The 68603-nt window shown below is 39.9% G+C and overlaps 13 protein-coding genes across 15 annotated transcripts; 9 read left to right on the forward strand and 4 right to left on the reverse strand.

The window, feature by feature from the left end:
• The first annotated feature begins 1110 nt into the window (after window positions 1-1110).
• LOC124048191 (gamma-crystallin M3-like) lies at window positions 1111-7429 on the forward strand. Of its 2 annotated transcripts, none has more exons than XM_046368720.1 (3): window positions 1111-1221; window positions 5962-6200; window positions 6922-7429. In XM_046368720.1, exons 1-3 carry the CDS (start codon window positions 1197-1199, stop codon window positions 7177-7179), a joined length of 522 nt encoding a protein of 173 aa, XP_046224676.1. In that variant the 5' UTR covers window positions 1111-1196; the 3' UTR covers window positions 7180-7429. The 2 variants fall into 2 exon arrangements, with proteins under 2 accessions (XP_046224676.1, XP_046224683.1); XM_046368727.1 differs by lacking the exon at window positions 1111-1221 and adding an exon at window positions 5653-5797.
• Window positions 7430-11854: 4425 nt separating this feature from the next.
• Window positions 11855-12804, reverse strand: LOC124048093 (gamma-crystallin M3-like). Its single transcript, XM_046368527.1, has 3 exons — window positions 12646-12804; window positions 12281-12529; window positions 11855-12178 (listed from the first exon to the last, which is right to left on the reverse strand). The coding sequence occupies exons 1-3, from the start codon at window positions 12658-12660 to the stop codon at window positions 11897-11899; spliced, it is 546 nt and encodes a 181-aa protein (XP_046224483.1). The 5' UTR covers window positions 12661-12804; the 3' UTR covers window positions 11855-11896.
• Window positions 12805-15006: 2202 nt separating this feature from the next.
• On the forward strand, window positions 15007-15927 carry LOC124048141 (gamma-crystallin M3-like). The gene is made up of 3 exons (XM_046368613.1): window positions 15007-15065; window positions 15259-15507; window positions 15602-15927. Exons 1-3 carry the CDS (start codon window positions 15057-15059, stop codon window positions 15881-15883), a joined length of 540 nt encoding a protein of 179 aa, XP_046224569.1. The 5' UTR covers window positions 15007-15056; the 3' UTR covers window positions 15884-15927.
• A 4607-nt stretch (window positions 15928-20534) lies between these two features.
• On the forward strand, window positions 20535-21568 carry LOC124048118 (gamma-crystallin M3-like). Its single transcript, XM_046368563.1, has 3 exons — window positions 20535-20620; window positions 20801-21043; window positions 21173-21568. Exons 1-3 carry the CDS (start codon window positions 20609-20611, stop codon window positions 21476-21478), a joined length of 561 nt encoding a protein of 186 aa, XP_046224519.1. The 5' UTR covers window positions 20535-20608; the 3' UTR covers window positions 21479-21568.
• A 3935-nt stretch (window positions 21569-25503) lies between these two features.
• Window positions 25504-26450, forward strand: LOC124048163 (gamma-crystallin M3-like). Its single transcript, XM_046368672.1, has 3 exons — window positions 25504-25610; window positions 25755-25997; window positions 26121-26450. Exons 1-3 carry the CDS (start codon window positions 25599-25601, stop codon window positions 26400-26402), a joined length of 537 nt encoding a protein of 178 aa, XP_046224628.1. The 5' UTR covers window positions 25504-25598; the 3' UTR covers window positions 26403-26450.
• Window positions 26451-30498: 4048 nt separating this feature from the next.
• LOC124048112 (gamma-crystallin M3-like) lies at window positions 30499-31557 on the reverse strand. The gene is made up of 3 exons (XM_046368549.1): window positions 31442-31557; window positions 30978-31220; window positions 30499-30857 (listed from the first exon to the last, which is right to left on the reverse strand). Exons 1-3 carry the CDS (start codon window positions 31469-31471, stop codon window positions 30552-30554), a joined length of 579 nt encoding a protein of 192 aa, XP_046224505.1. The 5' UTR covers window positions 31472-31557; the 3' UTR covers window positions 30499-30551.
• A 3483-nt stretch (window positions 31558-35040) lies between these two features.
• Window positions 35041-36093, forward strand: LOC124048124 (gamma-crystallin M3-like). The gene is made up of 3 exons (XM_046368576.1): window positions 35041-35182; window positions 35404-35646; window positions 35776-36093. The coding sequence occupies exons 1-3, from the start codon at window positions 35153-35155 to the stop codon at window positions 36049-36051; spliced, it is 549 nt and encodes a 182-aa protein (XP_046224532.1). The 5' UTR covers window positions 35041-35152; the 3' UTR covers window positions 36052-36093.
• Window positions 36094-42961: 6868 nt separating this feature from the next.
• Window positions 42962-43934, forward strand: LOC124048130 (gamma-crystallin M3-like). The gene is made up of 3 exons (XM_046368587.1): window positions 42962-43104; window positions 43246-43488; window positions 43617-43934. The coding sequence occupies exons 1-3, from the start codon at window positions 43075-43077 to the stop codon at window positions 43890-43892; spliced, it is 549 nt and encodes a 182-aa protein (XP_046224543.1). The 5' UTR covers window positions 42962-43074; the 3' UTR covers window positions 43893-43934.
• Window positions 43935-48890: 4956 nt separating this feature from the next.
• On the forward strand, window positions 48891-50075 carry LOC124048156 (gamma-crystallin M3-like). 2 transcript variants are annotated; one of them, XM_046368648.1, is made up of 3 exons: window positions 48891-49032; window positions 49407-49649; window positions 49734-50075. In XM_046368648.1, the coding sequence occupies exons 1-3, from the start codon at window positions 49021-49023 to the stop codon at window positions 50013-50015; spliced, it is 537 nt and encodes a 178-aa protein (XP_046224604.1). In that variant the 5' UTR covers window positions 48891-49020; the 3' UTR covers window positions 50016-50075. The 2 variants fall into 2 exon arrangements, with proteins under 2 accessions (XP_046224604.1, XP_046224614.1); XM_046368658.1 differs by having other exon boundaries at window positions 49737-50075.
• A 4239-nt stretch (window positions 50076-54314) lies between these two features.
• LOC124048101 (gamma-crystallin M3-like) lies at window positions 54315-55289 on the forward strand. Its single transcript, XM_046368539.1, has 3 exons — window positions 54315-54468; window positions 54591-54830; window positions 54947-55289. Exons 1-3 carry the CDS (start codon window positions 54322-54324, stop codon window positions 55235-55237), a joined length of 678 nt encoding a protein of 225 aa, XP_046224495.1. The 5' UTR covers window positions 54315-54321; the 3' UTR covers window positions 55238-55289.
• A 2923-nt stretch (window positions 55290-58212) lies between these two features.
• On the forward strand, window positions 58213-59457 carry LOC124048179 (gamma-crystallin S-1-like). Its single transcript, XM_046368694.1, has 3 exons — window positions 58213-58266; window positions 58722-58964; window positions 59110-59457. Exons 1-3 carry the CDS (start codon window positions 58258-58260, stop codon window positions 59386-59388), a joined length of 531 nt encoding a protein of 176 aa, XP_046224650.1. The 5' UTR covers window positions 58213-58257; the 3' UTR covers window positions 59389-59457.
• A 3526-nt stretch (window positions 59458-62983) lies between these two features.
• Window positions 62984-64017, reverse strand: LOC124048134 (gamma-crystallin M1-like). Its single transcript, XM_046368601.1, has 3 exons — window positions 63906-64017; window positions 63422-63673; window positions 62984-63310 (listed from the first exon to the last, which is right to left on the reverse strand). The coding sequence occupies exons 1-3, from the start codon at window positions 63912-63914 to the stop codon at window positions 63032-63034; spliced, it is 540 nt and encodes a 179-aa protein (XP_046224557.1). The 5' UTR covers window positions 63915-64017; the 3' UTR covers window positions 62984-63031.
• Window positions 64018-66688: 2671 nt separating this feature from the next.
• LOC124048185 (gamma-crystallin M2-like) lies at window positions 66689-67839 on the reverse strand. Its single transcript, XM_046368708.1, has 3 exons — window positions 67702-67839; window positions 67304-67546; window positions 66689-67023 (listed from the first exon to the last, which is right to left on the reverse strand). Exons 1-3 carry the CDS (start codon window positions 67708-67710, stop codon window positions 66751-66753), a joined length of 525 nt encoding a protein of 174 aa, XP_046224664.1. The 5' UTR covers window positions 67711-67839; the 3' UTR covers window positions 66689-66750.
• Window positions 67840-68603: the final 764 nt, after the last annotated feature.

Genomic DNA, 68603 nt, shown 5'->3' on the forward strand with positions numbered 1-68603 from the left:
GCTTCCCATTCTATTCGTTTCCCTCTGCTGGTCTTATTAGGTTCTTTCCCTCTTTCTATCCCTCTCTCTCCCCCTCCCTCTCTCACTCTCTCGCTCTCTCTTCTCTCTATCGTTCCGTTCCTGCTCCCAGCTGTTCCTATTCCCCTAATCAATCATTTAGTCTTCCCACACCTGTTCCCGATCCTTTCCCCTGATTAGAGTCCCTATTTCTTCCTTTGTGTTCCGTTCCTGTCCTGTCGGTTCCTTGTCTAGAATTCACCGTGCTGTGTTTGTGTATCGCCCTGTCGTGTCGTGTTTTCCTCAGATGCTGCGTGGTGAGCAGGTGTCTGAGTCTGTCTGGTTCAAGTGCCTTCCCGAGGCAACCTGCTGTTCACCTGCTGTTCAAGATCGAGTCTCCAGTTTGTCCTCGTCATTTCGAGTGAAAGTTGTGTTTTTTGTTTGTATTTACTTTACTGGATTAAAGACTCTGTTTTCGCCAAGTCGCTTTTGGGTCCTCTTTCACCCGCATGACAGCATGGACCTGGACGTGAGAGAAACTGCTGCCAAAACATGAGCCTTTTATCTATCCTTATTGTCTGTGTGCTTTTGACTGATCATTGCCTGGTTGGTGCACCCTGGGGCATTCCATTCACTGCCCTGCATCCAAATCTGGTCAGACACTTTTTTTAACATCCTAATTGCCAAAACCTAAATATACAAGTGTAATATAAATTACAAGTTTATGATGTCTCTCTGATATAAAATGTAGAACATTTTAAGATATGGGAAAGATCTGTCAAAAAGCAAAACATGCTGGAAATATAGTAAATCAAGAAACGGCACAGATGATCAACTTCTTGCCTCAAGTCGTCAGTATCTATCTACTGACACACATCCGATCCATCAGTGCCATCTTCAAACTTATCGATAAAGTTAGTAGGCTTACAGTTTGTAGCCTACGTTTGGTAGGAACGCTTACACTTTTAATAGAGCGACAGGATCTGATGTTGTCATTGAAGCCAATCCACTGCTGGTGGTCAGGGTACTCTCCAGGGGTCAGCACGTACTGGTAGCCTCTGTAGTTGGGGCGCTCGTACAGCACCCAGCAGCCGCTCTCCACCCTGATGGAGTTACAGCGGCTGAAGTAGGAGTGCAGGTCTGGGCAGTCGCTGTTGCCCTCATAACTATGACATTGGAAATTCTTATCCTCAAAGAATATGAAGAGAGAGAGAGAAAAGCCTGGTAAGATACAAGCCATACGTTTCATACAGTATGTCTTCCAATCTGGGGCTGTCACAATTGCTCTTCTGGCGAAGCTGCAATACTGCAATACATACAATGCTGCTTGAAGTTACAGAAGTTACAAAAATCTAATGTTAACTTTTTTGTTAAGTTTTTAGTGTATTCTATAATCCAAAGGCTCTTCTTAGCTTTCCCATTTGTTTTATTGTTATTGTTCACCTCCCACTGACCAGCAGCACTGCCGAGGTTTATATCCAAATGTTTGTATTGTTATTGTTCACCTCCCACTGACCAGCAGCACTGCCGAGGTTTATATCCAAATGTTTGTATTGTTATTGTTCACCTCCCACTGACCAGCAGCACTGCCGAGGTTTATATCCAAATGTTTGTATTGTTATTGTTCACCTCCCACTGACCAGCAGCACTGCCGAGGTTTATATCCAAATGTTTGTATTGTTATTGTTCACCTCCCACTGACCAGCAGCACTGCCAAGGTTTATATCCAAATCCAGAATGTGCCGACAAGGGAAACGCCTTTGTTACCTAAATTTGTCTGATTTGCATATAATCAAAATGGTTTGTTCAAGTTTGATTTCCCTTTGTCCTAATGTAATGGCTCTGTATCAAAGAATTGCCAGAACTGTGATGTGAAAGTTATAAAAGCCAAGTCTCCCAACCTGTCCCCTAAATGCGTTATATGGATTGCTTTCAATCAGTCTGCTATCAAGGAACCTCTTTTGTTTTCTATTGGCGTCTAGTATTGTGTGATCTATAATCGTTTTTTGAAGTTGTACAACTGTCTGGTCTCATCGTCTGAAGTTGTACAACTGTCTAGTCTCATTGTTGAATAATCAATGAAGGATTTGGCAGGTAGCCGAATGGTTAGAGTGTTGGGCTAGTAACTGAAAGTTGCAAGATTGAACCCATGTGCTGACAAGGTAAAAATCTGATTTTAACCCACTGCTCCAAGGCAGTTAACCCACTGCTCCTAGGCCGTCATTGAAAATAAGAATTTGTTCTTAATTGACTTGCCTAGTTAAATAAAGGTTAATATATATATATATATATATATATAACAGACACAGCATCTCAAGGGGAAAAGGGAATCAGATGGCCCAAAGGCATCAGGCAAGCAGTTATTCAAATAATTCTAGGACGGAACAAGGCAAGAATCACTAGGAGAAAGATAGCCTAACTAATACAGAGGTACACACATATTTCACACGCTCAAACCAATCAGGGATCTTCGGAATGAGAAGACAATATTGAATTTACTTGAAAATTCTGTTGTAATCTCAGGTCGAGGTCCGAATGGCTCCTTTCATTCACAAAGGAAAACTGTCCCTGTTCAATAATCTATGGTTGATATTTGATTTTCGTCCACTGAGATCGAGACAAAATCAATCTCAAGGCGATATCAAAGGACGAGTGAAACGGAAGATAGGCAGCAATGCTTTAGCCCAAAGTTCTATGTGTGCTACAGAGGTCATCCAGGAGGGAGTCCCCTGTGGGGACCGGGACAGTTTCTGAAGGACATGAATAATGTACTTCACAGTATTTTATAATTTTCCAGGGCTAGTTCCTTTGTTATTAAATGGTGGCCATTTGACGGTTGTCAGTAATCTGATCTTGAAAAGGAGGAAGATGAGGAAGAATGGTTCCCTCTCAACTGGGTGTCTTCCTGGATAAGGTGAAGCCATGGAAGAAGAATGGTGATCTTCCTCCCCCATGAAGCGGTGTCTCCTTATTTGAAGGTTGTTTGTCCTTCTCCATCTTGGTGTCGACTGTAGATTGGGAGGAGGTGTCCTTCCTTGTCAGTGGCGCGGCATGAAGTCGCTACAACTCTAACGACTGAACTTTCATCCCAATATTAGTTATCGAGTCATCATTTAGTAGTAATTGATGTGTTCCTTTTGTGACTTTCACTGTGCTCTTAATTTACAGTAGATACAGAGGAATGAGCATGCCAATGGATTGTTAACAAAACTGCCTGAAATTATTGATGACACAGCATGAACTCCAAACCAAAGCAAGGATATTTTCTCAGGTTGCAAGTGTGACCACTATGACTTAGTTTCTTCAATCTTTCAATGAATGTCTCACTCGGATTGTGAAATAGTATTGACATATTTCAAGAATGACAAAGGAACTCCTCTGTGAGCTCTGTGCAGAGTAGAGAGTTCCTGGATGATTATATAGGGTATTTGTGACTCCGTTCTATAACAAAACGATGTGAAAAATGTGATTTAGATATACACTGCTCAAAAGGGAACACTTAAACAACACAATGTAACTCCAAGTCAATCACAATTCTGTGAATTCAGACTCTCCACTTAGGAAGCAACACTGAATGAAAATACATTTCACATGCTGTTGTGCAAATGGAATAGACAACAGGTGGAAATTATAGGCAATTAGCAAGACACCCCCAATAAAGGAGTGGTTCTGCAGGTGGTGACCACAGACCACTTCTCAGTTCCTATGCTTCCTGGCTGATGTTTTGGTCGCTTTTGAATGCTGGCGGTGCTTTCACTCTAGTGGTAGCATGAGACTGAGTCTACAACCCACACATGTGGCTCAGGTAGTGCAGCTCATCCAGGATGGCACATCAATGCGAGCTGTGGCAAGAAGGGTTGCTGTGTCTGTCAGCGTAGTGTCCAGAGCATGGAGGCGCTACCAGGAGACAGGCCAGTACACATCAGCAGCAGGACCGCTACCTCCGCCTTTGTGCAAGGAGGAGTAGGAGGAGCACTGCCAGAGACCTGCAAAATGACCTCCAGCAGGCCACAAATGTGCATGTGTCTGCTCAAACGGTCAGAAACAGACTCCATGAGGGTGGTATGAGGGCCCGACGTCCACAGGTGGGGGTTGTGCTTACAGCCCAACACCGTGCAGGACGTTTGGCATTTGCCAGAGAACACCAAGATTGGCAAATTCGCCACTGGCGCCCTGTGCTCTTCACAGATGAAGGCAGGTTCACACTGAGCACATGTGACAGACGTTACAGAGTCTGGAGATGCCATGGAGAACGTTCTGCTGCCTGCAACATCCTCCAGCATGACCGGTTTGGCGGTGGGTCAGTCATGGTGTGGGTTGGCATTTTTGGGGGGGGGGGGGGGGGGGGGGGGGGGGGGGGGGGCGCACAGCGCTCCATGTGCTCGCCAGAGGTAGCCTGACTGCCATTAGGTACCGAGATGAGATCCTCAGACCCCTTGTGAGACCATGTGCTGGTGCGGTTGGCCCTGGGTTGAGTGTGACTCCAAATCCAGACCGCCATGTGTTGCTAAATTTGATTTCCATTGATCATTTTTGTGTGATTTTGTTGTCAGCACATTCAACTATGTAAAGAAAAAAAGTATTGAATAAGAATATTTCATTCATTCAGATCTAGGATGTGTTATTTTAGTGTTCCCTATATTTTTTTGAGGAGTGTATTAACTCTGAATCTAGGCCTGTATTAGTCCGTTGAGTATTTCTAAACAAACAATGTATAGCTTCAACATGTTGAAAACGATCATGCCGATCTCATGGACTGTCTCTTAGTTATACTGTAGATCTGTCATTCAAATTGAAAGCAAGTCTAAGAAGCGGTAGATCTGTTCTATGTACACTATTTCTATGCTTCCCGGTTTAGATGGTACAATGATTCTCTAAACTATACTTGCTTGTTTAGTCACATAAAATGAAATTAAGCGAACTACTAGAATTTCAGCAACCAGGAAATGGCGGAGCAGTTTATGCATAGAGCACCTTTAATTTTTTGAACCACTGTTGGCATTTTGAAGCCCTTGATTAAAGCCACAAACATTGACATTGTATGGGGGATGGGGCTGGGGCTTGGGAAATGTAACCACAGAGCTATGGATGCCAGGGTTGACTGTCCATGAGATTGAAATGATAGGTTTGAATGTTTACAAATACTCACATGACAACACAAACATAAACACTGGAGTAAAACAAACTTCTATTTTTCATTAAGACATTTGCATTATGTCAGTTCCCACATATTTAGGTGACTTATTGTGGGAAATGGGACTGACATTTGTATTTCTCTTGAGAAAGAGAACAATTGATTCAGTATATTATTGGCAGTTCAATGTTTAAACTCACTTTCCTGAAATGTGCTGATTATTATCATGATAAAAAACAGCATTTTGTAGACTAATAAAAGGTAGACTCCTAAAAGGTTTACTCCTAAACGGTAAGAAATGGTCTCTGTTCTCTACATTCCTGCTTCCTCCGTGTGTCTTCAGCTGGTCCTCAGTGCCATGGACACTCCTTTATGGTAAGTCACGATAGTACAAAAAAAATGTTATGACGATTGCAGACCTGCTTATTCATCAGGTTCCAGAAAATGTGAATAACAAAACCCCATTGCTGTCCATATAAAAGCCCCCTCACAGCTCCAGGTCGTTGGACAGAAACCCACAAACAACATCAAACATGGGCATGGTATGTACAGATCAGCCAAATGTGGGTCAACCTGTCAGTCCCCTAACGCAACACAGTCATTCATCTGGGATTCAACTAAAGGAACAGCAGACAGCTTGAAATGGGATGAAGATAAACAAAGATGGTTAATTAGATCAATACATATAGCAGGGTGACTGAGTCTTTTCGGGCATGATGAAAGCAACAGCTTAGTGTCACAAATCCTGTGTATTAGTAACAAAACTTCTCCGAACTTCAGCAAACAACTTTTAAAAGTGAATTGAACGTTTGATGTGTGGTCTCTTTTAGATCATTTCTACGAGGACAGGAACTTCCAGGGCCGCTCTTATGAGACCAACCAGGACTGGCCTGACATGTCCTCCTACATGTCTCGCTGCCAGTCCTGCAGGGTGGAGAGCGGCTGCTTCATGGCGTACGAACGCCCTAACTTCATGGGAAACCAGTTCTTCCTGAGGAGGGAAGAGTACTCAGACTACATGCATATGGGAATGAGTGACTCGGTCCTCTCCTGCCGTATGATCCCTCAGGTAGGAGAAAGTCTCAGTGATCCATATAACTCAATTCAATATCTCTGGGGATATTTTATCATCTGTGTATTTCTGCTTAAACCAGCTTGATTTGATGTGATTTATTAGGTTCCCCATTAGCCGATGCCAACGACAACAGCTAGTCTTACTGGGGTCCGACATATAGCGAAAAATACATTAAAGTCAAAAAACTTTACAATTGACATACTGTAACTGTAATTTCCTATGTATATTGGTTTGGCTTGCTTGTGTTGTTTTATAAACTAATGTGATTTTCTTCTGTGAAATCGCGATCTCCAAACGCCTCTAATTCATGTTACAATAGATGCTGTAAGGAGCTATTGATGTCTACACAGATACAGTTGAATATGACGGAACATTTAAAATCAACGCTATGTGGTATGTGGTAATAATATGAAACCTTAATAATACACAAGTCTTAATTCATCTAGGTTCCAAACGGGATTTAACAGCCATGACAAACTTAATTTTCCCTACACTTTAGCAGAGAGCAACACTTTCTAAGAGCAACTCGGTTTAAGTGCCTTACCTAGGTGCACATTGGCAGATTTTTCACCTAGTCGGTGCTAGGATGCAAAACCAGTGACTTTCTGGTTTACTGGCCCAATGCTCTTAAGCGCTAGGCTACCTGGCACACTTTAATTGGAATTACAGATGTAAAGGAGTGGTGATTATGAGCATGATTTATTTTGCACAACAGCACAGAGGATCCTTCAGGATGAGAGTCTACGAGAAGGAGAACTTCAGAGGTCAGATGCACGAGATGATGGAGGATTGTGAGTCCTTCCAGGAGCGTTACCGCATGGCCAACTGCGAGTCTACCCAGGTCATGGAGGGACACAGGCTGATGTACAAGCAGCCCCACTTCAGAGGCAGGATGATTTACATGAGGCCCGTTAGAGTACAGAAACCTCAGGGTTTCTCATGGGAGATGCATCATGGAATCCTGTTAGGGTAGCCTAGTGGTTAGAGCGCTGGACTAGTAACCGGAAGGTTGCAAGTTCAAAACCCCGTGCTGACAAGGTACAAATCTGTCATTCTGCCCTTGAACAGGCAGTTAACCTGCTGTTCCTAGGCTGTCATTGAAAATAAGAATTTGTTCTTAACTGACTTGCCTAGTTAAATAAAGGTAAATAAATACATATTTTAATTTGTAGCCCTTTTCAATTGTGAAACACGTAGTGGAAATGCAATAAAATACCATCTAAGAACATTTTTGTATCTGCCCATCTTTATTGTAAATTATTGTGGTTTTTGTTGTATTTTCTGATTTATTTAGAATTGAATGACTTTGGTTGTTCCTCTCAAAATACAAGCGAAAATGATTTGTCCACTTGGCTGTAGTTGATTCCCCAAGACAAACCGTGGGTATTTAGTTCCCTTACTGAGATACTCAAGTCAATTTATTTATTTCATTTTTTGGGGGTTGCTTCAGATGTGCTATAAAATCTAAAATCACATTTTAAGTGAAATATAACATAATGACATGACTTATCAATAACATTTAAATACCATTTCAATCACATTCAGATTATGTATCACTGTTTGAATAAGCATTGGATCAAAACAAAATGACCAAATAGCATGAAAAGTTATGAAAGACTATTTCAAATACAATTGTATTACTTATGGATAAATTAGATTTTCTGGCAGCACAGCTCTAGAGTAGAAAAAATACCAATGCAAATGTTGTAGCTACTATAAAATAGGTGTACATATATTAGTTCTTTTGTTTAGATTTTTACTCAGATCATTGGACTATTTTTTATTTTATTTCACCTTTATTTAACCAGGTAGGCTAGTTGAGAACACCTTTATTTAACCAGGTAGGCTAGTTGAGAACACCTTTATTTAACCAGGTAGGCTAGTTGAGAACACCTTTATTTAACCAGGTAGGCTAGTTGAGAACACCTTTATTTAACCAGGTAGGCTAGTTGAGAACAAGTTCTCATTTACAACTGCGACCTGGCCAAGATAAAGCATAGCAGTGTGAGCAGACAACAGAGTTACACATGGAGTAAACAGTTAACAAGTCAATAACACAATAGGAAAAAAAGTGGAGTCTATATACATTGTGTGCAAAAGGCATGAGGTAGGCAAATAAATGATCAGATGGTCATGTACAGGTAGAGATATTGGTGTGCAAAAGAGCAGAAAAGTAAATAAATAAAAACAGTATGGGGATGAGGTAGGTAAAAATGGGTGGGCTATTTGCCGATAGACTACGTACAGCTGCAGCGATCGGTTAGCTGCTCAGATAGCAGATGTTTGAAGTTGGTGAGGGAGATAAAAGTCTCCAACTTCAGCAATTTTTGCAATTCTTTCCGGTCACAGGCAGCAGAGAACTGGAACGAAAGGCGGACAAATGAGGTGTTGGCTTTAGGGATGATCAGTGAGATACACCTGCTGGAGCGCGTGCTACCGATGGGTGTTGCCATCGTGACCAGTGAACTGAGTTAAGGCGGAGCTTTACCTAGCATGGACTTGTAGATGACCTGGAGCCAGTGGGTCTGGCGACGAATATGTAGCGAGGGCCAGCCGACTAGGGCGTACAAGTCGCAGTGGTGGGTGGTATAAGGTGCTTTCGTGACAAAACGGATGGCACAGTGATAAGCTGCATCCAGTTTGCTGAGTAGAGTGTTGGAGGCAATTTTGTAGATGACATCGCCGAAGTCGAGGATCGGTAGGATAGTCAGTTTTACTAGGGTAAGTTTGGCGGCGTGAGTGAAGGAGGCTTTGTTGCAGAATAGAAAGCCGACTCTTGATTTGATTTTCGATTGGAGATGTTTGATGTGAGTCTGGAAGGAGAGTTTACAGTCTAGCCAGACACCTAGGTACTTATAGATGTCCACATATTCAAGGTTGGAACCATCCAGGGTGGTGATGCTGGTCAGGCGTGCGGGTGCAGGCAGCGAACGGTTGAAAAGCATGCATTTGGTTTTACTAGTGTTTAAGAGCAGTTGGAGGCCACGGAAGGAGTGTTGTATGGCATTGAAGCTCGTTTGGAGGTTAGATTGCACAGTGTCCAAGGACGGGCCGGAAGTATATAGAATGGTGTCGTCTGCGTAGAGGTGGATCAGGGAATCGCCCGCAGCAAGAGCAACATCATTGATATATACAGAAAAAAGAGTCGGCCCGAGGATTAAACCCTGTGGCACCCCCATAGAGACTTCCAGAGGACCGGACAGCATGCCCTCCGATTTGACACACTGAACTCTGTAAAGTAATTGGTGAACCAGGCAAGGCAGTCATCCGAAAAACCGAGGCTACTGATAAGAAAATGGTGATTGACCGAGTCGAAAGCCTTGGCAAGGTCGATGAAGACGGCTGCACAGTACTGTCTTTTATCGATGGCGGTTATGATATCGTTTAGTACCTTGAGCGTGGCTGAGGTGCACCCGTGACTGGCTCGGAAACCAGATTGCACAGCGGAGAAGGTACGGTGGGATTCGAGATGGTCAGTGACCTGTTTGTTGACTTGGCTTTCGAAGACCTTAGATAGGCAGGGCAGGATGGATATAGGTCTGTAACAGTTTGGGTCCAGGGTGTCTCCCCCTTTGAAGAGGGGGATGACTGCGGTAGCTTTCCAGTCCTTGGGGATCTCAGACGATATGAAAGAGAGGTTGAACAGGCTGGTAATAGGGGTTGCGACAATGGCGGCGGATAGTTTTAGAAATAGAGGGTCCAGATTGTGAAGCCCAGCTGATTTGTACGGGTCCAGGTTTTGCAGCTCTTTCAGAACATCTGCTATCTGGATTTGGGTAAAGGAGAACCTGGAGAGGCTTGGGCGCGTAGCTGCGGGGGGGACAGAGCTGTTGGCCGAGGTTGGAGTAGCCAGGCGGAAGGCATGGCCAGCCGTTGAGAAATGCTTGTTGAAGTTTTCGATAATCGTGGATTTATCGGTGGTGACCATGTTACCTAGCCTCAGTGCAGTGGGCAGCTGGGAGGAGGTGCTCTTGTTCTCCATGGACTTCACAATGTCCCAGAACTTTTTGGAGTTGTAGCTACAGGATGCAAACTTCTGCCTGAAGAAGCTCGCCTTAGCTTTCATGACAGACTGCGGGTATTGGTTCCTGACTTCCCTGAACAGTTGCATATCGCGGGGACTGTTCGATGCTATTGCAGTCCGCCACAGGATGTTTTTGTGCTGGTCGAGGGCAGTCAGGTCTGGAGTGAACCAAGGGCTATATCTGTTCTTAGTTCTGCATTTTTTGAACGGAGCATGCTTATCTAAAATGGTGAGGAAGTTACTTTTAAACAATGACCAGGCATCCTCAACTGACGGGATGAGGTCAATGTCCTTCCAGGATACCCGGGCCAGGTCGATTAGAAAGGCCTGCTCACAGAAGTGTTTTAGGGAGTGTTTGACAGGGATGAGGGGTGGTCGTTTGACTGCAGCTCCGTAGCGGATACAGGCAATGAGGCAGTGGTCGCTGAGATCCTGGTTGAAGACAGCGGAGGTGTATTTGGAGGGCCAGTTGGTCAGGATGACGTCTATGAGGGTGCCCTTGTTTACAGATTTAGGGTTGTACCTGGTGGGTTCCTTGATGATTTGTGTGAGATTGAGGGCATCTAGCTTAGATTGTAGGACTGCCGGGGTGTTAAGCATATCCCAGTTTAGGTCACCTAACAGAACAAACTCTGAAGCTAGATGGGGGGCAATCAATTCACAAATGGTGTCCAGGGCACAGCTGGGTGCTGAGGGGGGTCGGTAGCAGGCGGCAACAGTGAGAGACTTATTTCTGGAGAGAGTAATTTTCAAGATTAGTAGTTCTAACTGTTTGGGTATGGACCTGGAAAGTATGACATTACTTTGCAGGCTATCTCTGCAGTAGACTGCAACTCCTCCCCCTTTGGCAGTTCTATCTTGACGGAAGATGTTATAGTTGGGTATGGAAATCTCAGAATTTTTGGTTGCCTTCCTGAGCCAGGATTCAGACACGGCAAGGACATCAGGGTTATCAGAGTGTGCTAAAGTAAAACAAACTTAGGGAGGAGGCTTCTGATGTTGACATGCATGAAACCAAGGCTTTTTCGATCACAGAAGTCAACAAATGAGGGTGCCTGGGGACATGCAGGGCCTGCATTTAGGCTTCAAGAAACAAATGGAAATATGTTTTGTTTTCAAGGCTTAGCTTACATTGAACAATAAGCGTCCATAAACTAAACCTTGCGGAACACCGAAAGTTGAATTTGGTGTTCTGCAAGGTTCAGTGCTTGGATCCTTAATATTCTCTCCATATATGCAATCCCTTTGAAATAACCCGTAAACAATGAATGCTATTTCATTGCTATGCAGATGAAAGACAAATCTACTTGTCAATACAATCAGAGGATACATTAAAGACAAAGTATTTTCAGCACAAGCTACAGCCAGTGATTTGATTGGGCTTTTGGTATACAGTTTTATCTCTTATTATCAATTTGTTCTATCTTTTTTTATGATGCCCTCTGCAATGCTATATATTTGATAGCAATGGTGCTTGGCCCTCTTAATTGATGCTTTTAGGTATTTTCTCATTTTCACAGATAGAATAAATGTTGTATACCATGTCATATCATATATTATACAATGTAAGTTATATTTCAGAATGAAGAGGTATGTGATGATCAAGTAAGACAAATACTGTACATAGTGTTTTTGCATTTATTTGAACAATTGACAATCAGATGATTTAGCATATGTCGGTGATACGCCTCATGCTCATGAACCTCATGCCCTTGGCCCCCATGCCCATATCCTTGAAGCTCCTGTACTCTCCAGGCCTCATGTACATCATCCTGCCTCTGAAGTGGGGCTGCTCAAACATCAGCCAGTGGCCATCCATAACCTGGGCAGACTGGCAGTCAGACATGCGGTAACGATCCTGGATGGAGTCACAGTCATCCATCAGCTCCATGCTCTGACCTCCAAAGTTCTCCTTCTCGTAGATCTTCATTTTATAGGATCCTCTGTGCTGTTGGTGGAGAATTTTTTTAATTTTTTATTAATTCCAAAGTATGACAGTTTTAGAAGCCTACTTTGTAATTTCAAGGAAGAAATGCTATTTCTTCCGTACCATGGGGATCATACGGCTGGACCTGATGCAGTCGCTCTGGCTCATGCCCATCAGGCGCTGGTTGTCGGGGTACTCTCCTCTTCTGACCAGCATCTGGTGTCCCATGAAGTTGGGGCGCTCGTAGACCATAAAGCAGCCGCTCTCAACCCTGCAGGAGTTGCACCTGCTCAGGTAGGAGGACATGTCGGGGCAGTCCTGGCTGGTCTCATAGGAACGACCCTGGAAGTTCTTGTCCTCGTAGAAGGTGATCTGTAGAAAAGTTTTTAGAATGCTATACAACACCTAAGCAGAATTAAGGTGCAGACACACATCAAAAGCAGTCATTTAGTTAGAATGACATGAACATTTATTTAAATGCCACCTACCCTGCCCATGGTCATGGTGGCTGTTGGTTGTTTAAACTTGACTGTAAATGCTTGTGCCACCCTTGCCCTTTTATACTTTGTTAGATGCCCACAGCATCTATATCTATATGTAACCACATTGTGTTCAATTCCTGAGTCATCACCATGTAATCTACTGTAAACTAAAGCAGGGTCAATATGATTGGTTTTAGTAGTGTTTGCATAATATTTTAAAGAGTTAGTATACCGTAGTAAATTAAACATGTAAATGTCTTGCCTATGTCTCTGATGATCATGGAACGTTAATTATGATTCCTAACTCTAAACAATTCGTACATCACCTAGAAGTAGAGATGGAGATTGGCACACTGCCAACTGTGCCAACTGAGCAAAGCAAAAAGCCGCTTCACTGGAACACAGAGTATTGGTCTGCCCCTATTTTCGCTACGTTGCAGGAAATAACTCTGTGATACCTGGGGTTGCAATCTCATGACACCTGTTGCTAAAGTTTTCCATTTTTGGCCACAGAAAGTGCACGCAATTGTGATTATAACTTCATTGTTGGTACTAAATTGAACACTTCACACTTAAAATGTACCAAAAGAAAAAACAAATTAAAAAGGATTGCATTACTACCTGCCAAGGCAGCAACTACTCTTCCTGGGGTCCAGCAACATTATGTCAGTTATATACAATTACAAATATTACATGGCATTACATTTCGTAAAACTTTTCACAACACATTAAGTGTGTGCCCCCAGGCCTAGGACTAAAGTACAATATTCCCTAGTCTAAGCTAAATCACTTGGAGTCAATAGTAATGTGTTGAATGCAAGCATTATGTAATATTTAAAAAATGATTCAGTTCAAGAGACAGAGTTATTGTATTTCCTCAAATACCATCAACATAAGCAGGGTTGGGAAGACATTGTAAACGGATTTAATGAAGATCACTTGGTATCCCATCCTCCCCTAGTGCCATTATTGGCACCAAAGGAATTACTAATATTTCCATTTGATTCTATTTTGTGTTGTGCTTTTTCAAACTTATTTTAAGCAAAATACAATGAAGTTCCCGAGGTTTGATGTGACTATTTTTACACAAAATTATTGAAAAACATAAGAATTAGATGAAACATTACAACAAAGTAGGTTGAAGAAAAAAAATATATATATATATATATATATATATATATATATATATATATATATATATATATATATAAAATAACATTAAAAAAAATAAAACAAAGCAGGTCAATACCAACAGTGATGTAGTGGTAGAAAATAGGTGGGTAAACTCTGTTTGCCGGTCACGGTGAAAAAAGTAACACTCCCTTTACTTTCAATACATTTTTCTGCCAACGGTGGGTAAACTGTTGGGTAAACTGTGTTTACTTGCATTGACCCTGCACTACACCACTGGATCCCAACCTTAACCAAAGTTAGTGCCTTAAAGGGGCAATCTGCAGTTGCTACATCTATTTTTGTACTTATAAATATGTGATACACACTCCATGATGCTTGAAGAATATAACTTAGAAATGCCCTATGAGCTTAGTTGTCTTACCCCATCAGAACCAAAAACATAAGGTTATTTTACTATAATGTTTGTAAACAATGTGAATGTAAACAAACACTGTATAGCTTCAAAACATGGTTAAAACGATAATGTTGATATCATGGATGTTCTGTTCTTGCATCCATAGCTTTGTCTATGATTTTGAGTGGTTACATTTCTCCAGGCCAATCCCTCAGATTTGAATCTTTGTTTTTATTTCAGCAATGTTCTACATGCGATGTGCTAGACGGCTTGCTCAAGATTGTAATAAAAAAATTAAAATGGGGATGATTTGCTTGATCCTTCCTTGGTCCAGCTTTCTGCTCCTCTGATTGCAGCATCTTAAACACATATTTAATCTTTAAATGATTTCTGGTACCATCCCCAGGGTCCATATACTTCCCCTTCACTCCCCCTTGAAGAATGTGTTTGTTTCATATGATTGTGTTTTGCTTTTCGTGTATTGATGTGTGTATAGATATGTATAGTGTAATTGATGTGTATATAGATATGTATAATGTAATTTGTGTATATAGATATATATAGTGTCATTTATTTGTTCTTAATTGACTAACCTGTATAAATAAAGGTAAAAACACAAAAAAGATAGAACAGTCGATTCATTCGCTGCCCCCATGCACTTGTTCCCCATAGCAGCGGGTTTCAGTTGGCACTGCCCCAGATGCACACAATCTGGAAAAATAACCATTTACAAACTGATTTAACAAACTTTACAGCACGCTATGCTGTGTTGCTGAGTTAGGCATTAAAAACAATGGACCATTGATCATTTAGCAATCAAGTTGAGTATAAAAGTGACAGGGGAGGATGACTAAGCAAAGTACCAGTGTTGTCAGTGATAGGAGACGTCATGGGCAAGGTAGGATAACTATATATATTGTGGACGTCCATGGGTAGGTCAAAGACGCTGACGCAAACAATTCAATAGGTTATTAAGTAAAAATCATGTAAATTCTAAAATACAGAAATGTGAGTGAACACACCTAGATCGAGTTCACATTTATGTATGTGATCATATTTTAATAACTTTATAAAAAAACATAACTTCCTAGATCATCTTCTACGAGGACAAGAACTTCCAGGGTAGTTCCTATGAGGCCAGCAATGATTGCCCTGAGCTGACCTCCCACCTTAGCAGGTGCAACTCCTGCAGGGTTGAGAACGGCTGCTTTATGGTCTACGAGCACCCCAACTTCATGGGACACCAGATGCTGGTCAGAAGAGGAGAGTACCCCGACAACCAGCGGCTGATGGGCATGAGCCAGAGCGACTGCATCAGGTCCAGTCGTATGATCCCCATGGTAAGAAGAACTAACGTGTCATGGCTCAATTCAGTGTTGTTTATTTCATTTACCACACATGGATAAGAAATTCTAATCAAATTCCCCAAAACAGCACAAAGGAAACTTCAGGATGAGGATCTACGAGAAGGAGAACTTCGGAGGTCAGATGCACGAGATGATGGACGACTGTGACTCCATCCAGGGGCGTTACGGTATGTCAGACTGCCAGTCCTGCAACGTGATGGACGGCCACTGGCTGATGTACGAGCAGCCCCACTTCAGAGGCAGAATGATCTACCTGAGGCCTGGAGAATACAGGAGCCTGAGGGATATGGGCTTGGGCCCCGTGGACATGAGAATCGGCTCCACCAGACGTATCATAGACTCCTGTTAAACCCCCATCAAACTCCACCTAATAAATATATGCTTTTATCTGTTGTAAGACTTATGCTCTTTTACTTCCTTCACAACACGTGTTCAGTATTGTACTTGTATAATAGTGTAGACTTCATGTAGGAGCCTTACATCAATAGATACTGCATTAAGAATTCCCTTTCAACCAGATCTCGCATACTTGAGATGTACAATGCATATTTATTTTTTTAAAGGATTGTACTCTAGGTTTGAGAGATGTTCTGGTTAGGGTTCAATCCTGAGAATAAATCCCTTTTTCTCCCAGGTAACCCGGTATTTCCCACCAAAACCAGAAATGTAATTCTAAAGCTTTATAAAGCATTATTTATCATATAAATGTCTAGATTTGATTAGAGCTTTAATCAGCATGAACATAAAAATCTGATGCTATCTGAACCTGATGTGCCATATATTAAATACATTATTATGAGCCCTACTAACAACATTTAATGAGCCCAAGCCCAAAGAAGCCCAAATGATTGTGCCGTTATTCAATACATATGTGATATAGGCACATTACGCACGACAGAAAAACATAAAAGCCAATAGATGTAGCAAGCTATATATGTTCTCTTGGGTAAATAAATTAAACAAGCTTCAGTAGGCTAAACTTTTTTTAGTATCAACTGTATTACTGTACTGTATTATACTGTATTTTATGGACTGGAATTATACATCATTCAAACAATGATAAAGAATAAGAGAAAATGCAATACTGGTGCAGCACATGTTACCTATGAAGGTACAAGTATTGGCTAGCGAATTTGATTTTAATTCTGAAATACTGTATAATAGGGCTTATTTGTAAAAATTAGCAGGCTGACGCTTATAATACAGTTGAAGTCGGAAGTTTACGTACACCTTAGCCAACGACATTTAAACTCGGTTTTTCACAATTCCTGACATTTAATCCTAGGAAAAATTCCCTGTCTTAGGTCAGTTAAGGTCACCACTTTATTTTAAGAATGTGAAATGTTAGAATAATAGTAGAGAGAATGATTAATTTCAGTTTGTATTTCTTTCATCACATTCCCAGTGGGTCAGAAGTTTACATACATTCAATTAGTATTTGGTAACATTGCCTTTAAATTGTTTAACCTGGGTCAAACGTTTCAGGTAGCCTTCCACAAGCTTCCCACAATAAGTGGGGTGAATTTTGGCCCATTCATCCTGACAGAGCTGCTGTAACTGAGTCAGGTTTGTAGTCCTCCTTGCTCTCACACACTTTTTCAGGTCTTGCCACAACATTTCTATAGGATTGAGGTCAGGGCTTTGTGATGGCCACTCCAATACCTTGACTTTGTTGTCCTTAAGCCATTTTTCCACAACTTTGGAAGCATGCTTGGGGTCATTGTCCATTTGGAAGACCCATTTTCAGCCAAGCTTTAACTGATGTCTTGAGATGTTGCTTCAATATATCCACCAAATTCTCCTCACTTAATATGCCATCTATTTTGTGAAGTGCACCAGTCCTTCCTGTAGCAAACCACCCCCACAACATGATGCTGCCACTCCCGGGCTTCACGGATGGGATGGTGTTTTTCGGCTTGCAAGCCTCCCCCTTTTACCTCCAAATATAACAATGGTCATTATAGCCAAACAGTTCTATTTTTGTTTCATCAAACCAGAGGACATTTCTCCAAAAAGTACAATCTTTGTCCCCACGTGCAGTTGCAAACCGTAGTCTTTTTTGTACTTTTGTACCTGTTTCCAGCATCTTCACAAGGTCCTTTGCTGTTGTTCTGGGATTGATTCACACTTTTCGCACCAAAGTACGTTCATCTCAAGGAGACAGAACGCGTCTCCTTCCTGAGCGGTATGACGGCTGCGTGGTCCCATGGTGTTTATACTTGCGTACTATTGTTTGTACAGATGAGCCTACCTTCAGGCGTTTGGAAATTACTCCCAAGGATGAACCAGACTTGTGGAAGTCTACAATTTATTTTCTGAGGACTTGGCTGATTTCTTTTGATTTTCCTGTGATGTCAAGCAAAGAGGCAATAAGTTTGAAGGTAGTCCTTGAAATACATCCACAGGTACACCTCCGTTTGACTCAAATATATGTCAATTAGCCTATCAGAAGCTTCTAAAGCCATGGCATCATTTTCTGGAATTTTCCAAGCTGTTTAAAGGCACAGTCAACTTAGTGTATGTAAACTTCTGACCTACTGGAATTGTGATACAGTGAATTATAAGTGAAATAATCTGTCTGTGAACAATTGTTGGAAAATTACTTGTGTCATGCACAGAGCAGATGTCCTTACCGACTTGCCAAAACTATAGTTTGTTAACAAGACATTTGTGAGTGGTTGAAAAACGAGTTTTGATGACTTCAACCTAAGTGTATGTAAACTTCCAACTTCAACTGTACCTTTCATAATATTTCCCTGAATGTTATTAGCCTACCTCCTCTTTCTCTCTCTGTTGTTGCTTCATTCCTTTCTCACTTTCAACAGTTAATTGAAATACGTTTCATTGTCCTTATCTTCATCATTCAAATGACATCCTTGAATAATACAGGACTAGAATTAGATGCATAAGGCTTTCACTTCTGTTCATGAAGATTGAATGGTTACGGGTCTGAATAAATAACTGCTATATCCGTGAGTTCTATTGGCTGCTGTATTCCGCATTCAGCAAAAAAAATAGGTTGCGTCCCTGTTCAAATTCTGTATTGATATCAGAAATGCAAGACAAAAATTATGTCTAGCAAGCTATTCTAGTCTAGCTTTTCCGTGAAAGAGAGCTCAACCGTGCACTGATTTAAAGCAATGAAAGATATTCCAGTTATAGGCTGTTCTAAAACTCTGCAGCTGCAATAAAACATAAAACATCTTTATAATTCAAAAACAAGGTGACCCCCGAATGCCAGATGGAGATGGGTAAATTAGACAAGTATAAGGTCTTTATATTACTATAGCATAGGCTATGCTGCAGCAAATGTAGGCCTACATGTCACAACAACAACAAAAAGTTACCAAGATGAGATGATAGGTCTACACATGCATAGTGAACAGCGCTCCATACTGAGATGGCCTGTCTGTTCCCACCCTGAGCGTTGATGATTCATGCAGAGGCGTTAGAGAAGACAGATTTAGACATGTAATTTAACTGTTTCATTTCACGCCATGCTGTTCATATAAATAATGTATTATAATTGACTGGTTTCACAGTTATTTATCCCGGGAAAAGGACTGGTTTTGGGCGGTAAATCCTTGTAAATCACATAACCAGGCTTTTAAGCCTTGAGACAATTGAAACATGGATTGCAGTCAAGAACTGCAATGCTGCTGGGATTTTCATGCTCAACACTTTCCCATGTGTATCAAGAATGCTTTACCACCCAAAGGACATCCAGCCAACTTGACACAACTGTGGGAAGCATCGGATTCAACATGGGCCAGCATCCCCGTGGAACACTTTCGACCCCTTGTAGAGTCCATGTAACAACGAATTGAGGCTGTTCTGAGGGAAAAAGGGAGTGCAACTTAATGTTAGGAAGGTGTTCCTAATGTTTTGTTTCTTCAGTATATGTTTAAGTATTACAAAAGAGAAGTCAACATGTGGATACAGTATATGTTTAAGTATTACAAAAGAGAAGTCAACATGTGGATACAGTATATGGGAAGTTGGACAACAGGTTACTGAAACACCAGACATGTTTTTGTTTGACTCGGTGAGTGTCATATTTTTGTTAACTAACTTTTAAGCTAACCCTAACCTTATCCAGTCACTAGCATGCCTGACCAAAAACTTAACCTAACCCTGACCTTAAACTGGAGCTAGAATACTAACAGTTGTCCCGCTTCCCAAATGTTCACATGATGACATTTGAGAGTGAAAATAAGAGATTTTAGTATGTAATCCAAGAGAGTTAGTATGTAACATTAGTATGTAATCCAAGAGAGTTAGACTGGACTGTGTATGGAATGGACATGTTGCAATGCGATCGCGAATAAGGGAGTCTGACAACGTTACTGCTGGTGTAAATGTCCAATGTTTACTTCACCATTAGCATTTCATACGTGGTGCATCTTGTGTCACACTTAATGATGTCCCCATACACCCCACGTATAGTGTACTAGTTCCGGTGTAACCCCCGCCCATCTTCAGCCCCCTTCTTTTAATTTGAAACAACAACAATGGTCAATGTATCTCACAGGCCATTGTTCAACACCCATCTGTCTTCTTGTTTTGGAATGAACATAGTGGCCATACTTGGGACTGGGCTAGGGTTAGGCCAGAATAATGACAAAGTGTTAAGTATTTAATACCATATTTCTGAGGAATATGTTTCAGAATGTATTCGACAATAATGAATAAAGACAGACACGAATGTCAAGTTCAATCGCCATATTGCTATAATACCTGATGTAACAACCATATGTTTTTACATACGTAGAGTCAATAATATACACGATAGGTATAATACGTTGTCGTGAATGTTTAGAATCTTCTGTTTTACTCTTTATATGTTGAACACAATATGGACACCGATGCACCTGCGACAGAGATGCATACAGAGACAGATAATAACCCTTTGAGTCCACACTGAGCGGTAGGCCCTGTGCCGTGTTGTTGAGTCAGGACTTTACACAATGAGAGGCCACAGATTCTTTGGGTGTTGGACAGGTATAAAAGTTAGGGCTAACACAGACAGGAATTCAGTGCAGTCACAGTGCAGTCCTGAAGAACAAACGTCATCATGATGGGCAAGGTATGAATTTTCCCTCTGTTTCGTCTATCTATATGTGATAGACTGTTTGACAACAATTTCATAATGTCAGACATAGTTTCAGAGTAAATGTAGTTCAAGTTCAATTTTGATTTAGTTAATTATCTATTGTAGCTTCTCTCTTCATGACAGTATTACTCACAGACTCTATGTCATCCCCAGATCATCTTCTACGAGGACAAGAACTTCCAGGGTCGTTCCTATGAGACCAGCTCCGACTGCCCTGAGTTGACCTCCCACCTGAGCAGGTGCCACTCCTGCAGGGTTGAGAGCGGCAACTTCATGGTGTACGATCGCCCCAACTTCATGGGAAACCAGTACTTCATGAGGAGGGGAGAGTACTCTGACTACCAGAGTATGATGGGAATGAGGGAATGCATCAGGTCCTGCCGCATGATCCCCATGGTAGGTTGAACTTAGATTAATCTTTGAAAATAAAGTATGTTTTGATGGTGGTATTCTCATACAAAATGAGTTTGTTAATAATTTCACTGATCAATAAAGTAACCCTATGATGTTCTTTCCTCCTAACAGCACCGTGGAAACTACAAGATGAGGATCTACGAGAGGGAGAACTTCGGGGGTCAGATGCACGAGATGATGGACGACTGTGACTCCATCCAGGAGCGTTACCGTATGTCAGACTGCCAGTCCTGCAACGTAATGGACGGCCACTGGCTGATGTACGAGCAGCCCCACTTCAGAGGCAGGCAGATGTACATGAGGCCTGGAGAGTACAGGAGCTTCAAGGATATGGGCATGGGAATGGGAGGCATGGGCAGCACGAGTGGCATGAGGTGCATGAGCATGAAGCGTATCATGGACAACATGTCTATGTAAATGCTCCAATGTTTAATGAAAAATGTATTTCTGTTTGGTCTCTGTGGGACGATTCATGAAAGGTTAAAAAAATAAAAAATAAAAACAAAATTGAGTTTGAGTGATTTGTTATCAGTAACATGGTATATTTACTTTAATTGAAATACCACATAAAATGTTGTTAAAAATCATAACTATCTACTACATACTAATACAAAATATATTGTTATACAAAAAAGCAATAAATAAAATACGTACAAATAATAAGAAAATAATATAAAGAGTGAAAAAGGAGCATTTTTGTGCTTTTGAAAAGGAACAACATTTTGAGACATGGTTACTTAACCTACATTTACAGAAAAAAATATAGTTGAATTTGATTTACTTCAACATAATTACATCTATAACAATTGGTGTATAATTAAAAACATAAATTAATTTTACAAGCTAGCTAGTTTCATCACCATAAAATAGTTGCTTACAATACTTTTATCAAAATAGTTTGTGAATTGTGACGTAGAAGTCCGTCACTGGCCGCATTTGGTTCTTGAACGCACGCACACATTCATCACTCCTCCCTGCTCTGTTATAAGATAAGTTAACCATGTGGGTCAACACACAAATTAACTTCTGTCTTAGTACATACATTTCACACTTGTCAGTGATCATATTTAAGATAAGCGATATGTATTATACTTATCTATGTTGTGGATAAGCGCATTGTTTGTTTGTTTGTTTGTTTGTTCTGTTCCCTCTCAATCTCTATCTCTGTAGCTTCCGGGTATGCTGAATAAGGACCCGAGCAAAGGGAATTGGGCTGACTTTGTAGTGCCTGTCCCAAATGGCTCATTAATCTAAATGTGCATATTGAAAGACACTGTCAGTAGTGATGTCATTTTGTAAATGTTATGTTGTGATATTGTTTCATAAACATGTTGCAATGTATATACTTTAGTATGTTTGTTTAGTTAAATGGAAAATGTAGGTCTGTATAGGTAATTGCTTAATTAATTAATTAGTGTTAATTGTTCTGATGGGAGGGGCTAGCCCTACAAAATGAGCCTCTCTTTCAGTTCATTGAGAGGCATTTTGGATTGAGCTGTAAATGGGGTAGCATTGGTTTTTATTTTATTTGTTTTTTTATTATTTATTTTTTATTATTATTATTATTATTTTTAAAGCTGGCCCATAAGGTATATGTTTGATGGTAGTACTGTTGTTTTTGTTCCGGAATCACTTTGTAAATAAACACCCTGAAGCGCAGAAGAACATTTGCGTCTCCGCCATCTTTTTATTTTGATAGAGGTTAGGTTTTCCAGTATAGCCTTCTGGCCGACTCTACGTGACATGAATAAATGGATTGTCGAGTACTATAGGAAGGCACAAGGACTACCTTAAAGGTGCAATATGCAGAAATCGCATGCAATTTCCTGGTTGCAAAAATTCTAATAGTTTGCCTAATTTCAGTTTTTTTGACAGTGTTGAAAATCATTATTCAATCTAAACCGCTGTGAAATATATTTTTTATATCCAAAATAATTGGATTTTCAGCTGTTTGAATGCTGGTGTACGCAAAAACTAAACTTAATGGGAAGCATAGAAATAGCACATATAGAACAGATCTACCGCTTCTTGGACTTGCTTTCAATCAAAATTAAAGATCTATAAGTCACACAAATTGCAGTTATTGCTCTTGCTAAGAAGCTATGTTTGTTTCTTTTTGAGCATTTTAATTGAAAACAATCACATGAAGTTACTTAATTGTTACCTAGAAATGATTTGATATTGAGATAAAAATAGCTGCATTGGACCTTTAATGAAAGCAAATAATTAGACATGTAATATGTCCTGAAGATTGTAACAGTTGCCTGTTAAAAAATTTTTTTTGCATGTTTTGTGTTAAACTCTCCGCGGTTACACCAGCAGTGGTGAAATGGGGATGGGTACGTGGAATTGGGAATTCACAAAGTGAAAATCTCTGTTATTAGTTGTTACTGGCTGATAAGATGTCAAACAATCTTACCATAAAAATATTAACTGTTTCAACTTTAAAAGATTAGTTACCAGACTTAAATAAAATGTTATATTGTCTGTTATTCATTTTTTTCCAATCTCAACTTGATTTCCTGATTTGACATCACTTTTGATAGCATTTCAACAAAGCAGTGTATTACGTATCTATATTTCAAAGTTACCCTGCTGCCTTTATGCTAATAAAAGTTGTTCAAATAGCTGATGCAAAGAAAAACGTTAAGTTGCCAACAATGGAGCGGTTATGTACAGTAGCTTCAACTTCAACAAAATATACCATTATTAATCCTCAAATCAGACAATACATGCAATTTTCCAACACCATCAAGTGCATACATCTTCACCACTTACAGTGCATTTGGAAAGTAATTCAGAAACCTTGACTTCTTCCACATGTTGTTACGTTATAGCCTTATTCTAAAATTGAATAAATTGTTTTTTCCCCTCATCAATCTACACACAATACCCCATAATGACAAAGCAAAAACTGTTTTTTAATATATTTTTTTGCAAAATTATTTTAAAAAAGAATAAACTGAAATATCACATTTACACAGGGGCGCATCTTAATTTAAGAAGTGGGGGGGGGGGGGTATTATATATACATACAGAAATGGCTCTTTGCTAAGAATGAATTTTTGTTTCATTTTGACCATTTGAATTGAATTCTATCACAGTAAGGTACTTAATTGTTACCCAGAAATGATTTGATATTGAGATAGAAATGGCTGCATTGGGCCTCCTTACGAGTATTCGTTAGAAGACCGATTTTAGGGAAGTCTCATGGTCTGACTAACATCGCTGTAGCTCGAACACCTTCCACCATAGATGCAGAAGGCCGACATAGGAAAATGCTGAGGATTTAAACTGATGGATTTTGATGGGGATTTTTAAATCATGTTACTCTTCATCCCATTCATCCCTCCTAACGGCTTAGACTTTTAGAGGTTGAAGCAAATATAGTATAATAATTAGGCAATAACAAAAACCAAAGGCCAGAATAAAACATCCTAAAGCAAGGTTTCCAAGACTACAGAATATGTTACAGTGTTCTACGATGGCTTAATCCTAATTTAACGCCTTAGCTTCGACTTTTACAAAAGTCATACACTGAATTGGAGTTTTAGGTTATAGATTGAGGTATGTAAGCAGAATTCAAGTTAGCATTCTGCCCCAGGAAATGATGCATAGTGGTCCTGTGTGACTCATTTGGTAGGAGCATTTCCATAGCAACGTCAGGGTCGTGGGTTCAACTGCTCCTGGGGTCACCCATGTGAAAATGTATTCTTTCACTGATGAAAGTCTCTTTGGACAGAAGTGTCTGCTGAATAGCAAATACCATGTTATAATTCATATGAACACTGCAGTGATAAATATGGGGAATTCAAGCTATCTTACACCTCGAATACAGAGAAAATGAGGCAGTGAACTATAGGGAAGATTATAGGTCATCTTTTATGGTTGAATGAGGGAAATATATCATTAATACATTTATAATCAATTATAAATGTTCTGGCAATTTCATTTTCTTTAAGAGTGACTATTTAACGACACTGTAATATGTATCTATTAATATCACATCCATCAAACTATGTGATTGTTATCTATTTTCTTAACTCATTTGTTTGCATCTATACACAGTAGTTATCTGGCATGTGAAACCAAAATGAAAGCTGTTGGTATAGATTTATATTATTTTTATTTTTATCTATAGCATTAAAAATGAACTTTTAAAAATGAAAATTGTATTTTTACCTATAGCATTAAACATGAACTCAAGCAAAATAACACTTTTACTGAACATGTTTCACTAAATACCTGGTGTGTTTTGAAATGTGTAAAACAGACCATTGTATACTGCTTTGAAAAGATCAGTTGTATTGACTTCTAAATGGAAAAACCCATTCTAAAGTCTTCTAGGGACCCAGTCACATGGAAATGTAGGGAAAGCACTTCAGCACTCTACAGGCCTCTATACTGTGTTGCTGGGTCAGGGGTTTACACAATGGGACACACAGATTCTTTGGCTTAGGTCAGGTATAAAAGTAAGTGTTAAAACAGGCAGGACACCAGTGAAGCAGCAGCACAGCTCAAAGAAACAACCGCAACCATGATGGGCAAGGTAGGCAGAGTGTTTCATCCTATAATTTTAAATTGTATATGTAATGCTTGACTAATGGCTGGTTAAGGAAATCATAATTGCAATAGCTTTCAAAATATTTATTTGCTAATAATATTTCCATGTATTTTATTGTTGTGTTTTCAGATCATCTTCTACGAGGACAAGAACTTCCAGGGTCGTTCTTATGAGACCAGCCAGGACTGCCCTGACATGTCCTCCTACCTGAGCAAGTGCCACTCCTGCAGGGTTGAGAGCGGCAACTTCATGGTGTACGATCGCCCCAACTTCATGGGAAACCAGTACTTCATGAAGAGGGGAGAGTATTCTGACTACCAGAGTATGATGGGAATGAATGACTGCATCAGGTCCAGCCGCATGATCCCCATGGTTGGTTGAAAATATGTCATCTTAAAATAGAATAATCTTGTTATTGAAAATAAAACTCTCCTATTACACAAGTTTAACATATAATTTCTCTGATCAATGAAACCTGTTTTTTCTTCCTAACAGCACCGTGGAAATTACAAGATGAGGATCTATGAGAGGGAGAACTTCGGAGGTCAGATGCACGAGATGAGCGAGGACTGTGACTCCATCCAGGAGCGTTACCGTATGTCCGACTGCCAGTCCTGCAACGTGATGGATGGCCACTGGCTGATGTACGAGCAGCCCCACTTCAGAGGCAGGCAGATGTACATGAGGCCTGGAGAGTACAGGAGCTTCAGGGATATGGGTATGAGTGGAATGAGGTTCATGAGCATGAGGCGTATCATGGACAACATGTCTATGTAAATTCCTCAAATGTATGAAAATTGTTGATTAAATTGTTTTCAAATTCTATAACTGCTAAATTGTCTTCTTTTGTGATTATTACACTCAGAGCACTCCATGTTTAAGCCTTTCACTATTTCACTCCCTGCATCTTTAACATGTCAAAGTTTACGTGTCCTGTAGACATGAATGTGTACAATAGATGAATGCTGGATGTAAAATAATATCCAGTGATATCTCAGATCTTTACATGCTATTTTGCGATACACAATTTTAAGGATTTTCAAAGAAACTTTCAAAATCAAAATAACAGACTAAAACAATGATTATAGGGTGAGAGGAACATTGGCAACAATTCATTTGCATTTGTTTACAAAATCGTATATCTATGAAACCAGTCAAGGTGTAATTACACATATCGCAAACAAGTATAAAAGTTGTAAGTACTATGTATCAATGTGTAGCTACAGTGCCTAGTGAAAGTCTACACATCCCTTGCAAAGCCTTACAATGTCATCTAAAAATATAATTATATTAGACAAAAATTAGACAAAAATTATAGAATATTTTCCAAATTATTTGTTCTATTTTATTTTGTATTAGGAACATTTTCTATAATTTTTCTTTCATTTTGAAAAAGAGAAGGTTCAAATCAAATCAAATCAAATCAGGTTGTGTAGATTGGTAGGAAAAATATAAAATGCATGTATTTAGCTACACATTTAGGTACACATTTAGGTGCAGTAGGTACAATACACATTTAGGTCTACATTTAGGTGCAATACACATTTAGGTCTACATTTAGGTACAATACACATTTAGGTCTACATGTAGGTACAATACACATTTAGGTACAATACACATTTAGGTACAATACACATTTAGGTCTACATTTAGGTACAATACACATTTAGGTCTACATTTAGGTACAATACACATTTAGGTCTACATTTAGGTACAATACACATTTAGGTCTACATTTAGGTACAATACACATTTAGGTACACATTTAGGTACAATACACATTTAGGTACACATTTAGGTACAATACACATTTAGGTACACATTTAGGTACAATACACATTTAGGTACACAATTAGGTACAGTACACATTTAGGTACACAATTAGGTACAGTACACATTTAAGTACACAATTAGGTACAGTACACATTTAGGTACACAAAGGTACAGTACACATTTAGGTACACACTTAGGTACAGTACACATTTAGGTACACATGAAGGTACAGTACACATTTAGGTACACAATTAGGTACAGTACACATTTAGGTACACTTCTATTTTTATTTTATTTATTTCACATTTATTTAACCAGATAGGCTAGTTGAGAACAAGTTTTCATTTACAACTGCGACCTGGCCAAGATAAAGCAAAGCAGTGCAACACAAACAACAACACAGAGTTACACATGGAATAAACAAACATACAGTCAATAATACAATAGAAAAAGTCTATATACAGTGTGTACAAATGAGGTAAGATAATGGCAGAAAGGCAATAAATAGGCCATAGTGGCGCAATTATTACATTATGGCAAATTAAACACTGGGGTGATAGATGTGCAGAAGATGAGTGTACAAGTAGAGATACTGGGGTGCAAAGGAGCAAAATCCAATCATTGGCAGCAGGGAACTGGAAGGAAAGGCGGCCGAAGGAGGAATTTTGATTTGGGGGTGACCTGTGAAGTATACCTGCTGGAGCGCGTGCTACGGGTGGGTGCTGCTATGGTGACCAGTGAGATAAGGCAGGGCTTTACCTAGCAGAGACTTGTAGATGACCTGGAGCCAGTGGGTTTGGCGACGAATATGAAGCAAGGGCCAGCCAACGAGAGCATACAGGTCGCAGTGGTGGGAAGTATATGGGACTTTGGTGACAAAACAGATGGCACTGTGATAGACTGCATCAAATTTGTTGAGTAGAGTGTTGGAGGCTATTTTGTAAATGACATTGCCAAAGTCAAGGATCGGTAGGATGGTAGGATGGTATGTTTGGGAGCATGAGTGAAGGATGCTTTGTTGCCAAATAGGAAGCCGATTCTAGATTTAATTTTGGATTGGAGACGCTTAATCTGAGTCTTGAAGGAGAGTTTACAGTCTAGCCAGACACCTTGGTATTTGTAGTTGTAGTTAGAACTGTCCAGAGTAGTGATGCTGGACAGGCGGGCAGGTGAGGGCAGAGACCGGTTGAAAAGCATGCATTCAGTTTTACTTGCATTTAAGAGCAGTTGGAGGCCACGGAAGGAGTGTTGTATGGCATTGAAGCTCGTCTGGAGGTTAGTTAACAGAGTGTCCAACGAAGGGCCAGAAGTATACAGAATGGTGTCGTCTGCAGAGAGGTGGAACAGAGAGTCACCAGCAGCAAGAGCAACATCATTGATGTATACAGAGAATAGAGTTGGCCCGAGGATTGAACCATGTGGCAACCCCATAGAGACTGCCAGAGGTCCGGACAACAGGCCCTCCGATTTGACACACTGACCTGTCTGAGAAGTAGTTGGTGAACCAGGCGAGGCAGTCATTTGAGAACCAAGGCTGTTGAGTCTGCCGATAAGAATGTGGTGATTGACAGCATCGAAATCCTTGGCCAGGTCGATGAATACAGCTGCACATTATTGTCTCTTATCGATGGCGGTTATGATATCGTTTAGGACCTTGAGCGTGGCTGAGGTGCACCCATGACCAGCTCGGAAACCAGATTACATAGCGGAGAAGGTACGGTGAGATTCGAAATGGTCAGTGTTCTGTTTGTTAACTTGGCTTTCGAAGACCTTAGAAAGGCATGGTAGGATAGATATAGGTCTGTAGCAGTTTGGGTCTAGAGTGTCTCCTCTTTGAAGAGGGGGATGACCGCGGCAGCTTTCCAATCTTTGGGGATCTCAGACAATACGATAGAGGTTGAACAGGCTAGTAATAGGGGTTGCAACAATTTTGGCAGTTAATTTTAAAAGAGGGGGTCCAGATTGTCTAGCCCGGCTGATTTGTAGGGTCCAGATTTTGCAACTCTTTCAGAACATCAGCTATCTGAATTTGGGTGAAGGAGAAATAGGGGAGGCTTGGGCAAGTTACTGTGGGGATTGCAGGGCTGTTGACCGGGTTAGGGGTAGCTAGGTGGAAAGCATGGCCACCCGTAGAAAAATGCTTGTTGAAATTCTCAATTATCGCTTCTTGAAATTCTAAATTTTTAACACATTTAGGTACAGTACACATTTAGGTACAGTACACATTTAGGTGCACATTTAGGTACAGTACACATTTACAGTAGGTACAGTACACGTTTTGGTACACATTGAGGTACAATACATATTTAGGTAAACATTTATGTAAAGCACAAATGTAGATACAGTACACTACACATTTAGGTACAAATGTAGGTACTGTACACAGTAAGGTACATATGTAGGTACACATTTAGGTACACATTTAGGTACTGTACACAGTAAGGTACATATGTAGGTACACATTTAGGTACACATTGTTACATAGTACTTATTTTCTTCTACTTTTATACTTACTTTTGTAGATATTAGATAAGGAAACCAATGCTAATTCATTGTGGCTCACATTCCCCTCACCCTATATTTATTGTTTTCGATAACTGTTACCTTGATTTTGAAAGTTTGTTTATTTGAAAATCCTTAAAATTGTGCACTGCAAAATAGCATGGCAGGATCGAGTAATATGTTCTAAATTAAAGATCTGAGATATCACTGGATATTATTTTACATCTAGCCTACAGTACATTAGGCTCCAAAGTGGTGCAGTAGTTTAAGGCAATGCATCTCAATGCTTGAGGTGTCACTGCAGACACTCTGGTTCGATTCCAGGCTGCATTACATCCGGATGTGATTGTGAGTCCCATAGGGTGGCGCACAATTGGCCCAGCGTTGTCCGGGTTTGGCAGGTGTAGGCCGTCATTGTAAATAAGAATTTGTTCTTAACTGACTTAACTAATTAAATACAGTTTTTTTAAATCTACTGTACATAATCATATCTACACAGAAACTTTGAAATGTTAAAGATGTGGGGAGTGAAATAGTGAAACGCTCAAACATGAAATGCTCTGACTAAAAGCATCACAAACAGAAGACAATTTAGCAGTTTTGAAATTGGAACAAATTTAATCAACAATGTTCATACAACATTTGAAGAATTTACATAGACATGTTGTCCATGATACGCCTCATGCTCATGAACCTCATGCCACTCGTGCTGCCCATGCCTCCCATTCCCATGCCCATATCCTTGAAGCTCCTGTACTCTCCAGGCCTCATGTACATCTGCCTGCCTCTGAAGTGGGGCTGCTCAAACATCAGCCAGTGGCCGTCCATCACGTTGCAGGACTGGCAGTCTGACATACGGTAACGCTCCTGGATGGAGTCACAGTCGTCCATCATCTCGTGCATCTGACCCCCGAAGTTCTCCCTCTCGTAGATCCTCATCCTGAAGTTTCCACGATGCTGTTAGGAGGAAAGAACAGGTTCCCTTGTTCAGATAAATGATTTATAAACTTGTGTGATATGAGAGATTTCTAATTCAATGACAAGATTATTCTAGTTTAAGATTAAATCTCAACCTACCATGGGGATCATGCGGCAGGACCTGAAACCATCGCCCATTCCCATCATACTCTGGTAGTCTGAGTACTCTCCCCTCTTCATGAAGTACTGGTTTCCCATGTAGTTGGGGCGCTCGTACATCATGAAGCATCCACTCTGGACCCTGCAGGATTGGCACCTGCTCATGTAGGAGGAAATGTCGGGGCAGTCGGAGCTGCACTCATAAGAGCGGCCCTGGAAGTTTCTGTCCTCGTAGAAGGTGGCCTGAAAATAAAATAGAATAATTTATTGAAATTAAACAATTGTACAAAACAAACATTTTAGATACATTTGCGATGCTATTCAGTCACAATGGTAACCAGGTTATCGGGATAAGTACAACTATCATGTTGTAGTTTAGGGTGCTAGAGCATTGCAGCCCTTTTGTAGAACAATCTATGAAAATGAAAGAATAAGTTTAAAAAAACAAACTTCCCCGTGCTTACCCTGCCCATGTTCATGCTGGTGTTGGACATGTTTGCTCACTGTACTGCTGGTTGCTGCTCCTGAACTGACTACCTACCGGGTTTAACCCTTTCTTTTATACCTGACCAAACCTAAAGAATCCCTAGCTCCATTGTTCAAACCCCTGACCCAGCACCATGCTATAGAGGCCTATTGAGGCCACATTTCCAGGGACTGGATCCCTCACTGTCTTTAGAAAGGCTGCTTCTCAATTGGCTGTTTCTCAAACAAAGTAACATAAAGACTTTTGAGAGTAGCTAGTAACAGCCTTGAAATGGAAGGGTCTCCATACATTGAGCATTACTTTAAAAAAAAAAGATTGTACATGATTTAAGACATTTAAAATAAATTACACATTTTGACTTAAATGGGAAATCTACAGTTGAAACAATAACAAAGCACACCCCACCTCTGTGTTGGTAAAAAGCTGAAAGATGTGTCTGGAGAAATGTAATCACTCTCAGATTCATAGACAGAGCTCTGTATTTAAGAACTGACTATCCAATATATGATAATTACTGTTTTAAACATGTTTGGAGGCTATACAGCATTTGTTCATATGTATAATATTTACAAACATTGGATTCAAACAAGCTCATATTGTGGATTCTGATGGGGAACAACAGTTAAACTAAAGTCATGATGCATTTATAAGTTATATTCTTCAAGAATCAATGTATATTTTGTTCAAAGTGGCTTAACGTAGACCGACATTCCTACTCATTGAAATGACGTGGAAACAACATTGATTCAACCAGTGTGTGCCTAGTGGGTAACCAGTGTGTGCCTAGTGGGTAACCAGTGTGTGCCTAGTGGGTAACCAGTGTGTGCCTAGTGGGTAACCAGTGTGTGCCTAGTGGGTAACCAGTGTGTACCTAGTGGGTAACCAGTGTGTGTCTAGTGGGTAACCAGTGTGTGCCTAATGGGTAACCAGTGTGTGTCTAGTGGGTAACCAGTGTGTGCCTAGTGGGTAACCAGTGTGTGTCTAGTGGGTAACCAGTGTGTGCCTAGTGGGTAACCAGTGTGTGCCTAGTGGGTAACCAGTGTGTGTCTAGTGGGTAACCAGTGTGTGCCTAGTGGGTAACCAGTGTGTGTCTAGTGGGTAACCAGTGTGTACCTAGTGGGTAACCAGTGTGTACCTAGTGGGTAACCAGTGTGTGCCTAGTGGGTAACCAGTGTGTGCCTAGTGGGTAACCAGTGTGTACCTAGTGGGTAACCAGTGTGTACCTAGTGGGTAACCAGTGTGTGCCTAGTGGGTAACCAGTGTGTGCCTAGTGGGTATCCAGTGTGTGCCTAGTGGGTAACCAGTGTGTGCCTAGTGGGTATCCAGTGTGTGCCTAGTGGGTAACCAGTGTGTGCCTAGTGGGTATCCAGTGTGTGCCTAGTGGGTAACCAGTGAATACATCATTAAAAGTGAGTTGTTACTTAACTATCCTTTATAGTTGATAACTGTGATACTAAATACATTTGTATAAAACTTACAATCGTATTATGTATTTCTAAATCAAATACATCAGTAATGTATTAATTTGTTAATTAAATAGATTGAATGATTTAATTAAATTGATTGAATGATTTAATTAAATAGATTGAATGTTAATTAAATATATTTAAAATACCCAATGCAGATGTTTTTGTCTCAATATCAAATCATTTCTGGGTAACAATTAAGTACTTTACTGTGAAGCATGGTGGTGGCAGCATCATGCTGTTGGGATGCTATCCTGCGGCAGGGACTGGGAGACCAGTCAGTATCGAGGCAAAGATGAATGGAGCAAAGTATAGAGAGTTCCAACAGGACAACGACCCTGAGCACACAAACAAGACAATGCAGGAGTGGCTTCACGACAAGTCTCTGAATGTCCTTGAGTGATCCACCCAAAGCCCTGACTTGAACCCGATTGAAAATCTCTGGAGAGACCTGAAACTAGCTGTGCTGCAACGCTCCCCATCCAACCTGACAGAGCTTGAGAGGATCTGCAGAGAGGAATGGGAGAAACTCCCCCAATACAAGTGTGCCATGAAGACTTGAGACTTTAATCACTGCCAAAGGTGCTTCGACAAAGTACGGAGTAAAGGGTCTGAATACTTATGTAAATGTGATATATCTGATTTTTGTTTTTTTAAATATGCAAAAAAATCTTTAAAAAGTTTTTTTGCTTCATCATTATGGGGTATTGTGTGTAGATTGATGAGGGTATGTTTTTTTAAATTAAGGCTATGAGGTAAAAAAAATGAGGAAAAAGTCAAGGGGTCTGAATACCTTTCCAATGCACTGTACAAATAACAGGAAATTGGCAACACCAAAAAAATGCAGGACGTAACATATCATACTAAATATATTATGAAATGTAATATGTGAAGAGATATCTGATATTACACAACCATATTCAAATGTATGTGTTTTTATTTTAAGAAACATACAACATAGTGTGCTAAAAGCCTTATATTTGACATCTGGGAACTTTTATTTGAATACATTTTTGAGATGTCTTCAGAATTACAGACAATGCATCATTGACGTTATTAAGGTGACTTTGTGCTACTTAATTATGCTATTTTAAAGAGGAAGGAAGGATAAGCAAGCATATACAATCTGCCAAGTCACTGAACAAATGTAGCTGATTTACTATACTTCCGAGGGACTCAACCCCGAGAGAAGCTCGGAGAAGCTGTGGGAGGAGCCAGAACCAATTTGTTTGCTGAGTCACAAGGTGTACCCAGAGCCACTTTATAGCATTAGATGGATTTTACATGTATGTCATTTAGCAGACATTCTTATTCAGAGCCGTTTACAAGAGCAATTGGGGTTAAGTGCATTGCTCAAGAGCACATTGACAGATTTTTCACCTAGTCAGAGCAGAGATTTGAATTTCTGACCTTTCTGTTGCTGGCACCGACACTCTTAACCACTAGGTTACCTGCTTCCTCACGGTTTACCCAGTATCGTGGGCAGCAGCAAACACAGGAAATAAAGAGGCAAACAGTTTGTCCAACTGTTCTAATTTAAAGATGACCCAAAATACACACCTTGTAGTTTAATTTCCAGTGTTCAATGTGCTTCATAACAAGCCAGACAAAGTTGTTTTCTAGCTTGCTAGTCTGGTAACATTTTCTATCAGATAGCTACAGTATCAAACGTTAGCTATCATAGCACCATTCTTTATAGTTCAGGATTCGATTCAATCTTCATCCAGGAACCCTGTCTACAGTGAAACAGAGAGATCTGTTTATTTACTTCGATGTACACTGAGTGTACAAAACAAGAACACCTTCCTTATATTGAATGTATGTATGTAGAGCAGAGGCCGAAAAAGTCTTCAAAGATTCTGACAGCAAGCAGGACTAAAATGTTAACAGTGACATCAGCTTTAGGGAGCAGTAATTTGGTGGTCAATAATGGTTGCAATTGAAATAAGCTGTGCAGGGGATTTTAGCACATATTTATGGTTTAAGGAGAGATCAACTGGTGATAATCTAGTGGCCATCGATGGTTACAATAGGACCTGAGGGATCCCTGGAAATGTGGACGTCACCTCAGTGGCCTCAATAGGCCTCTATAGCATGGTGCTGGGTCAGGGGTTTAAACAATGGAGCTAGGGATTCTTTAGGTTTGGTCATGTATAAAAGAAAGGGTTAAACATGGTAGGAAGGCAGTTCAGGAGCAGCAACCAGCAGTACAGTGAGCAAACATGTCCAACACCAGCATGAACATGGGCAGGGTAAGCACGGGGAAGTTAATTTTTTTTAACTTATTCTTTCATTTTCATAGATTGTTCTACAAAAGGGCTGCAATGCTCTCGCACCCTAAACTACAACATGATAGTTGTACTTATCCCGATAACCTGGTTACCATTGTGACTGAATAGCATCGCAAATGTATCTCAAATGTTTGTTTTGTACAATTGTTTAATTTCAAGAAATGATTATATTTTATTTTCAGGCCACCTTCTACGAGGACAGAAACTTCCAGGGCCGCTCTTATGAGTGCAGCTCCGACTGCCCAGACATTTCCTCCTACATGAGCAAGTGCCAATCCTGCAGGGTCCAGAGTGGATGCTTCATGGTGTACGAGCGCCCCAACTACATGGGAAACCAGTACTTCATGAAGAGGGGAGAGTACTCTGACTACCAGAGTATGATGGGAATGAGCGATGGTTTCAGGTCCTGTCGCATGATCCCCATGGTAGGTTGAACTTAGATTAATCTTTGAAAATAAAGTATGTTTTGATGGTGGTATTCTCATACAAAATTAGTTTGTTAATAATTTCACTGATCAATAAAGTAACCCTATGATGTTCTTTCCTCCTAACAGCACCGTGGAAACTACAAGATGAGGATCTACGAGAGGGAGAACTTCGGGGGTCAGATGCACGAGATGATGGACGACTGTGACTCCATCCAGGAGCGTTACCGTATGTCCGACTGCCAGTCCTGCAACGTGATGGACGGCCACTGGCTGATGTACGAGCAGCCCCAATTCAGAGGCAGGCAGATGTACATGAGGCCTGGAGAGTACAGGAGCTTCAGAGAGATGGGCATGAGTGGCATGAAGTTTATGAGCATGAGGCGTATCACTGATATGTGTTAGATATCTTATATTGACCAAATAAAAGTGATTAGTAATCCGTAACATTTGAGTGTGCTACATTATTTCAATATTTTGGTATTGGGGCGTAAGCGGTATTAGGTTCATGAGCATGATGTGTATCATTGACTCATGCTACTATATACTATAAACCATTAAATATATAGTTTGCTACTATAAATAAACCATTGAATAAAATAATTCACAAACCTATTTAAGTGATTTTAAGCCCTTTTTCTACTTACTCAGAGTCAGATGAACTCAAATCAAATCAAATGAACTCTGACTAATCTCGCATGCTAGCTGTTCTGGTAGACTTCCAGTCATAGCACTAACGCTAGTTCAACTACCATAGACATAAACATTTCATCCATCAGTTCATTTGACTCTGGGTAGAAAAGGTCTTTAATTCGCAAAGTCTCACACGATCCCTTGAATGTATCCCTTTTTAAGTGTGACAACAAATGTACTGATTAATAAATGTAATATAATGTACTGTACTGCATGTTGTATCATGTTAGCATAATTGGTCTCAGCTATATGACAATGATTGCAGGTGTGTGAACAAGAAATCAAATCTAGTAACATTTGATTTTATTTTATTTCTTGTTCACACACCTGCATTCATTGTCATATAGCTGAGACCAATTATGCTAACATGATACAACATGCAGTACAGTATCTAGTGGATCATTGGCAATATGATTAGCTGAACAGCTTCATTGACTCGCAAATACGTTTGGGTAACACTTTATTTGAAGAGTGCCTACAAAAGGTCTTCATCATCTTACATTTATTAAGCATAACAGACAACGTTTTGAATAGAAATATACATACTGATATACATTTATTAAGCGTACATAACAGACAACGTTTTGAATAGAAATATACATACTGATATACAAGATTTTAGCATCAAACCAGAATTGTCTCAGGGACATTAAAGGCCACGTGGCTGGCCGCTCTTTGGAAACCATTCCACACAGTTGCTCACTGAGCAACAACTCATCATTATTGTTTTGAAAAGACATAGTCAATCGTTCAATAATATAATTATTATTTTAGAAAAAAATGTTATCTTCAATTTACAATCTGTAGAAGCTATGAGACTAGAAATGTTCAGGACTTTTGTGAAGCATCACAGCACAGTTGAAAAATACATGGCAAATAGAAATCCAAAATGGATGGTGTTGAGAGATCGATGGGAGGGGTTGAATGGAGCTGAAGGGTGGGACTAATAACAACAAGATAACAAATGTCTGTATACAGGGTCTGTAAAATGTATATATGTACAAAACCTTTGTGAAAAAAACACAGTTACAAATAGAAATCAAACTGGATGAACATCAGAAATTGAGGAAGGCCAGGACTAAAAACAAACCAAATATAACTATTGTAAAATAGACTGTCTGTAAAATGTGTATAGTATGTATAAACTGAAAGAAGAAGTCTACTGTAAGTGTTTATTAGTTTACTCCAATTAGGCGAGGCGTGGTAGGGTTTTCGGGGAATAAAAAAGGTATATTCTAAAAAAAAGTGTGTATGTATATGTATATGCAGTAGAAGTCGGAAGATTACATACACTTAGGTTGGAGTCATTAAAACGAGTTTTTAGACCACTCCACAACTTCCAGAAAATGATGTCATGGCTTTAGAAGCATCCGAGAGGCAAATTGACATCAGAAGACAATTGAGCCAATTGGAGGAGTACCTGTGGATGTATTTCAACGCCTACCTTCAAACTCAGCGCCTCTTTGCTTGACATCATGGGAAAATCAAAAGAAATCAGCCAAGACCTCAGAAAATAAATTGTAGACCTCCACAAGTCTGGCTCATCCTTGGGAGCAATTTCCAAACACCCGAAGGTACCCCGTTCATCTTTACAAACAATAGTACTCAAGTATAAACACCATGGGACCACGAAGCCGTCATACCACTCAGGAAGGAGATGCGTTCTGTCTCCTAGAGATGAACTTTCTTTGGTGCGAAAAGTGCAAATCAATCCCAGAACAACAGCAAAGGACCTTGTGAAGATGTTGGAGGAAACCGGTACAAATGTATCTATATCCACAGTCAAAACGAGTCCTATATCGACATAACCTGAAAGGCCGCTGAGCAAGGAAGAAGCCACTGCTCCAAAACCGCCATAAAAAAAGCCAGACTACGGTTTGCAACTGCACTTGGGGACAAGATCGTACTTTTTGGAGAAATGTCCTCTGGTCTGATGAAGAAAAATAGAACAGTTTGGCAAGCCGAAGAACACCATCCCAACCGTGAAGCACGGGGGGGGGGGGGCATCATGTTATGGGGGTGATTTGCTGCAGGAGGGACTGGTGCACTTCACAAAATAGATGGCTTCATGAGGCTGGAAAATTATGTGGATATATTGAAGCAACATCTCAATACATCAGTCAGGAAGTTAAAGCTTGGTCGCAAATGGGCTTCCGAATGGACAATGACCCCAAGCATACTTCCAAAGTTGTGGCAAAATAACTTAAGGACAACAAAGTCAAGATATTGGAGTGGCCATCACAACGCCCTGACCTCAATCCTATAAAAAATGTGTGGACAGATCTGAAAAAACGTGTGCGAGCAAGGAGGCCTACTAAACTAACTCAGTTACACCAGCTCTGTCAGGAGAAATGGGCCAAAATTAACCCAACTTATTGTGGGAAGCTTGTGGAAGGCTACCCGAAACATTTGACCTAAGTTAAAAACAATTTAAAGGCATTGCTACCAAATACTAATTGTGTGTATGTAAACGTCTGACCCACTGGGAATGTGATGAAAGAAATACAAGCTGAAATAAATAATTCTCTCTTCTATTATTCTGACATTTCACATTCTTAAAATAAAGTGGTGATCCTAACTGACCTAAAACAGGGATTTTTACTAGGATTAAATGTCAGAAATGGTTGAAAACTGAGTTTAAATGTATTTGGCTAAGGTGTATGTAAACTTCCGACTTCAACTGTTTGTGGGTATGTGTATGTATGTATGTATATGGATATACCGTATATACAGTGGGGAGAACAAGTATTTGATACACTGCCGATTTTGCAGGTTTCCCTACTTACAAAGCATGTAGAGGTCTGTAATTTATATCATAGGTACACTTCAACTGTGAGAGACGGAATCTAAAACAAAAATCCATAAAATCACATTGTATGAATTTTAAGTAAAAACCTCTACTATAAAACCTCTACTTTATAGCCAAAGCTAGACAAGCATTTGTGTAAGTTTATCGATAGCCTAGCATAGCATTTTGTCCAGCTAGCAGCAGGTAACTTGGTCACAGAAATCAGAAAAGCAATCAAATTAAATCGTTTACCTTTGGTGAGCTTCGGATGTTTTCACACACGAGACTCCCAGTTAGCTAGCCAATGTTCCTTTTTTCCCAAAATATTATTTTTGTAGGCGAAATAGCTCCCTTTGTTCTTCACGTTTGGCTGAGAAATCGCCCGGAAATTGCAGTCACGAAAACGGCGAAAAATATTCCAAATTAGCTCCATAATATCGACAGAACCATGGCAAACGTTGTTTATAATCAACCCTCAAGGTGTTTTTCAAATATCTATTCGATAATATATCCGTCGGGACAATTAGTTTTTCAGTAGGACCGATTGGAGTAATGGCTACCTCTGTATTTTACTCGAGAGTCACCATGGGAGCCATCAGGTGACCACTTACGCAATGTAGCCGCATACGGCTATTCTTCAACATAAATGCGTAAAACTACGTCACAATGCTGTAGACACCTTGGGGAATACGTAGAAAGCGTAAGCTGGTTGATAGCACATTCACAGCTCAATAGGGACTCATTGGAATGCAGAGCTTTCAAAATATGGGGCACTCCCGGATTGGATTTTTCTCAGGCTTTCGCCTGTAACATCAGTTCTGTTATACTCACAGACAATATCTTTACAGTTTTTGAAATGTTAGAGTGTTTTATATCCTAAGCTGTCAATTAAATGCATATTCTAGCATCTTGTCCTGACAAAATATCCCGTTTAAAACGGGAACGTTTAAAAAAAAAATATGAAAATACTGCCCCCTAGAGTCGCAACAGGTTATTAAGAATTACATTTTTTTATTAATCTGTTTTTGAAATTCCAGTTGGCCCTGTATTAGTTCTTGCTAAGTAAATAACACAATCTCCACATTCATCTAAAGCAAAGCAGTTCGACACATACAACTTCACAGAGTTACACATGGAATAAACAAACATTCAGTCAATAATGCATTTAAAAAATCTATATACAGCATGTGCAAATGAGGGAGGTACCCAAGGTATGGCAATAAATGGGCCATGGTGGCGAAGTTATTACAACATAGCAATTAAACACTGGAATGGTAGATGTGCAGAAGATGGATGTGCAAGTAGAGATACTGGGGTGCAAAGGAGCAAGATAAATAAATAAATACAGTGGGGATGACGTAGTTGGATGGGATATTTACAGATGGGCTATGTACAGGTGCAGTGATCTGTTAGCTGCTCTGACAGCTGGTGCTTAAAGCTAGTGAGGGAGGTATTGAGTATCTAGCTTCAGTAATTTTTTCAGTTTGTTTCAGTCATTGGCAGCAGGGAACTGGAAGGAAAGGCGACCAAATGAGGAATTGGCTTTGGGGGTGACCAGTGAGATATACCTGCTGGAGCGCGTGCTACGAGTGGGTGCTGCTATGGTGACCAGTGAGCTGAGATAAGGGGGGCTTTACCTAGCAGAGACTTGTATATGACCTGGAGCCAGTGGGTTTGGCGATAAGTATGAAGCAAGGGCCAGCCAACGAGAGCGTACAGGTCGCAGTGGTGGGAAGTATATGGGGCTCTGGTGACAAAACAGATGGCACTGTGATAGACTGCATCCAATTTGTTGAGTAGAGTGTTGAAGGATATTTTGTAAATGACATCGCCAAAGTCGAGGATCGGTAGGATGGTCAGTTTTACGAGGGTATGTTTGGCAGCATGAGTGAAGGATGCTTTGTTGCCAAATAGGAATAGATTTAATTTTGAATTGGAGATGTTTAATGTGAGTCTGAAAGGAGAGTTTACAGTCTAACCAGACACCTAGGTATTTGTAGTTGTCCACATATTCTAAGTCAGAACCGTCTAGAGTAGTGATGCTAGATGGGCAGGCAGGTGCGGGCAGCGATCGGTTGAAGAGCATGCATTTAGTTTTGTCACGCCCTGACCTTAGAGCTTTTTATGTCTCTATTTTGGTTTGGTCGGGGTGTGATTTGGGTGGGCATTCTATGTTCTTTTTTCTATGTTTTTGTATTTCTTTGTTTTGGCCGGGTATGGTTCTCAATCAGGGACAGCTGTCAATCGTTGGGAACCATACTTAGGTAGCTTTTTCCCCACATGGTTTTTGTGGGTAGTTAATTTCTGTTTAGTGTTTGCACCTTACAGGACTGTTTAGGTTATGCTCTTGTTTATTTTTTTATAGTGTTCAGTTTTAATAAAACAAGCATGAACACTTACCACGCTGCGCTTTGGTCTGATGATTCCTCTTCTTCAGACGACGAATACCGTTACAGTTTTACTTGTATTTAAGAGCAGTTGGAGGCCACGGAAGGAGAGTTGTATGGCATTGAAGCTCATCTGGAGGTTAGTTAACACAGTGTCCAAAGAAGGGCCAGAGGTATACAGAATGGTGTCGTTTGCGTAGAGGTGGATCAGAGAATCACCAGCAGCAAGAGCAACATCATTGATGTATACAGAGAAGAGTGTCAAACCGAGAATTGAACCCTGTGGCACCCCTGTAGAGTCTGCCAGAGGTGCGCACAACAGGCCCTCTGATTTGACACACTGAACTCTATCAGAGAAGTAGTTGGTGAACCAGTCGAGACAATCATTTGAGAAACCAAGGCTGTTGAGTATGCCGATAAGAATGTTGTGATTGCCCAGGTCGAAGAATACGGCTGCACAGTAATGTCTCTTATCGATGGCTGTTATGATATGGTTTAGGACCTTGTGAAGACATTGGTTAGCTAAAGCAGCCAGCGGATGCTATGGCTAAAAACACCTGCTTTAGTGATTACGTCACTGACAAGGGTTTTTGATGTTTTACAAACTCAAGTCTTTGACATCCAGCTCGCCAGCATCCCTCATGGCATATTCTCAGTCCCAAGTTGTCAAATTACATTTAACTTGTTGGCACGACTGCACTTTTTAAAATATATTTGTTTAATTGATATAGCTAGTTAGTTATGTGTGTTGTAATCTTCATTCTAGTCAGGAAATATAATATATGGTGCATCTCCTCAACAACTGAAACATAACTCTGAACATTTAAACGCATGCAGAATTAGGGCTACCATACACTCATGGAATGGACATGAATTATGGTTGTGATGTACTTAACAAATCCTCATTCCACACAATGTGCTGTTTTCTAACCCAGTTAGTCACAATCTAGATACACTGAGTAGTAGTAATCAGGAATATTTTTGAAACATTGTCATCAAAAAAGTGTTTTTATTCTCTGTTCATTTCATTCTCATTAGAATTATCTTTAAATAAATGTTTTACTTCTCTGAACAATTATTTAAATATATATTGACAGAAAATACATCTATGGAGTCAGGTGATTCAATTTTAGCATTGAGTTACATTTAACACAAGAGTTATATTTAACTGACTTTACTGAATGAACAAGATCACAAGGGAATATTAATCATATGTTGAAATATAATTATAATTGTGTAACTGACTTGTAGACTCCACCCCACTCATTTGCATATATGTATGCAATGGTTTTCACTGTCAGAGTCCATTGTTCCTTTGAATGGTTTTGTGTTACCTGTTTCACAGTGAAAATAGGCTTTTATGTCTTTTTTTGGGACCCAGTCACGTGGAAATATGAGTACAGTACTTCAGCACTCTACAGGCCTCTATACCCTGTTGCTAGGTCAGGGGTTTACACAATGGGTCTAACAGATTCTTTGGATTAGGTCAGGTATAAAAGTAAGGGTTGCCACAGACAGGACATCAGTGCAGCAGCAACAGCAGCAAGTCAGTGACCAACAATGACCAGCACCGGCATGAACATGGGAAGAGTAAGCATTTATTTTTATTTTATTCTAAAACACATTTTTCTCTATATTATCTTTGTATCTTTACGTACAAAAAAGCTTATATTTGTTGCATTTATTGAATTATATATTTAGAAATTATAAATAAATACATTGTGTTTTCAGGCCACCTTCTACGAGGACAGAAACTTCCAGGGCCGCTCTTATGAGTGCAGCTCCGACTGCCCCGACATTTCCTCCTACATGAGCAGGTGCCAATCCTGCAGGGTCCAGAGTGGATGCTTCATGGTGTACGAGCGCCCCAACTACATGGGAAACCAGCACTTCATGAAGAGGGGAGAGTACTCAGACTACCAGAGTATGATGGGAATGAGCGATGGTTTCAGGTCCTGCCGCATGATCCCCATGGTAAAATATGATATTCAGGCTGCTGTAACGGCCCACAATTCCATAATTAATCATGCAAGTCATATTTGAGCTATTCAACAGTCTGGTGCATTCAGGAAATAATTCAACATGTTCTTTCCTCCTAACAGCACCGTGGAAACTATAAGATGAGGATCTACGAGAGGGAGAACTTCGGGGGTCAGATGCACGAGATGATGGACGACTGTGACTCCATCCAGGAGCGTTACCGTATGTCAGACTGCCAGTCCTGCAACGTGATGGACGGCCACTGGCTGATGTACGAGCAGCCCCACTTCAGAGGCAGGCAGATGTACATGAGGCCTGGAGAGTACAGGAGCTTCAGAGAGATGGGCATGAGTGGCATGAAGTTTATGAGCATCAGGCGTATCACTGATATGTGCTAGACATCTCATATTGACCAAATAAAAGTGATTAGTAATCCAAAACAATTGAGTGTGCTACATTATTTCAATATTTTGCCGTTTTGTGTTTCTATTTTTACCAGAAAGATATACGTAACATTTCAATTGTACTTTATACCATAAAACCTACTAAGTGCTGTTATGAGCATGACTTATTGACTGCCATAAAGCATTCAAATGAATGTTCTTAAGATGATAAAGAGGGATTTTGATGTTAACACTAATGTATTGGTCAACTTGTAGAGTGAACAAACTTAACTAATAATACACGTTGCGCTACTCCACCAACATCGCATCAACCAATCTCCAATAAACAGTAATACGTTTTAATACAGTTCACTTAAGCTTCTCATTATGCAACTGCAGCAGAATAAATGAAATGGTATCAAATACATCAAACACATGGTTTCCATATGGTTGATACCATTCGCTTCGTTCCAGCCATTATTATGAGCCAATCATCCCCTCAGAAGTCTCCACTGTTGTGTATGGTAAAGGTACAGCTTTTTTACACAGACATTAAAACCAATCAGCAGGATTAATAAGACAATCAAGAACATATTTTTTTTAAATTAATATAGAGAGACCAGTTTGATAAATGACCCTCTACAGCCACAATATTAAATAAAAATCAAATGTTATGTCCCATGTGGCAAACACAACAGGTGTAGACTTTACCGTGAAATACCTACTTCGAACTCTGAACCAACAGTGCAGAGTTCAAAAGTAAGAAAACATTGCTAAAAGGAAATAGCAACACAACAAAATAACAATAACGACTATATACAAGGAGTACTGGTACCGAGTCAATGTGCAGGGGTACGAGTTAGTTGAGGTAATTGAGGTAATACGTGTATGCATGTGTTGGAATGCCAGTGTAATATGTGTGAGTGTGTGAGTGTGTAGGTAGAGTCCAGTAAGTGTATGAGTAGAGTCCAATGAGTGTGTGGGTAGAGTCCAGTAAGTGTTTGAGTAGAGTCCATTGAGTGTGTGAGTAGAGTCCATTAAGTGTGTGAGTAGAGTCCAATGAGTGTGTGAGTAGAGTCCATTAAGTGTGTGAGTAGAGTCCAATGAGTGTGTGAGTAGAGTCCATTAAGTGTTTGAGTAGAGTCCAATGAGTGTGTGAGTAGAGTCCATTAAGTGTTTGAGTAGAGTCCAATGAGTGTTTGAGTAGAGTCCAATGAGTATGCATAGTGCAAGAAACTCAGTGCAAATATAAGGGGGTCAATGCAAGTAGTCAGGGTAGCCATTTGATTAACAGTTCAGCAGTCTTATTGTTTGGGGGTAGAAGCTGTTCAGCAGTCTTATTGTTTGGGGGTAGAAGCTGTTCAGCAGTCTTATTGTTTGGGGGTAGAAGCTGTTCAGCAGTCTTATTGTTTGGGGGTAAAAGCTGTTCAGCAGTCTTATTGTTTGGGGGTAGAAGCTGTTCAGCAGTCTTATTGTTTGGGGGTAGAAGCTGTTCAGCAGTCTTATTGTTTGGGGGTAGAAGCTGTTCAGCAGTCTTATTGTTTGGGGGTAGAAGCTGTTCAGCAGTCTTATTGTTTGGGGGTAGAAGCTGTTCAGCAGTCTTATTGTTTGGGGGTAGAAGCTGTTCAGCAGTCTTATTGTTTGGGGGTAGAAGCTGTTCAGCAGTCTTATTGTTTGGGGGTAGAAGCTGTTCAGCAGTCTTATTGTTTGGGGGTAGAAGCTGTTCAGCAGTCTTATTGTTTGGGGGTAGAAGCTGTTCAGCAGTCTTATTGTTTGGGGGTAGAAGCTGTTCAGCAGTCTTATTGTTTGGGGGTAGAAGCTGTTCAGCAGTCTTATTGTTTGGGGGTAGAAGCTGTTCAGCAGTCTTATTGTTTGGGGGTAGAAGCTGTTCAGCAGTCTTATTGTTTGGGGGTAGAAGCTGTTCAGAAGTCTTATTGTTTGGGGGTAGAAGCTGTTCAGAAGTTTTATTGTTTGGGGGTAGAAGCTGTTCAGGAGGCTTTTGTTCCCAGACTTGGTGCTCCGGCACCGCATGCCATGTGGTAGCAGAGAGAACAGTCTATGACTTTGGTGGCTGGTGTCTTTGACAATTTTAGGGCCTTCCTCTGACACTGCCTAGTATAGAGGTTCTGGATGGCAGGGAGCTCGGCCCCAGTGATTTACTAGGCCATATGCACTACCCTCTGTGCCTTGCGGTTGGATGCCAAGCAGTTGCCTTATCAATTGGTGATGCAGCCAGTCAAGATGCTCTCAATGGTGCAGCTATAGAACAATTTGAGAATCTGAGGGCCATTGCCAAATCTTTTCAGCCTCCTGGGGGGGAAGAGGCGTTGTCATACCCTCTTGACGACTGTGTTGGTGTGTTTGGACCGAAATACAGTGCCTTCAGAAAATTTGAATACCGCTTGACTTATTCCATATTTTGTTGTGTTACATCCTGAATTCAAAATGGATCAAAAATACAATTATTGTCACCCAACTACACACACTTACCCCATAATGACAACCTTTTTTTTAAATTAGCATTATTTATTAAATATGAAATACAGAAATACCAAATGTATATAGGTATTCACCTCTGAGTCAATACTTTGTAGAAGCACCTTTGGCAGCGATTACAGCTAAGTATGGTTCTCAATCAGAGACAACGATCGACAGCTGCCTCTGATTGGGAACCATACCAGGCCAAACACAGAAATACAAAACCTAGAATACACAACATAGAATGCCCACCCCAACTCACGCCCTGACCAAACTAGAACAGAGACATAAAAAAGAAACTAAGGTCAGGATGTGACAGTATGAATACTTTCTCAATGTACTTCAGGTCCTTAGTGATACGGACACTGTTCCTTTTGTCCAGTTGGGAAATGACCATGTGGAGTGCAATAGAAATTGCATCATCCTTGGATCTGTTGGGCGGTATGCGAATTGGAGTGGGTCCAGGGTGTCTTGGATGATGATGTTAATGTTAGCCATGACCAGCCTTTCAAAGCATTTCATGGCGATAGTCATTTAGACAGGTTACCTTGGCATTCTTCAGCGCATGGACTATGGTGGTTTGCTTGAAACCTGTAGGTATTACAGACTGGTCAGGGAGAGCTTGAACATTTTAGTGAAGACACTTGCCAGCTGGTCAATGCATTTTCTGAGTACTCGTCCTGGTAATCCGTCTGGCCCTGCGGCCTTGTGAATATTAACCTGTTTAAAAGTCTTACTCATATCGGCTACAGAGAGCGTGATCACACAGTCGTCCGGAACAGCTGATGCTCTCATGCATGCTTCAGAGTTGCTAGTCTCGAAGCAAGCATATAAATCAGTTAGCTCATCTGGTAGGCTCGCATTTCTGGGCAGTTCGCTGCTGGGTTTCCCATGATAGTTTGCATGCCCTGCCACATCCAACGAGTGTCAGAGCCGGTGTAGTAGGATTTGATCTTAGTCCTGTATTGACACTTTGCCTGTTTGATGGTTCGTCATAGAGCGTATCAGGATTTCTTATAAGTATCCGGATTAGTGTCCTGCTCCTTGAAATCTGCAGCTCTAGCCTTTAGCTCAGTGGGGATGTTGTCTGTAATCCATGGCTTCTGGTTGGGATATGTACGGACACTGATGATGGATGTGGTAAACTCCTCAATGACATCAGATAAATCCGGTGGTCAACCAAATACCAGGGGCACAACTTTCACTGGGGACAGGGGTGTCATGTACCCCCCCCCCCCCCCCCCCCCCCCCGCGCATTAGGAAGTGCCATTTTTGTGCCCCCCAGGTTTTTCATTGGAATGTGACACAAAATGAGGCAACGGTGTGCTTTAGGACCATGCGAACGCCTCCGAGTATCTGTTTGGAGTGTTTATACGACTAAAGAAAAGATTATTACTATTATCCCCCCCCCACTTCTAAAACAAAAGTTGCTCCCCTGCCAAATATAAACATGCTAAGCATGTGTAGCTCAAATATCTATGTAAATCATGCATTGATAGAAGTCAATGATACAATTGTGTGAAAATGTTTGATCCATGTCATCAAGTTGTGATTCAGCCCTCAGTTGAGAACATGTACCCACAATGCTGGAAACCAGCAGCTCTGACGAGTCATAGATAGTGACCTCCCTTGTCTCTCCCTTCATCTCATGTTTGAAAAAAGCTAGGTGTGCCCACAAGAGGATTGCTAAGATGATAGGTTGTACATGACTGGCAGACAGGTCAGGAGCCAACAGAAGCATGCTTTGCTTGAAACAGGTGCTTCCCTCAGAACATGTGGAACATAGACACTCCTCTTTATCGGCCCTTGGCATTGGGGACGTTTTGGCCATTTGTAGGCATGTGGGTACTTTTGCATAGGTAACTATGAAAATGTTTTAAATATGAAAATGTTGATGGTTGGTTTAACATACTGTAGTACCTATGTTAATTAAATGTATACAAAAAGAAATTGAAGACTCATAAATGCATTTTAAAACAGTGTTTTTTACACTGCTGATACTCACTTTTTATTATCTATGCATAATCACTTTACACCTACATACATGTACAAATTACCTCAACTAACCTGTAACCCGCACATTGACTTGGTACCGGTACCCCCTGTATATAGCCTCATTATTGTTATTTTATAGTTACTTTTTTTTTTACTTACATTTATTTAGTCAATATTTTCTTAACTCTATTATCTCAAAACTGGGCTTGTAAGTAAGCATTCACGGTAAGTCCACGCATGTGACAAATACAAATGTATTTGGTTTGAGATTCTGAAGTACAGTATAGCATTTGTCCCCCCCAAAAAAACACAAAAAAATTAACAAAAATAGGACTGCTATTAAAACAGACATGACAGGGACCAATTTCAGAATGCCATTCCTGAAATCGAAGACCATTTGGCCTCAAATACATATAAAACTACACGTGTGCCTCTAAATTAGCCTCAAAATTGCTTTTACGGCAGAACATTCTCATTTGTCCCCCCTTTTGACTGTACATAATAATGCTTTCCCGTCTGTGGTGACAAACAGTGGGAGCAACCATTGCATAGCATACAGCTGACTCATGTGTTTCATACAATGGAACCAGAGATTCTGTGGATGTCACATCAGGTATAAAACAGGCTGCAGACCGGCATAGCTATAGCATCGCTCTAAATAACCATAAACATGCAGGGAAAGGTGAGTTAATATTGTTCTTTGCAGTTTAGAGGTCATGTGATCTGATTATTACTGTATATACAGTAATTCAGTGGTTTTATAGAAATATATACATTAAATAAAGTAATAACACTATACAAAGATCAAAATTCAGTGCTTCTACATCTGCATTGCTTGCTGTTTGGGGTTTTAGGCTGAGTTTCTGTATAGCACTTTGTGACATAGGCTGATGTTAAAAGGGCTTCATAAATACATTTTTTATTGATTTGATTGAATAATGCAGTCCAGTGTTAAGCATTTTATTATAACCACCAATTAAAGGAAAGTTCTACACAGTTCTGAACACATTCTGGTCACATTTTCTTCTGGCTAATTGCAAGAGTATTTGTTTTCAGATCATCTTCTACGAGGACAAGAACTTCCAGGGTCGCTCCTATGAGACCAGCCAGGACTGCCCTGAGCTGACATCCCACCTTAGCAGGTGCAACTCCTGCAGGGTTGAGAGCGGCTGCTTCATGGCCTACGATCGCAACAACTACATGGGGAACCAGTACTTCATGCGAAGGGGCGAGTACCCTGACTACCAGCGTATGATGGGTTTCGATGACTGCATCAAGTCCTGCCGTAACATCCCCATGGTATGAAGCACCATGATACATCACAGATTCCAATACAATGTAACGTTTATAATAAACTAATCCCATATACAAAATGTATCTTAGCAGCACAGAGGAAACTACAAGATGAGGATCTACGAGAGGGAGAACTTCGGAGGTCAGATGCATGAGATGAGCGAGGACTGTGACTCCATCCAGGAGCGTTACCGTATGTCCGACTGCCAGTCCTGCAACGTGATGGATGGCCACTGGCTGATGTACGAGCAGCCCCATTACAAAGGCAGGCAGATATACATGAGGCCTGGAGAGTACAGAAACCTCAGAGAGATGCAGGGTTACAATGGAATGAAGTTCAGTTCCATTAGAAGGATCACCGACTCCTGTTAAATTATCAGGCCCACCTGTTCAGTGAAACGGTTGACTTTTAAATAAAAAATTATTATTTAATATCGTCTTTTGTCTTGTTCTGCAAAAGTCCACAGAGGCCCAACACAACACAATTTTACCAGTCCAGTCGTGTCCTGCTTTGTCCTGATTCAAACACTTTCCATAAGTGGTTGAAACTACATTGATCCTATACTCCTTTTGCTTTTGAATAAAATCATCACATTTTGCAAGGCACGCCAATGCATCACTCTACTACTGGAGCCCAATGTAAAACTAGAGACCCATGATTAGATACAAAACAAAGAGTAGGAGAAAGTGTTGGAAGTCGTAATAGAACTATCAATGCATAGCTTTTACCTAATGGATGTAGCTAATAATGTATATTTTATACCATTTTTATTTGCATTTCCTTCCAATTTCCTATTTAAAAAGGTAAAATGAACCAGTCAGTGTCTGACCCAAAACATGAACCTGTAGGGACAGACAACACTGAACACAGTATGATATATGAGTGTTTCTGAGAAATGGCGCTGGGCCAGTAACCGAAAGGTCGTTGGTTTGAATCCCCGAGCCGACTAGGTGAAAAATCTGTCAATGTGCCCTTGAGCAAGGCACTTAACCCTAATAGCTCCTGTAAGTCACTCTGGATAAGAGTTTCTTCACTGATTAAATAATATGGTAACTATATAATTGTTTTTAATGGTTAAATAGTAGTGTGTTTACCATGCTCTAGAGTATGCCAAACCTACAAAAAACATTTAGAAATGGAGGGTATACACATCTTCCCTTTCGTGTTTGTTTAATTTTAATTTGATTATGTTAATGCTCAATATACCGCTTAATAAATGCTTATTATATTTAAAACACACCGAAATTATTATGTTAATGCTCAATATACCGCTTAATAAATGAATAATAAATCAATTATATTTAAAACACACCTAAATAGATGGACCTTGATTTTTCACACTTCACACCTTTTTTCTGGGTTGAACTTTTCTTGTTCTCCTGTATCTTGCACACACAACTTTGTGTTTGCAAAACTATTGTCAGATAGTAGTTTTAAAATGAGATAGATATGGAAATGATCAGGCACATCAAATGACTCTGTTTTCAATGTGTGAACATTTACCAGTCACCATGCTGAAATACTGAAACAAAACATCAAACTCCCTACTCCCATGTCACAAAATATACATTCCCTCAAACAAGAACTTCACTTGAGTTTTGGCTTTGAATGAACTCCAATTTGTCCACCTGGGGTCTGACCTCTCCCTTTCCCAGTTGGTTACCCAAGTACCTACCTTGCAGACTCTGTTAAGATGCTTGAGGTGGTCTTCCAAGGTATGTCTATAAATGGCAATGCTATCCAGATACAGTTGCAGTTGGAAGTGTACATACACCTTAGCCAAATACATTTAAACTCAGTTTTTCACAATTCCTGACGTTTAATCCTAGTAAAAAATGCCCTGTTTTAGGTCAGTTAGGATCACCACTTTATTTTAAGAATGTGAAATGTCAGAATAATAGTAGAGAATTATTTATTTGACCTTTTTTCCCCTTTCATCACATTCCCAGTGGGTCAGAAGTTTACATACACTCAATTAGTATTAGCATTGCCTTTAAATTGGCTTTAAATTGGCATTGCCTTTAAATTGTTTAACTTGGGTCAAATGTTTCAGGTAGCCTTCCACAACCTTCCCACAATAAGTTGGGTGAATTTTGGCCCATTCCTCCTGACAGAGCTGGTGTAACTGAGTCAGGTTTGTAGGCCTCCTTGCTCGCACACACTTTTTCAGTTCTGCCCACAAATTTTCTATCGGATTGAGGTCAGGGCTTTGTGATGGCCACTTCAATACCTTGACTTTGTTGTCCTTAAGCCATTTTGCCACAACTTTTGAAATATGCTTGGGGTCATTGTCCCGACCCATTTGCGACCAAGCATTAACTTCCTGACTCATGTCTTGAGATGTTGCTTCAAGGTCTGTTAATATTGTCAGAAAAGGCCAAACACCTATTAATAATAGCATTTATGGGCATCATTATGTGCCAGGCAGTTACCAAATGTTAAATTGGTACTGAATTATTCCCCTAAAAATTATTCCATGTCAGTGTAAAATGTTATATACAGTGCCTTCAGAAAGTATTCACACCCCTTGACCTCTTCCACATTTTGTTGTGTTACAGCCTGAATTTAAAATGTATTCAATTTAGATTTTTGTTACTGGCCTACATACAATACCCCATAATGTCAAAGTGGATTTTTATTCATTTTAATTTGTACAAATGAATTCAAAATTAAAAGCTGAAATGACTTGAGTCAATAAGTATTTAACCCCTTTGTTATGGCAAGTCTAAATAAGTTCAGCAGGAAAAATCGCTTAACATGTCACATAATAAGTTGCATGGACTCACTCTGTGTGCAAAACTTGTGTTTAAATAGATGTTTTAATGAATATCTCATCTATGTACCCTATACATACAATTATCTGTAAGGTCCCTCAGTTGAGTAGTACATTTCAACTACAGATTCAACCAAAAAGACCTGGTAGGTTTTCCAATTCCTCCCAAAGGGCACCTATTGGTAGACCGGTTTAAAAAAGCAGACATTAAATATCCCTTTGAGCATGGTGAAGTTATTAATTACACTTTGGATTGTGTATCAACACACCCAGTCACCACAACTATATGGGCATCCTTCCTAACTCAGTTGCCGGAGAAGAAGGAAAATGATGACTTTAAAACAGTTTGAGTTTAATGGCTAAGATAGTTGCCGACCTCTGACAGTTCCAACTACGGTGCCACCTGTTAAGAAACCCAGGGTTAATAACCCACCTTGCTACTCCGGGCAGCCCACTGAGTGCCCTCCTTTCTTTTTGATTTTGTTTTTCGTCTATCTCTGCTAAAACTGAGGATGGATCAACAACGTCGTAGTTACTCCACAATAATAACCTAATTAACAGAGGGAAAATGCATCCAGTTTGCAACAAGACGCTAAAGTAATTCTGCAAAAAAAATTGGCAAAACAATACATTGTTTGTCCTGAATACAAAGTGTTATGTTTGGGGAAAATCCAATACAACATATTACTGAGTACCACTCTCCATATTTTCAAGAATTGTAGTGGCTGCATCATGTTATGGGTATGGTTGTAATCGTTAAGGACTGGGGAGTTTTTCGGGGATAAAAAATCAACTGAATGGTGCTAAGCACAGGCAAAATCCTAGAGGAAAATCTGGTTCAGTCTGCTTTCCACCAGACACTGGGGGTTGAATTCACCTTTCAGTAGGACAATAACCCGAAACACAAGGCCAAATCTACATGTGAGTTGCTTACCAAGAAGGCAGTGAATATTCTTTAGTGGTAGAGTTACAGTTTTGACTTAAATCACCTTACAAATCTATGGCAAGAACTGAAAATGGTTGTCTAGCAATGATCAACAACCAATCTGACAGAGCTTGAAGAGTTATGAAAAGAATAATGGGCAAATGTTGCTCAATCCAGGTGTGGAATTCTCTTAGAGGCTTACCCAGAAAGACTCACAGCTGTAATTGCTGCAAAAGGTGCTTCTGCAAAGTATTGACTCGGTGTGTGATATTAAATTAGATATTTCTGTATTTAATTTTTCAATAAATCTGCAAAGAAATCTCAAAACATGTTTTCAGTTTGTCGTTTTAGGGTATTGTGTTTAGATATGTGAGAGAAAAAATATATAATTAATCCATTTTAAATTCAGGCTGTAGCACAACAAAATGTGGAAAAAGTCAAGGGGTAGGAATACTGTCTGAAGGCACTTAGTAATCATATAGTTGCTCCACTTTACTAACCACTACTAGAATGTTCTTGGATTCCAGATATAAAATTTCACAATTTATGAATTGTTTGCCTACAATTTTGCTGGAGGAAGGAAAATCCCAACAACCATCTAATTACATTGGGAACGTTAATATATTCATTTTCATCCACATTGATTCACACTGGGCGAGACCAGCTAATATGAAATCATGTTTTTCAGTCATGTGTTATATTTTTTCCAATAGACTGATGTTTGAATCATGATGCTTCCATTTTTTGTGTTTTGTCTTTAAATAAAAGATTGGAATAGTAATACCCATGAACAAATGTCAGTTAACTTAGTGGAATATCTCTGAAAAGTCTCGATATGAAGAGTTCCCCCTCCTATTGTTATTCAACAGAAACAATAAAGGCATGGGCTCTCCTCACAAATGGACCCAGCTGGAAATAATGACCCTTTAAAAATGACCCTTCAAAGGCCACTTTGTACTGTACAGGGAGGGGGGCCTCTATGCCATGTTGCTCTGTCAGGGGTTTGAACAATGGAGCCACATATTCTTTATTGGTCGGCTCAGGTATAAAAGCGGTAGGGGGGACATACAGAAACTTGTGCAATCCTGAGACCAACACAGTAACCGCAACCATGTCTACGGGCAAGGTGTGTGGAGCTTTGATGAAACTAGGCATTTAAGCAGCAGTTTAAAACCATCAATGAATTGTACTGTACTGTTAGAACTACATCTATTTTTAATAAATTGTGGTTTTGTTGTGTGTTTTTAGATCATCTTCTACGAGGACAGGAACTTCCAGGGTCGTTCCTATGAGACCTCCAGCGACTGCCCTGAGCTGACCTCCTACCTGAGCAGGTGCAACTCCTGCAGAGTTGAGAGCGGCTGCTTCATGGTGTACGATCGTTCCAACTTCCAGGGAAACCAGTACTTTGTGAGGAGGGGAGAGTATGGTGACTACCAGCGTATGGGCATGTCTGACTGCATTAGGTCCTGCCGTAACATCCCCATGGTAAATATATTAAACCTGTTCATTTTGATAGGCCATAGGCCACATGTACAACTCCAGCAAAAGCAATGTGATGGTATATTTGGAATGATTTGGTAAAACACTTTTCCCATTTACAGCACAGAGGAAACTTCAGGATGAGGATCTACGAGAAGGAGAACTTTGGAGGTCAGATGCACGAGCTGAGCGACGACTGTGAGTCCATGACCGATCGTTTCCGCATGAACGACATGCAGTCCTGCAACGTGATGGATGGCCACTGGCTGATGTACGAGCAGCCCCACTTCAGAGGCAGGCAGATGTACATGAGGCCTGGAGAGTACAGGAACATGAGAGAGTTGAGCATGCAAATGGGCTCCAACACTGTGAGGTTCAACAGCATGAGGCGTATTTTGGATTCTTGTTATTAAATTCACCAATGACTAAAATTACGAGTATAAATAAAATCACCTAACTTTTAAACGAAAGTGTCTTTAATTTTGATTTGAGTCCTTGGTTTGAGGTAAAGGGGCATTCAGAAGAGACATCTGCATTTTCATATGGTTAGTTTCCCCATAGAAGTGCAATGGGAGCAGAAATGTCAGTCTATTTCAAAACTGATGTGGAATTAATTAATGGTATCAGAACATGTTCAAAAATCTCAATCTGTTAAAACAACTGATTATTATATATGGTTAATGTGGAAGTAAATGTTAAAGTACTGTCTATTCTAGTAGTAAGTAGATATTCTATTGGAAATACTTTGTATTACAGCTCCTGCTTCAGCTGCAATAGAAGCAACAACACGACACAACTGTGAAACAACTCTTATTATTCATACTGTGAAGGATAGAAAATGAATTGTGGATATTTGTTGTGAATACATCTTGTGTGGATGTTTAAACTGCAATCTGCAGTTGCATACATTTTGGGACATTTAAATTAATGATATACACCCATTGATTCATGAAGAATATATATTATAAATGCCCCATCAGAACCCAACAATATAAGCTTGTTTTAACTCCTCTGTAAATGTAAACAATCACTGTATAGCCAATACATGGTTAAAAATATACTGTTTATATCATATCATATCATGCAAATCATATCATCATGGGGCGGCAGGAAGCCTAGTGGTTTAGAGCGTTGTGCCAGTAACCGAAAGGTTGCTGGATTGAATCCCTGAGCTGACAAGGTAAAAAAAATCAAAACTGTTGTTCTGCCCCTGAACAAGGCAGTTAACCCACTGTAGGCAGCCGTTGTAAATACGAATTTGCTCTTAACTGACTTGCCTCGTTAAATAAAAAAACAAAAATGTACTGTTGATATCAGTGGATACATTTTTCAAGCCCATTCCCTCAGCTGTTTACCAAAGCAGATTGCCCCTTTAAACAGCTATGAAACATTATTGATTATTTATTGAGGTGAAGTCTTATTGTGATTAACACCTCCAAAACTGTACCATTTATGCTCCACGAATACTGCCATCCTTACACACATACTGCCACTTAGAAAAGTCACAGGAACCCAGGAGAGGGCAGCACACAGTATAACAGCAGAGTGCTGGATTTTGGACAGGGATTACGGGTCAATAAAAATGATTCAGTTGAATTATTGTATCTCAAATATGATGAGTTTATAGGCTAAACCATTCGATGCAATCCTTATAGATGTTAGACTCATCCAAAGACTGGGATGCTATTATGATTTCTAAATAATAAATTATATTTTATATCACATACAATTTGAATATCATAATGTATATGTAGATATACATAATGCATAATGTCAATAAGCATAATGTAGATATGTATACATTTCTAATAAAAAAAATGTTGACTAATACTAAATAACATGTAAAAAATAGGCCAATTAGAAGTAATGAATAACAAACACATTGTTTATATACAGTACCATGTCGTGATGCATTTTAATGGTGTGCATTAGGAAGCAGAGAGCTCAAATATCAACTGCTACAGAAACATTTAAATAACGATTATCTAGCTAGAATAAAGCAGTCAACCATCACAAGATCTGGCATTGCCTAATAGCCTGGGGAATATGGCCTAGGTTCTGCAGCTGTAGTCACTACATGTATGTTTCCTTGAAAGCAAAATACTCGTTTGGCTTCTTTTGTAGTCATAGACATGAATATTTTAATACAAAAAAAGTGGAACCGCAATCTCTCTCAATTGTATTTTTAACTTCAAACTACCTTGATACCAACTTGTGATTGTCTATCAGCTGACAGAGTTGTTGCAGAGAGGAATCACAATGTGTTGTGGAAGCAGTTTGCTATTTGAATATGTGAGTAGTGACCATGGTGGTACTGTTGAACAGTTTGTCCTGTTCCAATTCACAGTCATTCAGGTTTCATTACGCACTTCTGGAAATGACTGGAGAATCGGGAAGCAGCCATTCATTACAGTCAAAATGAGTCCCAATGTAAATATTCAAGGTCACTCTCCTGCTGGCCACTAGAGTCACTCTCCTGGTGACTATAGTGTAAAATTCTAGCAATACAGTCAATCACATGACCTGGGTTGTTGGCCACACCAGCAGCCCCTCACTTGGCTGTGGATCAACTGAGACCAGAGGTGGCACGAGCACAAGTTGACTGGACATATTCCAAAACCTCACCCCTGAAACAGTACGGAAACCACCAGGCAAGGGTAGTCAAATCTGTCCTTTTCTTATAGTCCATCATATTGTTATTATATTTTGCAGTGTGTTTGAAATGTTAATGGATTATATTTGTATGTAGCTAGAGATTCAGAAAGTAGTACATGTCAAACAATAATGGTGATATTTGTGCACATCTGATCATATTTTACATTCACTCCAGTGAAAGGTGAATCACATAAATCAATTCATGTGTATCTGTGAGAGCTTACTTTTAAAGATCAAATAAATGCTTGATAAATCAGTTTTGTGTTGGGTACTCTGTCATCAGCTTTGGGTTGGGTATTCTGTCATCAGCTTTGGGTTGGGTATTCTGTCATCAGCTTTGGGTTGGGTATTCTGTCATCAGCTTTGTGTTGGGTACTCTGTCATCAGCTTTGGGTTGGGTATTCTGTCATCAGCTTTGGGTTGGGTATTCTGTCATCAGCTTTGGGTTGGGTATTCTGTCATCAGCTTTGGGTTGGGTATTCTGTCATTCGTTCTTTAAGTTACTAGATCTTGTTTTGCCACTGATAAACACATGTCTATTACATGAGGGGTTAATTAGCACCATTGAAGCCTTTGTGTACGGAACAAAAAGGTCATTCACCCTGCTGACAAAGAAAAACAACTGTCTTTTGTAGTTTGGCAGCCGTACTGTCTTTTCAAAAAGGCTGACATCTAAAGTTAATTGATCAACATATCAATGTCTCTATTCCTAGAGGGTATAAAAAGGGCCATGGTTCGCCTAGTCAGTGTTGCAGTGTGACCAAATTTAGCCAACACAATGGGAAAGGTAAGGATTGTTGTTTCGCTGCACATATTCTGTCCCGTCACACGTTCTTGTTCACTGTTTGTCTGACAGAACACAGAACAATGAACACCTGCGAGAGATCCTTTGCGTTGAACTGAATGGGGTCGTTTTACCAGCCATACACATGTTATTTCCATTGTTCATACAGATGTAGGATCTTAATTTGACCTACATTGTCACGGCAAAATAATCCTGCAGCAACAGGTTTTGAACATTTAGTCCATAATGCAGCTTTATTGGTGGTTAGGCTATTAGCTGGCAAAAAGTGGGCTACATGAAAAGTGCCATACTGTTAATATAACCATGTGTTAGTGTGGATTTGCAGAGAATTTATGTAAATCACGAAGCTTGGTGCTTGAAAATTCTCAGCAACAAAAGAATGATAAAATTAAGATCCTACACCTGTAAGCATGTTTTACTTCCATTACTATTTTTAGATAATCTTCTACGAGGACAAGAACTTCCAGGGTCGCTCCTATGAGTGCAGCGTCGACTGTGCCGACCTGCACACCCATTTCAGCCGCTGTAACTCCATCCAAGTGGAGAGCGGTAGCTGGATGGTCTATGAGCGGCCAAACTACATGGGCTACCAATACTTTCTGAGAAGGGGAGAGTATCCCGACTACCAGCGCTGGATGGGCTTTAATGATTGTGTGAAATCCTGCCGCATGATTCCTCAAGTGAGCCCATATTCCTCTTTCCTGGTATACAAGTTAACCCATCATTGATGTAGGTAGTAATAAACATGGTAAATAAAAATGAAACTTGAAACTTAATAGTAAATAAACTGAATGAACGTAGCTGTCTTCTCTCCCTTGTCCTCAGAATCAGGGAGCTCACAAGATGAGAATCTACGAGCGCTCTGACTTTGGCGGTCAGATGTTGGAGTTTGCCGATGACCTCCCCTCCCTCTATGATCGATTCCAGTACGATGATATCCACTCCTGCAATGTTATGGAGGGGTATTGGCTCTTCTATGAGCATCCCAACTACAGAGGCAGGCAGTACCTCCTGAGGCCTGGCGAGTACAGGAGATACAGTGACTGGGGAGCCATCAATTCAAGGATTGGTTCAATCAGACGTGCTGTTGCTCACCCAAACTGACAGGCAATACATCGTCAACATGAAACTGAGCCTAACATTTAAATGAAATAAAGTTAGGTCCACCTGCAATCCTATTGTCTTCTATAGTGTTCACACAATAAGTATGAAAACCTATTGTCCCTATAACCTAGTATACACCATGAAAGGTTCCAACACATTTGTTGAATCGAGGCATTTAATAGTTTTACGTCTTATTCTGTCATTTTGAGAGAAAACTGATGGTCATATTCATCGTCCAAATACAAAATTATAGTCAATAAAATAATGGTTTCAATTTTCAAGCTATTTATCCAAAGACGTAAGAATGTTTACCTCACTCTCCTAAAATATTTTTACTTCCAAAATAAGACAAAAAAAACATAATTTGAGATCAGAATTTTAACACCCACTGTGTTAAATGTAACACTTTCTTAGTGTGAACTGTGACCCACCGAAATAGTGTCAAACCAACACTTTTCAAAAGCTTGATGAACTAACCCCTCAAGAGCATTGTGTCCCTAACACCATGGGGGTGTTGCACTTTCTGACTTAAAATGAACACTTTATTGGAGCTGATGCTGTTACACTTTCTCAGTGTTGGGTAATTAACACTTTATTAGAGCTGATGCTGTTACACTTTCTCAGTGTTGGGTAATTAACACTTTATTAGAGCTGATGCTGTTACACTTTCTCAGTGTTGGGTAATTAACACTTTATTAGAGCTGATGCTGTTACACTTTCTCAGTGTTGGGTAATTAACACTTTATTAGAGCTGATGATGTTACACTTACTCAGTGTTGGGTAATTAACACTTTATTAGAGCTGATGCTGTTACACTTTCTCAGTGTTGGGTAATTAACACTTTATTAGAGCTGATGCTGTTACACTTTCTCAGTGTTGGGTAATTAACACTTTATTAGAGCTGATGCTGTTACACTTTCTCAGTGTTGGGTAATTAACACTTTATTAGAGCTGATGCTGTTACACTTTCTCAGTGTTGGGTAATTAACACTTTATTAGAGCTGATGCTGTTACACTTTCTCAGTGTTGGGTAATTAACACTTTATTAGAGCTGATGCTGTTACACTTTCTCAGTGTTGGGTAATTAACACTTTATTAGAGCTGATGCTGTTACACTTTCTCAGTGTTGGGTAATTAACACTTTATTAGAGCTGATGCTGTTACACTTTCTCAGTGTTGGGTAATTAACACTTTATTAGAGCTGATGCTGTTACACTTTCTCAGTGTTGGGTAATTAACACCTGTGGTCTTGCAGTAACTTGTTTTTTTTTACACTGTAGGGTTAAAGTGTTATTTTCATATTTATTTCCCAGGGTGCTTTTAGAGCTAATTTTTGAGATTCTAGTACCACCCATGACTGTATTTGCTAGTGACAGAGATATCATTAACCAACAATGCAGTTTTAAGAAAACATCTAAAAAAAGTAAGAGATAAGAATAACAAATAATTAAAGAGCAGCAGTGAAATAACAGTAGCAGGGATATGTACAGGGGGAAACAACAACCCCATGTGGTGTTGATTCTGCTGTGATTCAAACAACACTTATTTTACTATCTGTAGGTGGGGTCCATTTAAATCCCACTGGTGTTAACCCCACTAGAATCAACACTCAAAAAGAACACCGTTTTTTTTATCTCATCACCAAGATATGAACACCTGCACATTTGTTGCGCAACAGCAACTCTCAATACCTCAATGTGAGTGACGGAGAGAACACATAGACTCATTCAATAAAAAATGTGTACATCAAGCACAATTCTGCACAACATAACAGTTGTTTCTGGATACTGTATAAAATAAATGTATATTCCCAACTGTATAACTACCTCTACACAATAGTATATACCAGCTAGAGTTAGTTAGCGCGCTAACGTTGGCTAAATGTGCTTTTAATGCGTTGTTGGAGCCTTCATTGGCTAGCTAACTGCAGTGCTCTTAGTTAATATGTAACGTTATGCATTAACCTCCGGAAATCCTAACCTTACCTAACTGCTTAGGGGGAAAATGCAAAACTGTAACGTTACCTTAGTCGTTAGAACAGCGTCAAGGCCGGGGAAAATTCAACTTAATCCGTGTATTCAGTCATTTGTCATGCCCATTTCAAAAAAAATTCTCTATTCAAATTTGGTTCTTCATCATCATGAACCACACTCTGTCAACTAGACTGGCTTGATAAGTGACCTTGTCAGAGACCTGAACACTTGCTTTAGCTCCCCTAGCTAATGCCAAGGTATTATCTCAGCAAGCTTAAACTGTGGAGATTGGTAACCAGTCGGTTGCAAACACACATAACACTAGAACTGTTCTGAGCACATTTTCCTTCTTGGTCTTCAACCTCCCTCTATTCCCATTTTGAAATTAACATAAATATGCCGATATCTCACACTAATTTTCCAGACAATCCGCAACCCAACACGTTTTATTACTCTAAATAGACTTGAAAACTTGGTTGGAATTTGAGGACATGTTCTCAACTGGTTTATTGTATTTATTTATTTATTTTATTGTATAGCTTACTAATCAGACCAATATCTATTTGTACAGTTAGATGACAAATCAAAGTTTAATTTGATGTTCCTGCTGTTCTCTTTGGCCAGAATCTTAACAGAATCTTAATTTGATCTCAATTCACAATTTATACAAGTAAATTGAGTTTAGCACATGGTCCTGAGGTTAGGATTTAGGCCTTCGTGTATGCTGTCCCTTAGTAACATAAATATGGTATGCTATTTCTTTGATATGCAGACTAGCTACATCCACAGTTGTGGGCCTTGAGTTGAGACATAAAGGCATCATCCTCCCATGTGATGTGTGCCATAAGCACTCTGGGTAATTAGGTACTCCTCATAGGAATATTTTAGTCCCTTTAGAATTGTATGGAACGTAACGGTGTCTGGCCTAGTGGTAGAGCTACCCATTCCAGACCAGGCATACCCACTGGAAACGGGGTTACGAATCCCGACGTTCTCATCTGTCATATATGTCTCCCACTGTCGATACACAATATATTAACCAAAATAAAAATATATATATTTAAAGAATTACAAATAATTAAGGCTAAAGTCAAGCACATTATTTCAACCATTCTACTATAATTATGTATGAACTAAATAACTAATAACCCCCTTCTTTAAATCATTATAACTTATGACCCCCTTCTTTAAATCATTATAACTTATGACCCCCTTCTTTAAATCATTTTTAGTGTACCTTAAAGTCTTTAAAAACGTCACAAAAGCATTCAGGTATGACCTGAAACTTGGAGTGCAGCTTGCACAATGTAAAAGAGTTGCACCATACTACTTACAGCACTTTGTCATGTAATCACTGTGGTAAAATGTACCAGACACTCTTATCCAGAGCGACTTACATGAGCAATTAGGGTTAAACGCCTTGCTCAAGGGCACATTGACAGATTTGTCAACTAGTCGGCTCGGGGATTCAAACCAGCGACCTTTCAGTTAATGGCTCAATGCTCTTAACCACTAGGCTACCTGTCACCTATTTACAAAGCTTCAGTGATGTTAAATATGGTGTGCAATTTGTTTTGACTGAAGCTGAATACCAGTAGATGAAAATCAGACAGACAATTTAGTTATGAAAGATCTTCAATTATTTTATTACCTTGAACAATTAAATACATTTAATTGCACATATCAGTGATACGCCTCATGCTCATAAACTTCATGCCACTCATGCCCATCTCTCTGAAGCTCCTGTACTCTCCAGGCCTCATGTACATCTGCCTGCCTCTGAAGTGGGGCTGCTCGTACATCAGCCAGTGGCCGTCCATCACGTTGCAGGACTGGCAGTCGGACATACGGTAACGCTCCTGGATGGAATCACAGTCGTCCATCATCTCATGCATCTGGCCCCCGAAGTTCTCCCTCTCGTAGATCCTCATCCTGAAGGATCCTCTGTGCTGTAATGCATTTATTTACATTAATGTAGGATGTTTATGTTCTTTGAAAGTTGTTCATCCTAAAATAGGAAATTGCACAATAATGTATAAACGTGAGATAAGGTGTCTTACCTGGGGGATCATTCTACAGGACCGGATGTTGTCAAACATCATGCCCATGCTTATCATGCGCTGCATGTCAGGGTACTCTCCCCTCCTCATAAAGAACTGCTGGCCCATGAAGCTGGCGCGCTCGTACGCCATGAAGCACCCGCTCTCCACTCTGCAGGACTGGCAGCGGGACATGTAGGAGGAAATGTCGGGGCAGTCGCTCATGCACTCATAGGAGCGGCCCTGGAAGTTCCTGTCCTCGTAGAAGGTAATCTATAGGAAAAGGAGGGACATATTTGTTTTGTTCCTGAAATGGCATAAAGCATGTACTGTACGGTCATTTTATTTTTTAGACACGGGTAATGTTGGATTACTGATTCCTGTAACACATAGCTAATGTTTCTGTAATATTTCTGTACTATTATATTTACAGAATATAAGATGTACATTTCACTATTATAAAACTGTAGCCTACATGTAGCTACTGTAAGTCTGCTCAGATTACCTTGCCCATGTTGGTGGTTGGTGGTTGGTGGTTGATCAGCTTGTACTTCTACCATCACTCTGTGGTAATTTTATACAGAAACCAGAGGGCCAAGGTTTGTTGTTATTCAAATGTCCAAAGGTGATGATTGAGCAGTATGACAGCTTTTGCTGATCACGGCCTATGAATTGTAACAAAGGTGTGCATCCATACATTTCTGGCAGGGATGACCTGTGTTGTCGGTTACATTATAAGCATAACTTTTGTGTACGCGTATCAGTAAGAATGTTCTTTGCATTCATTGTGGTCTGGTAATCGAGGATGTACAGTAGAGAACCTGAGATGAGGTTGATTTACAGTACACATCCCTGTTGAACAGATAGAGACCAATATTACAGCTACTTTTACAGTTATAGTAAAAAAATAAGCAATTTTATGATGTCCTCAATCTAGTAGAGTATACTGGTCATGTTTGGACATCACTTTTATAATGATTTCATGTCCTTGAAATAATAATTTTATAACATGCAACTATAGATTCTTATTGATAACTGAGTGGAAAGGTAGCCTAGCGGTTAGAGTGTTGGTCCAGTATACGAAAGGTAGTTGGTTTGAAAACCTGACCTGACAAGGTGAGAAATCTGTCGAAGTGCACTTGAGCATTGGTGCTTTCTTGCTATGGTTGACCCTATAAAACAACACACTCACTACACATATCTGATGTACAGGACAATGTTTTTCTGAAAGGAAATTATTGTTTCACCTGCCTGTAAATTGTATTTGTCATTTATCCACTGGATAGTGTGCTGATAAATGTTTGTGAAATTAATTGAATAATTGTTGTTTAATGAATTGAATATTAGAATTGGTTATGATGGGTGATTGATTTACAATGACAACCATCACACCGTCAAGACACAAGTGCATGTACTTCCTTCAGTTCAAAAAGATGCCGGGGACTGATAGGGGCTGGTGTATATGTGACAATTGCATAGGAAGTATGCATGTGCTTTTACAATTGACTTACTTATTTCTCTCATGTCACTTTCATTTTCTACAATATACTGTATGTAGCGATGCACGTATGTCATTTTATACAATATACTGTATGTAGCGATGCACGCATGTCATTTTATACAATATACTGTATGTAGCGATGCACGTATGTCATTTTATACAATATACTGTATGTAGCGATGCACGTATGTCATTTTATACAATATACTGTATGTAGCGATACACGCATGTCATTTTCTACAATATACTGTATGTAGCGATGCACGTATGTCATTTTCTCTTCATCTCACAAATAATTCATTACTGATTACTAAAATGATATAATGCTGATTTCTGATTTTGCTGAGACCAGAATTAATGTTTTTTTATCTTTTAATTTCCTCATATAATTGTTTGAATATTTGCCAAACCCTTCTACCATTATTACAATAATGGTTAAGAATTAATATCATATTATTTAGTTCTGATTGAGGTAATAAGTAAATTACCAAGTAGCATGAGCCTCGGCTAATGGGAGCCGGATCGGCTCATAAGAGCAGGAGCTAATCCTGTTTCTGTAGAATGAGGCAGCTTGATGTACAAGTACACCTCCTGGACAGGACCCTAGTCTGTTGCAATCTATCTCTTTACTGCTGAGTGCCAAGCAGAGATGCATAGGGTCCAATCTTTGGTATTACTTGCCCAGTGATCACAAGTTGGATGATTGAAGTGATAGCTCAACTCATGTTGATGGTAATTATGGTCTTTATTTTTTGTTTTGTCTTTTAATACATAACTGCGTATTGTTTAAGGTGATTTTCTATATGTTCCTAGATGTGTGGTTTTCTTTATATGTGAAAATATATTTTTTAAATTAACTATACTGGAATCTTTCTTTTTAGGCAGTCCCTTCGCACAAACCACGTTTGGTACCACTTTATAATAACTTTCATGAATCAGCCATTATAAATGTTTGTAAATATTTATATATGCTCATAAATATATTACAAATTACTTTAAATGCTTAGGAATTGTATTTATTTATTACTAGTTTATTAATGCTAGAGAACAGCGTTCAACCTATATTTTCTCAGTTATACTTTCCACTAATCTGCATTCCAGCAACATTAAGGCAGTTATATACAATTACAAATATTACATGTCATGCCTGACTCCTTAGACCAGGGCTTTTCTTCAACTAAGTGTCGGGACCAAAAGTGGCCCCTGGGCATGTGAAAGGGGGCTCGTGAGTTATCAGAATACACTTATAATCACACACCGTTTTTTAAAGTTTGGGTCGTTGGGGGGCGATTTGGGTCACAGGAGGACGGTGAATTTCTTATTTGGGTCTTGAGCTGGAAAAGTTTAAGAAGCCATTCCTTAGACAGTCACTTATGGTAGCTAAGGCCATTTGATTTCAGCCTCCGAAAGTCTAGTAGCCATAGTATTTTTTACAACTTTCTGGCACTGAAAGTTGAAAACAGTGACCTCCAGATGAGTGGTGTATGTTTTCAGGTTTGAATGCAGTATGTGCCATAGTAAGTACTCTAATTTCAGGTTTTAATGCAGTAAGTACCATAGTAAGTACTCTAATTGGTCAATATATGAGATACTGGATGCAAGGCCTTAACAAAGTGGTAGTTGATAATTGTTCGCACAAGTAATGACATGGCCTTCATTGAATCATTCTTGTTAGTGTAATTTTATACCAACTTAAAACCACATAGATACAGTGAACATTTAACGAATATGAGTTATTTCAATAATGAAAATGTAAACAAGTCAGAGATCATTCGTACACAAAGGGGTTAAAAATTCAACCATTTTAATAACTAAGCATGTATTTACAGCAAGTGCTTGAGCAGGATGGCTAAAAGTCAGTGACCCGTCTGAAAGAGCCTACAATGGCGCAGGTGGCGCACCATTCACGGTATCTCCTGTACTCTCCGGTTCTCAGGAAGTACTGTCGACCCCGGTAGTTGGGATACTCGTAGAAGATCCAGAAGCCATTCATGATATTACAGGAGTAGATGTGGCGGTGGTGGAAACGATCAGACACACAGGGACAGTCATCCATGAACTCCATCATGTGACCACTGAAATCGGCCTTCTCGTAGATTCGCATCCTATATGAACCCCGGTACTGTGGAGCAAAAGAAAGAGCAATCAAGATGGCATCCAGTTGATACCGTACAGAGAGTAGATGGATAATATAATGGCATGGTGGCATTAAATATCAAAATCCATTTCCTGGATAGTTCTAGGAAGCTCATGAATCTAAATCATAAAACAGAGATGATGCAGATAAAGATAAAGATAAATAAATTATGTTCTTATCCTTGCTCCAACTCTCTTGTCTTGATAATCATTTTCAGGTACCTTCCTATGTCTCAGTAAGACATCCATACCCAGTCAGAACTTACCATTGGAATCATACGACATGATCGGATACAGCTGCTGAAGCCCATCCAACGCTGGTAATCAGTATACTCTCCCCTCCTCATGTAATACTGGTGACCCATGTAGTTGGGGCGTTCATAGATCATAAAACAGCCACTATCCACCCTGATGGAGTTACAGCGGCTGAAGTAGGAGTGCAGGTCTGTGCAGTCATTGCTGCACTCATAACTACGACCTTGGAAGTTCCTGTCCTCGTAAAATGTAATCTGCAAATCAAGAAATTCCAATTATAAATTTCACTTTGGGCTGATATAGGTGGGGTGGGACCCACTATACAGCATATACTGAGCACATTATATAGCAGACAAGGGAGTAAAATGGTCAGAGTTTACAGTTCAATAGCACAGAGAAAAAGTCCTACCTTGCCCATGGTCTCCGTTGGAGAGATTCCACATGTTTTCAGAGCTTTTTATACTACCTCTTGACAAACAAAGTATTGTTATTCAAATGCTCACATAGTTATAATTCAGGGTACTGGCACATGTTTTCCTTTTTGTTGGAGAACAACATTGGGTGAGAAATATGGATTTGTATTTGAAAAAACAGGATAAATAATTACTGGTTTGATGTTTTGACATGCATTGACAAAGGAAAAGACTAGTATGGTATCCACACGTCCAATAGACAATAGGTACAGAACAATATGGAACAGCCCTTTAGCATTAAATATGGTGCGTAACACTAGAGGTAGCCATTCAGGTCCTTGCTATCCTGGATCCTTGGGACGTCCCAACCCTGACTTTACCCCACTGAAGTTGACATTTAAAATGGTTAAGGTAGGGATTAAGGTCAGGGTTAGGTAAGGGTTATGGTTAAGGTTATGGTGAGGGTAAGGGTTAAGTTTAGGGTTCAGGGATTCACTATGGATTCTGTATTGCACTAGCCTAGCCATTCACTATGCAATCTCATTTGCATTCTCAACCCATTTTATGCAAATGAGTACAGTCCGAAAAATGACATCCTGCTTGCAACACATGGAGTATTTACAGTACGTGATGTGTCAACATCCAATGTGTCATAGGCTACTTACTGAACATTAATCACAGCACCAACATGATTACGAACACATTTGACTACAACTACATTATTACCCACCACCACCACCATTACTAGTGCACTTCTGCTCGCTGAAGTCAGAAGAATTCAAGTGAGTTTTACATTTTTTTTTGCCACATTCTAGCCTTTCTTCACTATCCATACCACAACTTACCATATCCACTGCCAAGGACAGTCCAAAACATCTTCCTTATTGGCCTGCTAAGC

The sequence above is a fragment of the Oncorhynchus gorbuscha genome, linkage group LG01 (genome assembly GCF_021184085.1).
Source record: "Oncorhynchus gorbuscha isolate QuinsamMale2020 ecotype Even-year linkage group LG01, OgorEven_v1.0, whole genome shotgun sequence".
NCBI classification, from domain to species: domain Eukaryota; kingdom Metazoa; phylum Chordata; class Actinopteri; order Salmoniformes; family Salmonidae; genus Oncorhynchus; species Oncorhynchus gorbuscha.

Bases quoted from the DNA above. Each gene is read 5' to 3' on its own strand.
- LOC124048179 (XM_046368694.1), top strand. The intron at 58,965-59,109 runs GTGAGCCCATAT...CCTTGTCCTCAG, and splicing joins CCTGCCGCATGATTCCTCAA to AATCAGGGAGCTCACAAGAT.
- LOC124048134 (XM_046368601.1), bottom strand. The intron at 63,311-63,421 runs GTAAGACACCTT...AATGCATTACAG, and splicing joins CCTGTAGAATGATCCCCCAG to CACAGAGGATCCTTCAGGAT.
- LOC124048156 (XM_046368648.1), top strand. The intron at 49,650-49,733 runs GTATGAAGCACC...AATGTATCTTAG, and splicing joins CCTGCCGTAACATCCCCATG to CAGCACAGAGGAAACTACAA.
- LOC124048185 (XM_046368708.1), bottom strand. The intron at 67,024-67,303 runs GTAAGTTCTGAC...TTTGCTCCACAG, and splicing joins CATGTCGTATGATTCCAATG to TACCGGGGTTCATATAGGAT.
- LOC124048141 (XM_046368613.1), top strand. The intron at 15,508-15,601 runs GTAAGAAGAACT...TCCCCAAAACAG, and splicing joins CCAGTCGTATGATCCCCATG to CACAAAGGAAACTTCAGGAT.
- LOC124048093 (XM_046368527.1), bottom strand. The intron at 12,179-12,280 runs GTACGGAAGAAA...CTCCACCAACAG, and splicing joins CCAGCCGTATGATCCCCATG to CACAGAGGATCCTATAAAAT.
- LOC124048130 (XM_046368587.1), top strand. From the start codon at position 43,075: ATGACCAGCACCGGCATGAACATGGGAAGA. The intron at 43,105-43,245 runs GTAAGCATTTAT...TTGTGTTTTCAG, and splicing joins CCGGCATGAACATGGGAAGA to GCCACCTTCTACGAGGACAG. The intron at 43,489-43,616 runs GTAAAATATGAT...TCCTCCTAACAG, and splicing joins CCTGCCGCATGATCCCCATG to CACCGTGGAAACTATAAGAT.
- LOC124048124 (XM_046368576.1), top strand. From the start codon at position 35,153: ATGTCCAACACCAGCATGAACATGGGCAGG. The intron at 35,183-35,403 runs GTAAGCACGGGG...TTTTATTTTCAG, and splicing joins CCAGCATGAACATGGGCAGG to GCCACCTTCTACGAGGACAG. The intron at 35,647-35,775 runs GTAGGTTGAACT...TCCTCCTAACAG, and splicing joins CCTGTCGCATGATCCCCATG to CACCGTGGAAACTACAAGAT.
- LOC124048112 (XM_046368549.1), bottom strand. From the start codon at position 31,471: ATGTCCAACACCAGCATGAACATGGGCAGG. The intron at 31,221-31,441 runs GTAAGCACGGGG...TTTTATTTTCAG, and splicing joins CCAGCATGAACATGGGCAGG to GCCACCTTCTACGAGGACAG. The intron at 30,858-30,977 runs GTAGGTTGAGAT...TCCTCCTAACAG, and splicing joins CCTGCCGCATGATCCCCATG to CATCGTGGAAACTTCAGGAT.
- LOC124048118 (XM_046368563.1), top strand. The intron at 21,044-21,172 runs GTAGGTTGAACT...TCCTCCTAACAG, and splicing joins CCTGCCGCATGATCCCCATG to CACCGTGGAAACTACAAGAT.
- LOC124048163 (XM_046368672.1), top strand. The intron at 25,998-26,120 runs GTTGGTTGAAAA...TCTTCCTAACAG, and splicing joins CCAGCCGCATGATCCCCATG to CACCGTGGAAATTACAAGAT.
- LOC124048101 (XM_046368539.1), top strand. From the start codon at position 54,322: ATGCCATGTTGCTCTGTCAGGGGTTTGAACAATGGAGCCACATATTCT. The intron at 54,469-54,590 runs GTGTGTGGAGCT...GTGTGTTTTTAG, and splicing joins CAACCATGTCTACGGGCAAG to ATCATCTTCTACGAGGACAG. The intron at 54,831-54,946 runs GTAAATATATTA...TCCCATTTACAG, and splicing joins CCTGCCGTAACATCCCCATG to CACAGAGGAAACTTCAGGAT.
- LOC124048191 (XM_046368720.1), top strand. From the start codon at position 1,197: ATGAAGAGAGAGAGAGAAAAGCCTG. The intron at 1,222-5,961 runs GTAAGATACAAG...GGTCTCTTTTAG, and splicing joins GAGAGAGAGAGAAAAGCCTG to ATCATTTCTACGAGGACAGG. The intron at 6,201-6,921 runs GTAGGAGAAAGT...TTTGCACAACAG, and splicing joins CCTGCCGTATGATCCCTCAG to CACAGAGGATCCTTCAGGAT.